The sequence below is a fragment of the Nicotiana tomentosiformis genome, chromosome 3 (assembly GCF_000390325.3).
Source record: "Nicotiana tomentosiformis chromosome 3, ASM39032v3, whole genome shotgun sequence".
NCBI lineage: Eukaryota > Viridiplantae > Streptophyta > Magnoliopsida > Solanales > Solanaceae > Nicotiana > Nicotiana tomentosiformis.
The window spans coordinates 73,175,156-73,237,760 of NC_090814.1; the positions used below are offsets into that span (position 1 = coordinate 73,175,156).

A 62,605-nucleotide genomic window follows, 5' to 3' on the forward strand; every position below is an offset into this window, starting at 1 on the left:
TTTTGATGCCACATGTGTTGTGCCTTGAACTTGAATGGAATGACATTCCTTTGGAAATCTGCTTTGTAATGAACCATTTTAGAAACTCGTGGTATAACCTGCTTTCTCCCAGCTTGCCTCATGACTCTGATAGGAGCATAAGGATAGATTCCCCTTAATTCGATTAGCACTAGATGAGGAACATCTCCAATGTATCTTGTCATCAGTTAAATTGCTAAAGAAATATACCCAGCTCACAGCGTTTCCCGGTTGTGCAAACCTGCCTGGGATAAAAGTCATTCTCTTCGGATGGTGATAAGCTATATGGTCATTCCGTGGTCGTCGCGGAAATTCTTGACGGTATTGTCCTCTCTGAAGGTGTTCCAACAACTTGCAGCAACAGATTGCAACTCTCGAAATGCCTATATCCCTTTTTGCAATGGTCTAAGGCTCGGTACATCTCAACCACGATCATTGGGACAATAGTTTAAGTTTGCCCCTCAATTCCTTCCATTAGGGTCTTAGTGACCATAGCTAGGTGAGTGTGGTACCTTTCTCCTTGTATCGGGAATATCATCATCCCCAGAAAACAGACAATGAATACAAAAACCCAACGGTGAGTCCAACCCAAAAAAGTGATGTCAAATTCATCATGGTAAAGGCGATATGACTTGCTGTGACCATAACGCTAGTAAAGGAAGTCGAATGGTATGTAAGATTTCTTCAGACAGACTAACTCATCATTTTTCCTGAAACCCATCATTTTTAGGAAACCTCGAGAAGTACGATTTTCCGGTACCAACAACCCAGGGCTATCCCATGGGAGCCCAGCGAAGCCTCCTATTTCCTCTAGAAGGGGAGTCATTTCTATATCACCAAAACGGAAGACGATCCTCTTCTCATCCCAGAACATGGTGGCAGCCTTAATTAACACATTGTTCGGCTGAATATCTAACAAAGAAGGTAAATTCCCGAGAACTCTTTTCACATGGTTTTTGTCACTCGGCGAGAGATTTTCCCACCAATCTAGCAACAAAGGTGGGATACTTCGAACCTGGGGACTTGTGCCTCATTTATGCAAAACAAATAAAGTTAGCCCTTTCCCCCTCCAGATTCGACTATTTCCACATTAATGATTAGCATATCAGCATGATTTCTCCAAATAATGCACATATCATGATTGTACCCATTGGGATTTAAGGAAATCCCGGCGGGCTTTGGACAAGGCTTACCTTAGAGAGTTATTACGCGGACAACGTTCTAACCCATACTAGGTTTAGACATGATGCATGCACATTTAATATTAGAGTGGGGGTTTCTAAAAGAGTCTAGACTGGTACCCTCAAGTGGACAACTTGAGAGGGGAAGGCATGGAACCGTTGATTGCACCGCTGATCGACTAGTTTTACCGCAAATATGCCTTTCCAAATTTAAAAGGGTGATTTAGGAAGAGCGCGAAGATTCATCAAGTGCCGCTATGGTATTAATTACGCACGGGTGAAATATGATGTGGAGCATGATTTATGTAAAGATAAAACAACACGTTGTCAAATATTTTGCATGATGAAGATAATAAACGCAGTATTAAATGGAGCATAGAGGCATAAAAAGAAAGGAAAACAAGGAAGAAGTTAGTTCGCGCAATGTGAAAGAATTGCAGTAAAGCAAGCAAGGGGGTAGGGGTAGGGAGAGACATGATGTAGCAAATTAAAAAATAATTCGGAGCAAGTGAACATGACTAGAAAATAAAGGAAAACGCACATTGTAACCAAATTAAGCAAAGATTTGCATTTTAATACAAATTCAAAATAGAGGGAAATAGGGGAAAGGGTGTGCATGTACCCATAAAAAGGGAAAATGGAAGCGGGATGTTCATGTAATGATAAAGGACAAGGAAACACATTCATCAAAGAAGACTAATTCATATAGACCAAGTTCGCTACGGTAAGAGCCTAAAACATATTCCCAGCAGATTCACCATGCTGTCGCGCCCCTTCTTTCTCACGGAATCGGGCTTCGACACGTGACAACTCTTTTAAAGGAAAGGTGTTAAAAGTGAGAGTCGCCACCTAACGGGTTTAAGGTGCGTTAGGGCACCTATCTGCAAGTAACTATGGTTTAACCAGTTTGTGTCACCAAAGATTGGGTAAGGGCTCAAATTACCTCGAGGAGAAGGTGTTAGGCATTCCTCGAGATCCACAACCGTGGGTCCCGGCCGAACTCGAATTATATGAATTAGTCAAATAGTCAGAGAGAAAAACAAGAAGTAAAAAAATCATTATTAGAAGGTCCTTGAGTAAACACAGATAATTGATTTAAAGACAAGATGTGTGTTGGGGGGGGGTCCTAAATTTTTTAGCCTAAAGGATCACCCCGTGCAACATAAATAATACTTCATAACTCCCTCGAGATGGGGTGTTACTCATATTATTCAGCGGGCACAGACTATCATCTCCTGCTACCCGATTACTATCTTTAAGTTTTTACATAAAGCACACTAGTTGATTCTAAATCATACCTTATGTGTGCACTACCCGTCCTATACCTATAGTCCAGGAGGCATTTGGACCTCTATCTTGGGTGATTCTAGACTTGACTTAGGTTGCTCAAAATGATAAAATTAGGCGACATACAAAATAAGTTGGACTTCATGTGAAGGCAATTAAGGGCTCAAGTTAGCCTTCACACTTAGACAACAAATGCACGCAAATAAATTAGGCGTTTGACAGTTTCAAAATTGAGACAAGCTAAAGCCATTAAGCCCTATTGACATAGTTTCTATGTGACCTTGGGATTCAAGCGTGCAGGCAGTTTCAGAGCAAGATGCTATTTTAGAACGACTTCTAAGTGACTACGCAGTTGCCTACTGATTATAGGTTATAAGAGGTTAAACCTATAGGTATGATATCTAGGTGATTTATACAATAATTAGCAATGATAATTGCAGGAGAATATTCAGAATTGCTTAGTTGGATCCTATAGGCATGCTTTCTAATAGTGACAATGACACAGTGTTGAAAGTTCAACATTAACACTTAAATGAAACGATCAAGAAAATCAATAATTAAGACTGATTTTAGATCCTATAGGCATGATTTCTATAATCAATAATTAAGATCTATAGGCAGGATTTTTAAATGGCAGATTAGGTAGCATGTAAATTAATAGAATCCTATAACGCCTAATGCGTATGCTGTAATGTACATTGAGACATTAGTTATTTAATTTCCTATAGGCATGGTTTCTAGCATGTGGAAGCAAAATATGTCAAACAAATTAAATACCTATAGGCAGGTTATCTAACACACACAATAGCACAACATATTTGAGCAAAGGAAAACGCCTATAGGCAGGATTTCTACCCGTTTCAATGCAAGTATTAAGATAAACCCCCTTTTCTAATTTTACTAATGCCCCAATTGTTATTACAACATTATTACAAACCCAATTAATGGCATAAATTATAGAGTAAAATAACTATAGTGAGCCTACAACAGACCAAAGATATACCCAGCCAGGCCAGGCCTTCATTCTCAAGTCGACATAGTTCACAACAGTCCAGAAGTCATATCTTCATTTACATAAGGCAGCAGAAACCAATTGATTCAGCCAGTAGGTGAAAACAGAGTTGAGCAATTAGAACCATGACCCTAGTGTGTCATAGTTTCCAAGGACTTCAAGGACCCAGGGCAGTGCTCACACTAGGAAGGTTGATAGGGGAAATTCATAGAAAGACTAAGGACCAAATCCTAGTGTGTCAGAGTTCACAAGGGGTCTCAATTGGACCTCGGGTAGTGCTCACACTAGGGAGGTCAAATGATAGAACCTAAGTAGCCTTGGCTTTCAACCGGCTAAGAATAAGAACTCAAAAGAGACCAGACAGTAAGTGAAGTAAACCAAGGTTGAGAGACAAAACTAAGGGATACAGACATAGTCAAGTTGTATATATTACATATAGTTGGACAAGCTATAGAGTTTAAGAACAAGCTTAGCAAAGATTTAGAAAAAAATAGGTTCAACACTTAGTGCATAAACAGTCCTACATTAGTAAAGTCAAGGGAAGAATAGGTTTGCAGGACTGATGAAAAGTATCATACACATCTCATAGTATAATAGAAAAGGTTCAAATTATACTAAGTATAAGTCCTAGTATTATGAAATAGTCACACTAATTTGGTGGCAGAACTACATTTAGACATGATGGGAAACAGATTACTACAACCACTGGTGAATTAGGGGAGCAAAAACATGCTAAAAGGGACATATTAATAGAGAACTAGTCGTGATTGACAAGATTAAAACATGCTATATAAGCAAGATATAACCACAGAAATTCAGAATAGACTTGTGCCATAGAATAGATGTGAACATTTATGTTTTGAACACAATTGACTAGTCGACTAAAGAGGATACAAATGATGCAAGTAAAGCATGTTTACACAATAGGATTGATAGCCTAAAGCAAAAATAAAACACCATAGAGATGCTTACAAGTGCAAAGATCCTAAACAGTAGTAACACATTGAGAAGAATTTAATTTACTCGAATCAAGTTTAGGCATGCTTAGAGCTATCAACATTATGAACTTAAACGTTAAGGAGACCTAAAATATTGAAGTAAAATAAACAGAATCGCACACAAAACAACCCAGAAAACTCATTAAACTAACGAACTTCAGAAGTGAAGGCATATGCAAATTGCAGATACATAGGAACGAAATTACAAAGGTTCAGTAACTCACCAGTTAAACAAAAATACAAGAAAGAACAAAAGTCCACAGTGTTCTGAACATCAATGAGAAGCAAGAGCCCGGAATTTAGTGGCCTTGGATTTCAGCCGGCCAAGAACCAAAGTATAGAACGTGATAATGAAGAAATAACAGAATAAAGCTTTAAATTTTAGTGAGATTATAGCGATTCCAAAAGAGTCTCCTTCTAAAGGGGAGGGGGAAGGGTTTATATAGTGAGAGAGATTGAACAAGTAAATAAGGAAAAGTGTCAATCAAACACTAGAAAGGAAAGAACATCACATGCAATCGAAATCAGTAAGGAAAAGAGAGAAATTTCAAAACCCTAATTTTAGGGAAAGTACAAAAAAATCGTTAGAATCTAAAAATAAAAAAAATCAAACATTGCACAGAATAAGATGAATATAGACAGAAACATCGCTTAAAGTCAAAGAATCAAACCAATTTTGGTTCGATCTAAAGAGATCTGAAACCCTAATTTTTAGGGTAAGTAAGAATCAACAGAATATAAACAAATGTTCGAACTCACAGTAGCATAGGATGAACATAGACGGAATAACATTCAAAAAAAGGGATTTGAACCGATTTTGGTTTGATTTTGAGGAGATTTGCTTGCCATGTTTAGGCAAGCACTATAGGAGAGTAGCCAGTACCAGAAGGGGGTCGAGTATGGTAAGAAATGGCCGTATAATCCCATGTCTGGTGGAATTAGGAGAGATTTTAGGGGAGGCGGCGCTAGGGTTCGTAGGAGGGAGAAGGGAGGTGAGGGGATGCAGAGGCGACAGATGAGGGGGAGTGAGATTAGGGTTAGGGGTTTGGGTAGTTAAAGGGGAGGGTGTAATGTGGGCCGTTGATCTCAGAGATCAACGACCACGATTTAAAAGGGGTCTTAGGTCGGGTGGTTAAACGGGTCGCGACCGGGTTTAGAGGGTTGGGTTAATTTGGTTTGGGCTGGGGTATTTGGGCCAGTGTATTAAGTACTTTGGGACATTGTTTGGTCCGAAAATAGGTTTAGGGTGAGGCTAGTTTTAAAATACCCAACATTTTAGCAAACAAATAATTTATAAAAGTAATTAATAAATAACAAAAATATTATTTGTGTAATAAAAGATTAAAAATAATAACTTAACATTATAAAAATATAAAAGGTTATCTTTTGCATAAATAATGTAATTATACATGCATATGGGCTATTATTGCAAAATGTGTAATTTAGCCTTAAAAATGCAAATGTAATTATAAGAAATGCAATGAAAATATTTAAAATCTCATATTGGTATAAAGGATAAGTTTAGATGATTAAATCATCATAAAAAATAATTTGAAGAATAATTACTGGATATTTATACAATAAAAATGCAGAAATAAATTGGTTTAAAGTTTTTAAAAATTATGAAAAATACTTGTATATGCTTATAAACTAATGATGATGCATATGCACTATTTTGAAAGTATATATATATATATATATATATATATATATATATATATATATATATATATATATGTGTGTGTGTGTGTGGGGGGGGGGGATAAAAATTGGGTATCAACACAAATTATATCGGTTAAAATTTGTAGACACCCTTAAGTATTAAATTGGAAATTATTGGTACTTATTAAATCCTTTATTGTCATGCCTTGTTCCTTGTTTGTCAAGTTTGTATTTTATATGATAATTTGGTGTGATTTCCACTTGGAGTTTATGTGAATTCTGTGTGTTTGTTGATTTCATATTTCTTGGAAATAATCACGTTATGGTTTTTCTATCTGCAAATAATTAACTAAATAAGTTTAAATTGAGGCGTTAATATATTTGTCAAAATTTTGATTAAAGGAGGCGTTGTCCTATGCTGAGTTACTCTTCCATATTTGTTGTTATTTTTGAGGTTTCATATACGTTGTGTAGAGCCTTGGGCTATTTACTGCGAAATTAATTGATTTTGTTGTATCTTTGGAGTTGGTTGTGGCCTATGGGCAAATTGTGATATGAATTGTTGTATTGTGTAGTCGTGATAATATTCTGTGTAAGTTGTTGTGTGATTTGAGTTATTACTATAAGGATATAAGGGTGGCATTCCACTGTTGATATTATGTGGGTATAAGGGTGGCATTTTACTGTGGTTATGTGTGTTGGGATATTATCTGGACGGAGTGATAATGGTGGCTATAGGAGCGATAAGGGTGACTATTGATATTGTCAGGACGGAGGGATAAGGGTGGCTATTATTATGGAGTGATACAGGTGGCTATAGGAGATATAAGGGTGGCTATTGTCAGGGATGATATGTGATGATGCGGGATTATTGTGTTGGTAATTTTTATATGGTGTTGTGATTTTCCTGGTGTTTATTTTTATCTCTTGTGCAACTTGTCTTGTTGTTTCGGTAAACTTAATAATAGTCTGATTCATGTTGAAATTGTGAGCTTGTGGCTATTTCCAGGCGATTCATATTATTGGCACGTGAGTTGTCCGTACGGTTATGAAAGAAATGTGGGCACGAGGTGCCGAAGAAATATGATAATTTTATTATTGGCATATAAGTTGTCCTTGCGGTTATGAAAGAAATATGGGCACGAGGTGCCGGGGAAGTGTGATGATTTTATTATTGGCATGCGAGTTGTCCGTGCGGGTGTGGCAGAAATATGGGCACGAGGTGCCATGAAAATATGAAAGTGGGCTGAGACCCGTAATTTTTATGATTAGGAAATGAGGTGTCACATGGTGACTTTTACTTGAAAGGAATTATATTCGAAGGATTTTATTTGAAAGAATTATATTCGAAAGATATTTATTTGAAAGAATTATATTCGTAAGATATTTATTTGAAAAAGATGTATATTTGAGACATATTTAATCGAAAGGATTACATTCTAAAGATTTCTATTTGAAAAACTTATAGATAAAAGATGTATATTTTGAAGGACTTGATTAATTGGTTGTACTTGTGTTCCTTATCTGTTTGAGCAATAGTTATGATGTTCTTATTGCCTTGCTGTTTATATCACTGTTGATTTTTGTTGCTATCATTGCTAATTGTTTTCCAGTACTATTGTATACTGCTATATTGCACATATTATTTGACTAGTGAGTGTCTTGACTGTACCTCGTTACTATTCCATCGAGGTTAGTCTTGATACTTACTGGGTACCGACCGTGGTGTACTCATACTACACGTCTGCACATTTTTGTGCAGAGCTAGGTATTGGAGATATCAGACTCGGACAGAGTTAGTGTATTGATCGCAAGGATTCAAGGTAGAGTTGCTTGGTCGTTGCAGTCTTTCTATTTTATTGTACCGTCATCTCTTATTTCGAACAGTATTATATATTCGATCCTTGAGATCATTGCAAGTATTCAGTTAGAGTTCGTGACTCGGTATTACTAGTCTTGGGAGGTTGTTTGAATATTTCCATTGTTGGTTTTGACACTTGTAATAAATAAAAAAAAAGGACTTGGATTGTTATTATGATCGACCTACTTAGTCTTAGAAACTAAGTTCCATCACGATGACGATGGTGGGATTTTGGGTCGTGACACTATCATTAATTTCTTCATTTTTTGTAAGGATTTGGGTTGAGAAATTTGGGGAAAATGGTGAAAGTTCTTAGACCGAATTTTTGGGTTTTGAAAGGTCAAATGAGGTCAGATTTGAGTAATTCTTGTATGGTTGGACTCGATATCGAATGGGTGTTCGGATTTTGTGATTTTGGTCGGGTTCTGAGATGTATGTCCAAGTCGACTTTTTGGGGCGACTTTTCAATTCTTTGCTAAAGTCGTAGATTTATTATTTGAATTAGTTTTTTATAGTTATATTTATAGTATGTAATTGTTTTGGCTAGATTCGAGCCGATCGGAGTTGGAAAGTCGAGGGAAATGCATTCTTATTGATTGATTGAGCGAGATTTGAGGTAAGTGACTTGTCTAACCTTGTGTGGGGTAAACTCCCCTTAGGTTTGGTACTGTTATGGTATTTGCAATATGTGAAGGCCGTGTACGCGAGGTGACGAGTGCGTACTCGGGTTAAATGTTAAAAATACAATTCTTGCTAAGTAGTTTCCTTTTTAATTCCTTAACTTAGTTACTTTAGCATGTGTGGTCATCAAGTTTAGCCTAATACCGAATGTCTACGTGTATTATCTCTTACTTGAAATTTGTGCAACATGCTTAGTTGGATTTCCTGCTTCCTTGATCTTGTATTCAATCTTTAACTGTAGGATTCCTTGCTGTAATGAACCCGTCGGTTATCTGTTGCATGTTTATCTTGGGACTACGAGGCGGTACCTCGGGAGCGCCCCTGTTATGTATTTACTTTTGGGACTACGAGGCAGTACCTCAGGAGCGCCCCTGTTGTATATTTTCTTTTGGGACTACCGCCGGAGCGCCCCTGTTGTGTATTTACTTTTGGGACTATGAGGCGGTACCTCGGGAGCGCCCCTATTGTTTACATCTATCTGCTGTGTTTTTATCTTTTCTGAAATTTCTCATTTTTCACTTCTCAGTCATTTCATTATATTTTTATATCTTCTGACTTATTTCCTATTATTTCCAATATGTCCCTGACCTGACCTCGTCACTACTCTACTAAGGTTAGGCTTGGTACTTACTGGGTACCGTTGTGGTGTACTCATACTACGCTTATGCATATGTCTTTGTGTAGATCCAGGTGTATCTTACCAGTCTCGATATTAGTGCGCTGTGTTGCTGCTTGGAGACTTCAAGGTACACCTGCCCGCGACCGCAGGCGTCAGAGTCCCCTTCTATTCTGTTCTTCTCTTATTTGTTTATATTTTGATAGACAGTGATGTATAGGATGATTCAGTACTGTACTTAAATCTTGTGACTTATATCTCACCAGGTTTTGGGATTTTATGTATTGAGTTTTGGTAGATTCCTTTTATGAAATTGTTGGGATGTTTAAGTTTTAATATCTAATTTAATGTTTCCGCGTATTGTTTAGGCTTACCTAGTCTTAAAGACTAGGTGCCGTCACGATATCCTAAGGAGGGAAATTGGGGTCGTGACAAGTTGGTATCAGAGCTCTAGGTTCATAGGTATTATGAGTCACAAGCAGGTTTAGTAGAGTCTCGTGGATCGGTACGATGACGTCTGTACTTATCTCCGGGAGGCTATGGAACTGTTAGGAAAAGCTTCACTTCTTTGATTCCTTATAGTGCGAGATTTTGACTTTGGATTCTAAATTTCTGTCGTTCTATTCTCTCACAGATGGTGAGGACACGTACAGCTGGATCAGATGACCAGACACCTGCGCCCTCCGCTAGAGCCGTGAGAGGTCAGGGCGGGGGTAGAGGCCGAGAACGTCCATGTGGTGCAGCCAGAGCACCCGTACGGGCTGCTACAGAGGAGCCACCGGTAGCTCTAGTTGGAGGGCAGACACCTGGGATGCTTGTTACTGCACCAGCCCTCCAAGAGACACTCGCCCAGTTTTTGAGCATGTTCAGCATGTTGGCTCAGGCAAGGTTCATACCACTTGCTCCTGCCACATCTCAGGCCGGGGGAAGAGCACAGACTCCTGCCGATCGTACCCCAGAGCAGTGTGTCCTGGTCGACCAGGTTCCTAAGGTTATACCGATACAACCGGTAGCTCCAGTTCAGCCCGAAGTTAGGGTAGCAGTTTCTGAGGAGGAGCAGTTCAGGCTCGAGAGGTACAAGATGTACCACACTCTTACTTTCAGTGGTTTTGCGTCAGAGGATGCCCAGGGTTTTCTTGAGGAGTGCCACCGTATCCTCCATACTATGGATGTTGCGGAGTCTAGTGGGGTTTCTTTCACTATGTTCCAGCTGAGAGGAGCAGCCTATCAGTGGTGGCGAGCATATGAGTTGGGTAGTCCAGCCGAGGCAGCTTCACTCACTTGGACTCCGTTCTCAGATATGTTCTTGAGGGAGTATGTCCCCCATTATCTCAGAGATACATGTCATGCAGAGTTTGAGTAGTTGCACCAGGGGTTTATGAACGTGTCATAGTATGCAGTCCGGTTTAGTGATTTGGCTAGGCATGCACAAGCCTTGGCTGCTACTGTTCGAGAGAGGGTTTGTTGATTTATTGAGGGGCTCAGCCTCAGTATCAGATTTAGCATGGACCGAGAGTTGGATATGGACATCGCATATTAGTAGGTAGTGGGGATTGCTAGGAGATTAGAGGGTATGTTGACTTGGGAGAGGGAGGAGAGAGAGGCCAATAGGTCTCGAGAGTCTGGCGCATATATTGGTACTCGTGCCCCAGCTGCAGCTCGTCAGGGTAGAGGGTTATGTGGGTCGCCCTATTCATTCAGCACTTCCAGTTGCCAGCGGTGCTCCGGCCACTCCTAGGTCCTAGGCTCCTTATTATGCACCGCCATTGTCTAGTGCACCTCCTAAATGGGGTGCTTTTAGCGGTCAGTCCAGCCGATTAGTCCTGAGCGAGCCACAACAGCCACGTCCTCCGGGATCTTATTTTAAGTGTGGGGACACTCGTGATGTGGTAAGGGATTGCCCCATACTCAGGAGGGGTGCACCTCCACCGACCACTCAGGCATCGCATTCTCTACCAGGTCCTCAGGCTATAGCTACAGCACCATCTACCACTCCACATGCATAACCAGCTCGAGGTGGAGGTCGGATAGGTAGAGGTCACCTTAGAGGGGGAGGCCGGGCCAAATATTATGCCCTTTATGCTAGGACGGAGGCAGTTGCATTCGATTCTGTCATCACAGGTATTGTTCTGGTATGTCACAGAGATACATCACTCTTATTTGATCCAGGCTCCACTTATTCCTATGTGTGATCTTATTTTGCCCCGTATTTGGATGTATCCCGTGATTCTCTGAGTTCTCCTGTCAATGTGTCTACACCCATGGGTGATTATATTGTTATTGACCGTGTGTATCAGTCGTGTTTAGTTGTTTTTAGTGATTTTGATACCAGAGCTGATTTATTATTGCTCAGTATGGTGGATTTCGATGTTATTTTAGACATGGACTGGTTGTCGCCCTATCACGCTATCCTTCATTATCATGCTAAGAAGATGACGTTGTCTATGCCAGGTCTATTGCGGCAAGAGTGGAGAGGTACCTTAAATTATGTTCCTAGTTGGGTTATCTAATTTCTAAAGGCTTAGTGTAGGGTTGAGAAGGGGTGTGATGTATATCTGGCATGTGTGAGGGATGTTTGTGCTGACACACTTACCTTTGAGTCAGTTCCGGTAGTGAAGGATTATCCTGACATATTTTTGGCAGATCTTCCAGGCATGCCACCCGTCAGAGATATCAACTTTAGTATTGATTTGTTACCGGGCACTTATCCCATTTCTATTCCACCCTATCATATGGCCCCAGCAGAGTTGAAAGAGTTAAAGGAACAGTTGCAAGAGTTGCTTGATAAGGGCTTCATTCGGCCCAGTGTGTCACCTTGGGGTGCTCCTGTCTTGTTTGTAAAGAAGAAGGATGGTTCTATGCAAATATTTATTGATTATCGCCAATTGAACAAGGTTACAATGAAGAACATATATCCATTACTGCGTGTTGATGACCTATTTGATCAACTTCAGGGTGCCAGAGTGTTCTCCAAGATCGACTTACGTTTAGGCTATCATCAGTTGAAGATTCGGGAGCCAGATATCCCGAAGACTGCTTTTAAGACTCGGTATGGTCATTATGAGTTCCTTGTGATGTCTTTTGGGGTGACCAACGCCCCAAGAATATTCATGTACTTGATGAACATTGTATTTCAGCCCTATCTTGACTCATTCGTCATTGTGTTTATTGACAACATTCTGGTGTACTCCTGGAGCCGGGAGGATCATGAGCAACACCTGAGGACTGTGCTTTAGACCTTGAGAGAAAAGAAGATATATGCAAAATTTTTGAAGTGTGAATTCTAGCTAGAGTCAGTGGCATTTTTGGGTCATGTAGTATCGAGTGAGGAAGATTGAAGCAGTGCAGATTGGCCCAGACCATCCTCAGCTACGGAGATTCAGAGTTTTCTTGGCTTGGCGGGGTATTACCGTCGATTTGTAGAGGGGTTCTCGTCTATTGCAACACCTATGACCAGATTGACCTAGAAGGGTGCTCCGTTCAGGTGGACTGAGGAGTGTGAGGAGAGCTTTCAAAAGCTCAAGACTACTTTGACTACATCCCCAGTGTTGGTGTTGCCTACCGGTTTGGGGTCCTATACAGTGTATTGTGACACGTCGTGCATTGGTCTTGGCGCGGTGTTGATGCAGGACGGTAGGGTGATTGCCTATGCATCTAGACAACTGAAGGTGCATGAGAAGAACTATCCTGTCCATGACCTAGAGTTAGCAGCTATTGTTCATGCCTTGAAGATCTGGCGGCACTATTTGTATGGTGTCCCTTATGAGGTCTACACCGATCACCGATATCTACAACATCTGTTTAAACAAATGGATCTTAACTTGTGGCAGCGGAGATGGTTGGAGCTGCTTAAGGATTATGACATCACCATTCTCTATCATCCCGGGAAGGCCAATGTGATGGCCGATGCCTTGAGTCGCAAGGCGGAGAGTTTGGACAGTTTAGCATATCTACCAGTAGAAGAGAGACCTTTAGCCTTGGATGTTCAGGCCTTGGCCAACCAGTTTGTCAGATTTGATGTTTTCGAGCCGAGCAGAGTTTTGGCTTGTGTGGTTTCTCAATCTTCTCTTTATGATCGTATCAGAGAGCGTCAGTATGATGACCCCCATCTGCTTGTCCTTAAGGACACGGTTCAGTACGACGATGCCAAGGAGGTCACTATTGGAGATGACAGTGTATTACAGATGTAGGACATGCTATGTGTGCCCAATGTAGATGGTTTGCATGAGTTGATTCTCCAGGAGGCTCACAGTTCGTGGTACTCCATTCATCTAGGTACCGCGAAGATGTATCAGGACTTGAGGCAGCACTATTGGTGGAGACGGATGAAAAAAGACATAGTGCAGTATGTAGCTCGGTGCCTAAATTGTCAGCAGGTAAAGTATGAACATCAATGGCCAGGTTGACTGCTTAAGAATCTATAGATTCCGGAGTGGAAATAGGAGTGGATCACTATGGATTTCGTTGTTGGGCTCCCACGGACTCAGAGGAAGTTTGATGCAGTTTGGGTGATTGTGGATAGATTGACCAAGTCAGCTCATTTCATTCCTATGGTTACTACTTACTCTTCGGAGCAGCTGACTCAAGTTTACATTCGCGAGATTGTCAGGCTTCATGGTGTGCCGGTATTGTTACGACCCTAATTTCCCTCCGTAGGATGTCGTTATGGCACCTAGTCTCTAAGACAAGGTAAGCCTAACAATTTGCGGAATAACTGAATATAAAACTGAACTCAAATCTCAACATATGAAATATAAACAAAAACTACGATATTTAATAATTACAACTCCCAAAACCCGGTAGAAATAAGTCACAAGATTTTAAGAGAAATACAAAGCGTCTATAAACAACAGGGTCTAGTGAAGATAAGGAAAACAACATAATAAAGATAAGGGGGGGACTCCGAGGTCTGTTGTAATGACCCAACCGGTCATTTTGACTTTTAGAACCCCGTTCCCCTAAATACACCTCCTTGTATGTGCTTTTATTAATTTATGACTTTCGGGGATAATTGGTTCGGGATTTGGAGGTGTTCGGGTTGAAATCGGAACACTTAGTTCTTTAATTTGGCTTTAAAAGGCCAAGTTTGACTTCGGTCAATATTTTTAGAAAACGAACCCGAAATTGGAATTTGACGGTTCCAATAGGTTCTTATGATGATTTTGGACTTAGGCGTATGTTCGAATTGGGGTTTGGACAACCCGAGAGCGTTTCACCGCTTAATAGTGAAAATCAACTATTTGAAGGTTTAAGGTTCTTTAAATTTGGTTTGGAGTAGGTTTTGGAGTAATTGAAGTCCGTTAGGAATTCCGAGCCTGGGAATAGTTCCGTATGGTGATTTAAGACTTGCACGTAAAATTTGGTGTCATTCTGAGTAGTATAAGTATATTACAGCGCGTTCAGAGTAAGTTTGAATAATTTGAAATTTCTAGGTTGAATCAATTTGGTTTGGGGTATGATTCTTAGTTTGATGTTGTTTTACACGTTCCGAGGATTCGAGTGAGTCTGTTTTATGGTTTCAAACTTGTTGGTATGTTCGGGCGGCCCCCGGGGGACTCGGGTGTTAACCGGGCGAGGCTCAGATCGATTTGGACTTTGGGGCAGCAGCTGAAGCTTCCAGCTTCTGCTGCAACTGCACCTGCACTTGGCCAGCCGCAGGTGTGAGCCCGCAGGTGTGTGAAAGACACCGCAGATGCGGACTGGGTGCAGATGCGCAAGTACAAGTCACAAAAGCGGGGCGCAGATACGATGTACAAGTCGTAGAAGCGGACTCGCAGATGCGAGCTGCTGACCGCAAAAGCGACGGGGTCGGCTTAGGGGCAAGCCGCATCTGTGATGCCTTTTTCGCAGATGCGAAGCCGCAGAAGCGGCTTGCGAGCCACAGATGCAAAACCACTACTTGGCAGAATGGGTTAAAATCGGGGCTCAGCCATTTTTGAGCCCATTTTCTCCATTCTTGGGCGATTTTGGAGCTTTTTGAGAGGGGATTTCATTTAGCAACTTGAAGGTAAGTTAATTCTACATACTTCGAGTTAAATACATAGATTATGGGTAGATTATAACCTGTAAATTTTGGAAATCAGGGGTTTAGATGAAAAACTTAGATTTTTCTAAAAATAAGATTTTAACCACGGAAATGGTTATAGAATTGGATGGAAATTGTATATTTGAGCTCTTGAGATTATGGGTAACGTTTTCCTCCGAAATTTTCAGAATTCGGGCACGTGGGCCCGGGGTGAATTTTAGGAATTTTACCATTTTGGGTTGGGTAATTGATTTAATAGTCTAATTTTGAATTATTGAGCATGTATTAATTATTTTATATAACATTTGGATAGTTTCATATTTTTTAGCACCGAATTGGGATTTTTACACGACATCGTGATCGGGAAGTGGGCTTTGAAACAAGGTAAGTCTCTTGTCTAACCTTGCAAGAGAGAATTTACCCCATAGGTGATCTAAATTAATAATTGTTGCTAATTGTGGGAGCTACGTACGCACAATGTGATGAGAGTCCATGCGTAGCTACTAATTATGCTATGTCCGGATAGTTTAGGACTCAAATCATGAATTTTGAATCCGATTTCAAATAGTAAAAGTGTTCCGATTTCAATCTGAACCCTTCCAAATCCCGAGCTAACCATCCCCGCAAGTCATAAAATAGTAAAAGCACGTACGAGAAGTTTTATTTAGGGGAACGGGGTTCTAGAAAGAAAAGCGTCTGGTTGGGTCGCTACATTCTCCACCTCTTAAACAAATGTTCGTCCTCAAACGGGTTTAGAATCATACCTGCAGTGCTGAATAAGTGTAGATATCTGCTCCGCATATCCTCCTCGGACTCCCAGGTCGCCTCCTCGACTGGTTGGACCCTCCACTGAACCTTTACTGCAGAAATCCCCTTGGACCTCAACTGGAGAACCTGTCTATCAACAATGGCAACTGGTTCCTCTTCATAACCCAAGCTCCTATCTAGCTGAACTGTGCTGAAGTCTAACACATGTGACAAGTCAGCATGATACCTTCGGAGCATAGACACGTGGAAAACCGGATGAATTCCCGATAAACTCGTAAGCAACCTCCCCAATAAGTCTCAACACCTCAAATGGGCCTATAAACCTTGGGCTTAACTTGCCCTTCTTCCCGAATCTTGTGATTCCCTTCATCGGCGAAACCTTCAAGAGAACTTTCTCACCCACCATAAATGATAAATCACGCGCTTTCAGATCCGCATAACTCTTATGTCTGGAGTGTGCTGTACGAAGTCGCTCCTGAATAAACTTTACCTTTTCTAACGCATCCTTCACCAAATCAGTACCATATAACTTAGCCTCACCGGGCTCAAATATGGGCGAACGACATCGCCGACCATACAAAGCCTCAAATGGAGCCATCTCGATGCTGGATTCGTAACTATTGTTATAAGCAATTCGGCCAAAGGCAAGAAACGATCCCGCTGACCACCGAAGTCAATCAAACATGCCCTGAGCATACCCTCCAAAATCTAAATTGTCCGCTCCGACTGTCCGTCGGTCCGCGGATGAAAGGCTGTGCTGAGCTCTACACGGGTCCCCAATTCACTCTGTACTGCTCTCCATAAATGTGAATTAAACTGAGGGCCTCTATCTGATATGATGGAAATTGGCACACCGTGCAACCGAACTATCTACTGAATATAAATCTGGGCCAACCTCTCTAAAGTATACATAGGCACAACTGGAATGAAGTGTGCTGACTTGGTCAATCTGTTAACAATGACCCACACTGCATCGAACTTCTGCAAGGTCCGCGGTAACCCAACTACGAAATCCATAGTAATGCGCTCCCACTTCCACTCAGGTATAGTCATCTGTTGGAGTAGGCCACCTGGCCTCTAGTGCTCATACTTAACCTGCTGGCAATTTAGGCACCTAGCTACATACTCAAGTATGTCTTTCTTCATTCTCCGCCACCAATAATGCTGTCTCAGATCGCAAAATATCTTCGTAGCACTTGGGTGAATAGAATATCGAGAACTGTGTGCCTCCTCTAAAATCCTCTCCCTCAAGACATCGACATTAGGAACACATAGACGAACCTGGAGTCGTAGAACACCATCCTCACCGATAGTAACCTCTTTGGCACCACCCCGTAGTACCGTCTCTCTGAGGACTAACAAGTGCGGATCATCAAGCTGTCGAGCCTTGTTCTGCTCCAATAGTGAAGACTGGGCAACGACGCATGCAAGAACTGGGCTCTGAAATATCCAACCTTACAAGTCTGTTAGCCAAGGATTTAATGTCCAAAGCTAGTGGCCGCTCCTTTGCTGAAATGAAGGCCAAGCTACCCATACTCTCTGCCTTTCTGCTCAAGGCATCCGCGACTACATTCGCCTTGCCCGGATGATAAATGATGGTGATGCCATAATCCTTCAGTAACTCAAGCCATCTACACTGCCTCAAATTGAGATCCCTTTGTTTGAACAAATACTGCAAGCTATGATGATCAGTGTAAACCTCCAGGACACCCCATAAAGATAATACCTTCAGATTTTAAGAGCATGAACAATCGCAGCCATTTCCAAATTGTGCATAGGATAATACTTCTCACGGGGTTTCAGCTGACATGAAGAATATACAATAACTCGCCCCTCCTGCATCAATACATAACCCAAACCAACGCATGAAGCGTCGCAATACACAGTATACATACCCGAGCCAGAAGGTAACACTAGAACTGGGGCTGTAGTAAAAGTTGTCTTGAGCTTCTGCAAGCTTGCCTCACAATCATTGGACCAATGGAACGGAGCCCCCTTCTGGGTCAATCTAGTCAAAGGTTCTGCAATAGATGAGAAGCCCCCCACAAATCGGCAATAATAACTTGCTAACCCCAAGAAGCTCCTAATCTCAGTCACCGAAGTGGGACGAGGCCAACTCTGAACTGCCTCAATCTTCTTGGGATCCACCTTAATACCCTCACCTGATACAACAGGCCCAAGAATGCTACAGAATCTAGCCAAAACTCACAATTGGAGAACTTAGCATATAGCTTCTGTTCCCGTAAGGTCTGAAGCACCACTCTCAAATGTTGCCCGTGCTCCTCTATGCTACGCGAGTAGATCAAAATGTCATCAATGAAGACAATGACAAACGAATCAATATATAGCCTGAACACCCTATTCATCAAATCCATAAATGCCGCTGGTGTCACGACCCGAACCGATGGGCCGCGATGGGCACCCGGTATCTTACTCAACCGAATACCAATATAACGTATCTTTTCGTGTAATACTATCATATATAACTGAGCCGGAGAGGCTATCGTGACATACGTAGAATACAATATGTAATATCAACTTATACATAAGATGTACGGGCCTATAAGACCAAAATAACCACTCATACACTGAACATAGGCCGACAAGGCTGTACAATCTTTTATGTACATGACATCTGCCTACAAGCCTCTAAGAATACATAATTATCATAAAGGTTGGGACAGAGCCCCACCATACCAAACAATATACGTCTAAATCATACTGCACAAACAAGCAACTCCGGAGCAAATGGAGCGCACCAACACCTTCCGCTGAGCTGATAGCCTATTTGGAGGACTCTCGACCTGTCTATCGGGACCTGTGGGCATGAAACGCAGCGTCCCCAAGCAAAAGGTATGTCAGTACAAATAATGTACCGAGTTTGTAAGAAATAAAAATCAGTAACAATAGACATGAGAGAAACATGGAGTAAAAGACTCGACATGTATGTCTGAATAACTCTGTGAATAATTAATATTTACAATGTCATGCATATGGGCATAAATGTCATACCATGCAGAGGTATATGCGTACATAATATCATCAAGCCTTTGAGGGCATCCCTTCATATCATTTCGGCCAGTGTGGGCAAATCATCAACATATACCAGCTGATCAGGTGGTGGTGAGTATATAACGCCGTAACATTTTCCCATATCCCACATATATATATATATATATATATATATATATATATATATATATATATATATATATATATATATACATATATACACGTATATAACACCATATGGAAACGGGTCAATTTACGTGTATAAATGAATGCAATGCATGAGAAGTACGTCAATAAAATCTCTCGGAACGTTATAAGACCATTATACCTCTGATTAATATCATGAAATAAACTTTATCAACGTACGTATTTTCTGAGACCCATGAACAGAGATAGAATAATAAGACATATGAGAATTCAAGAACACGGGCATCTCTAATATTTCTATGAATAGAGTAATTTATGGAAGTTGTGCATTTGCTCATTTCGTTCGTGTCATATAGATCATGCTAAAAAGAAAGAAAGGATAACCTTAACATACCTGGACCAATTCTCTTGATAATTCCTCTAACACACATCTTTGCGACGAACACGTAACGGCGGATCGAATTAGGAAAAAATCCATATGATATTCTTGAGAAAGATTGAACCGTACTTTCTTAGAATTGCGATATCACGCTGCTGTATTTTCATATGAATTGTTGAGCACTCATCCATTATTTAGCAAGATATGCCTCAAACCTTAATGAAGTAAAGAGTTTTCTTTTAAAAATTGAGAGCTCCATCCGTATATACATCTCCATAATGTGATTTTTGAGATGCCTTTTGTATTAATGGGTGTGGGCCCCACTTATGGCTTAGTCTTGCCCAAAGACTTCTTAAATGTGCCACCTAATCTTGATAAATCAAGAGTCATGGACATATAGTCCCTTTCTGCCACGTTGGGCCTTATCCATTCCCAACAATTAACCACCAATCATCTTAATTAATTGCTAATCTCCCATTAAAATTAATAATTACCCGATTATCCACATAATTAGGAATTATCTCAAATTACTTAAAATACTACTCACTTCTAACACACTTTGCACATCTTTCTATTATGGTCATGCGGTACCTTGTATGACACTAGTCCATAAATACGGGGTATTGTAGCTTGGACTGTATTTTATCTCAAAATGTCAAACTTCGACGAAAATTCATTTTCTTCGATTTTCTTACCCTCTCACCTTCACGAATTTACTCATCACTTGTTTGAAGTAGCATAATGCTTATAATATCCAAATAATCTCATTCCCGAACTTACGTCGATTAGCTTACGACAAAACTATAACGTACGAAAATGCGGGATGTGACATCTCATTTTCGAGATTATATCAATTTATTTATGGCGTACTTCCACGTATGAAAATATGGGGTGTAACATCTCATAACCTATGTCTTCTGAATAATCCCAAAGACCAGGGCATTCCCCTTTTAGACCTTTTTCTCATACCACGACTTGTGGTCGGACTGTTGCTACCTTCTATCATGCAGCTTGTACGACTCTGACCTTGTAAGTGCGCCTATGCAACTCTTCTCTCCTTTTTCCTCCGGCTTTTAGCCAATCTCTAGGCCTCACTTTGTAAACATATACAGAATTATGACAAGTTGTCCCTCTGGGCGCCTATGGGTATACTGATGTTCTTTGCTCGGTACTTTGTTAAACTTACGAATATTGGTATACCTTATTTCATAGCTCTGTTTATCCATCCATTTGACTTTACTGCATCTAGGTATGTCATACTATACCATAACTCTTACTTCGATTTATCGTTACTGAGGTGTGCTACCAAACTCCAGGTTACTTTCGTTGCTTATCCCATATGCATACATATAAGTCCTTTAATGCTTCTTCACTACTATTCATCTTAAGAATGACAGCCTAATCTCATCTCATACTTCATAACTTTTATCCATCTATTGTTGATTCACCACAATATTGATCTATAATATACCACTGGTAACTTGACCTTCTATGTAAAACTGCCGCTAGGGCTCACGTCTCATCGGGGAACATTTGAAATGATTAGACTGATCCACCTGGGGCGATACTATGCTTTCATAACTGTATTTCATAGCATCCCGATGTGATTCACCTTATGTGGGTATTTTGATCCTGTACAATTCATGAAATCAGATCATTACTCAATCGAAGGCTCAAACATCATTATTTATCTATCACAATTACACCCTCATTCCACTACCAGAGCAGCATTCCATCTCTTCTAGATGCTATTAGTCTTGACTCCTTTGAGTTCATTTAGGCTATACTAAGCTTTCTATAACTTAGAGAAATCATCAGCTCCCTTGTTTTCATGGGCTTAATCCTGAGGACTTATCTATTCTCGTCACCTTCTCGCTCGCCCTTTCTTATCCTTAGTCATGTCTTCCTAAAACCTTGTTACTTTACCATACTTTAGCTTGCGACCTACACATATCTATTTATACTACTCGCAAATTTCCTTCAACTTGCTTGCATCATAGGTTTCCTTATGTCATCCTGGAACATCAAGCGAGACATCATATCGTCTCTAACTCTTCTTTACTTTCTTAGTTAGACCTTTCGATACTTAGAAACCATAGGTTGGAAGACATGCTACTGACGATGCTGCTATCATTCCTAGATATTGAATCCCCACACTTCTAGCCTTCTATCCGAAGTAAGGACTATTCACAACTTTCTGCATTTGAGTATCTCGTACGTTGTCCACCTTTACCTTACTTATCTTAAAGTCTCACATCATATCTTCTATCTCTTTCATAACCCCCTTCCACATAGGTATAATTCACATCCATAACTTGAAGTTCTCTTATAATACTTGCACCTCTGGTGCATACACAATATGGTGGTAGCTCCATACTGACTTTTTATGAGGCTGACACTCTTCTAACTGGCTTTCTTGTAGAGCCATTATAGAATATGGTTGTTGTACTATCTCTCTTATACCTCTGATATTAAGAGTGATTCTGCTAAGTTCTCAATCACGATTCCTGAAATTTTTCGGGTCCAATAATCAGACTCCTGATTTACTTAGTTGATTAAACTCTTTAGTTTTCTCTTCCTTCTGATTAGCCTCCATGTAGGCTTAAGCTATCTTCTGATCTGCGGCTCCTGGTATTAGTTATTACTCTAGCCTTTCATGGGCGCTATATATCCATGATACAATCTTTTGACAATTCAATCCTTTGTCTATGCCCTAGGCCCAATTCTTTCTTTTAACTTATACCAGAGTCTTCTACAGCCGTATGAATGTCAATATATATGCTGCATGGATAATACTCTGAAATTTTAAGTGCGTTCATAACGTAACTAACTCTGTATCATTGATCGAATAATTCCTTTCGTTCCATCTCAACTTTCTTTAAACATAAGCAATTACTTTTCCTGGTCTTTCTGCCCCCTTGTTGCGTGCATACTTAGCTTATCTTAGTCCCCATGTGTGTTGGAATTTTGTACAATTCATATGGTCTCGAATATTACTTTTAGTTTATTTCCTGCTTATTAGCCACGCTAGGTGCCACTTCCTTATGGAGTGCATACAATGTTGTTGTGAGACTGCTGTTACAAGTCTATTTCCTCTTTTGGTCACTATGCTTAGGTTGAAGCCTTCTTCCTTATTTCCTCATCTAGTCTTTCGTTATAGTATTTAGGGAGACCTTCTGGCTCTTGTAAAGTTACAAGCTTATCACATCGTATCCTTGACGGAATTTTTGATGTTCTTCCTCGCCTATAATTATCCGTAGTTACTTATTTCAACGACCTTGTGCTTGTAGGGTTGCTCCTGCACTGAAGTTTTGACTGTCTTCCCAGTGAGACTATCTTTTATTTCCATAACATTCATACGATACCTTTAACTACCCCAACTTTTATCTGAATATTTCTCAAATATTACAATGACATTACTGCGAGGCTGAATTCCCCATGTTGGGGTTCACTATGTTCGTCTTGCACAATCTGTTGATTTGTCTGTGTCCTCTTGTTTAGCCATAACTAGGCTCTTCCTTGATCAACTACTAAATACTCGTTAGCCCATTCTCATATTTGTATTCCGCGTAATCCCTCTTAGGCTATTCCCTTTGTCTTAACTTACATCTCGCACTGGCTCCTTATTTATCAATAACATCTTGGGTAGGAACCCTTACTTCCTTTCCTTGACATCGTGTTTGCATAATGTTCTGGAATCGTAGTATATCTGTAGGCTTGGAATAAGTGCAATCTCATCCCTTTTTCATCATTTGTTTTTTCGCATTCTTCCTTTACCATTCCATAATTACTAAAACCACTTAATTCTGACTTAATGCTATATCACGCCATATTCCCCCCTTTAGAGGAGCACTAAGATTTAGTGCTATGGTGATCTACGTATAGATGTTTTACCTTCTCATCTTTGGCATCTTTTCACATCATCGATGATCCTTACTCGCCTTGTGGTAATCCTTCTATACCAAGGATAACGAAATTTCCTTACTCGCAATGGTGACACTTAGTGTAACTGGAACATACAGTTCCTTAAGCTTAACTTTGCTCACATTGCTTGCTTTAGGGAAGCGTCCTCCTGAATGACCTTTAAAGGTTATTCTTCTGTCGTCCATTCAAGTATTTCCGGAACACAAATATGAAATTCTCATGATGCTAACTATTACTCAGTCCCTAATTCAGGTTTAGTTTATCTTGCTCACCAGTCCATACTGATTTCTATTACTCTAGGGCCTAACTTTTCCTTCTGGTAATCACGTTAGAGTCAAGAACTTATTTCTCGAAATGAGGATATGACTTTATAGCCTATACTCTTTTGTTGTCTCAAGGCCTATCACCTCTTGTCTTTTCCTTCACTTGGCTATAGACTCTGTAGTACTGTCATCATTTTTTTTTTGGTTGTCATCCATGTATCACATCTTACTCATAATGCTTCATTAACTGTCTTCCTATTTCCCTGCTAACATTTCTGCCTGTCACCTTAGTCTGAAAACTTCAACAAGACATTCTTTTGCTTTTACCTCCCCTTGGCTCCATCCACTGGCTCTTCGGGTTGCCTAACATTCTTTCTCTACTAGGGACGGGAGCCACACTAAGGTAATATTTATCCCTTCCAGGATTTCAGTGCCTATCTTTGTAGTACTCATATCTAGTTGTACTATTTTAGAGTGCACCATTTGGGTGTATCACAAGGAGATCTATTAGCACATTTGCAATATCCTTCGGAAATGTCAACTAACGCAAACAATCCATCTACCATTTTGGGTCACTCTAACCCCAGCCGGATCCTGATATCCATCCTTCTCTTATACTGCTTCTGTTAGCTTCCATAGTGTATAAATGAGATGGGTGTGGCTAATTGTACATACCTCTGTTACAATTGAAGGTAACTCAAAATGCTTATATTTCTCTGCTTGAATTGTAAATACTGTTAATCTTCATTAATTGGGTACCTCGTACCCTTCTTCACCTTGCTTCTTTTACTTGTTGAAACTTATGTCTACCTTCCGATTCTCTTATTCCTTTTTATCGTAAGAGTGGATATGCATTCTTGCCTTAGGGATCCTTATCAAGAAGCTTACACATCTTAGTATACACATGATCTGCTGAATACCTCATATTTATCCGTCAAAAGCATGATGCAAAATCGAGTTCCTCTGATGCAACTCTTCAACGACTATATCTCTTACCAACCGTCTTTCTGAATGTAGGCATCGCCATATTATGAATAAGATAAAGTTTAGGAAGTTGAGTTCTTACAACTGAGCTCTACCACACGATCTAGAGTAAGAAGAAAGAGTGAGTCCTAAATGCCATGTAGCCTCCTACTTATAAGTGTGGTGCACAACACACCCATAAACAAGACTCTACTAGACACGACTTGTGGACTCCCTAGGACAGAACTGTTGTGATACCACTTTTGTCACGACCCAAACCGATGGGCCGCGACGGGCACCCGGTACCTTACTCAACTGAGTACCAACATAACGTATATTTTCGTATCATACTATCATAGATAACTGAGCTGGAGAGGCTACCGTGACATAGGTAGAATACAACATGTAATATCAACTTATACATAAGACATACGGGCCTATAAGACCAAAATAACCACTCATACACTGAACATAGGCCGACAAGGCCGTACAATCTTTTACGTACATGACATCTGTCTACAAGTCTCTAAGAATACATAATTGTCATAAAGGTCGGGATAGAGCCCCGCCATACCAAACAATACACATCCAAATTATACTGACCAAACAAGCAACTCCGGAGCAAATGGAGCGCACCAACACCTTCCGCTGAGCTGATAGCCTACTTGGAGGACTCTCGACCAGTCTATCGGGACCTGCGGGCATGAAACGTAGTGTCCCCAGGCAAACGGGACGTCAGTACAAATAATGTACCGAGTATGTAAGGAATGAAAATCAGTAACAATAGACATGAGAGAAACATGGAGTAAAAGACTCGACATGTATGTCTGAATAACTCTGTGAATCATTAATATTTACAATGTCATGTATAAATGTCATACCATGCATAGGTATATGCGTACATAACATTATCAAGCCTCTGAGGGTATCCCATCATATCATTTTGGTCACTATGGGTAAATCACCAACGTATACCAGCTGATCAGGTGGTGGTGCATATATAACGCGCATATATATATATATATATATATATATATATATATATATATATATATATATATATATATATATATATATATATATATATATATATATATCCCCGTCTGGACATGGGTCAATTTACATGTATAAATGAATGCAATTCATGAGAAGTACGTCAATAAAATACCTCGGAACGTCATAAGACCATTATACCTCTGATTAATATCATGAAACAAACTTTATCAACTTACGTATTTTCTGAGACCCATGAACAGACGATAGAATAATAAGACATATGGGAATTCAAGAAGATAGGCATCTCTAATACTTCTATGAATAGAGTAATTTATGGAAGTTGTGCATTTGCTCGTTTCGTTCGTGTCGTATAGATCATGCCAAAAAGAAAGAAAGGATAGCCTTAACATACCTGGACCAATTCTCTTGATAATTCCTCTAACACACATCTTTGCGACGAACACGTAACGACAGATCGAATTAGGGAAAAATTCATATGATATTTTTGAGAAATATTGTACCGTACTTTCTTAGAATCGCGATATCATGATGCTGCATTTTCATACGAATTGTTGAGCACTCATCTGTTACTTAGCAAGATATTCCTCAAATCTTAATGAAGTAAAGAGTTTTCTTTTAAAAATTGAGAGCTCCATCCGTATATACATCTCCATAATGCGATTTTTTAGATGCCTTTTGTATTAGTGGGTGTGGGCCCCACTTATGGCTTAGTATTGCCCAAAGACTTCTTAAATGTGCCACCTAATCTTGATAAATCAAGAGTCATGGACATATAGTCCCTTGCTGCCACGTTGGGCCTTATCCATTCCCAACAATTAACCACCAATCATCTTAATTAATTGGTAATATCCCATTAAAATCAATAATTACCCGATTATCCACATAATTAGGAATTATCTCAAATTACTTAAAATAATACTCACTTTTAACACACTTTGCGCAACTTTCTATTATGGTCATGCAGTATCTTGTATGACACTAGTCCATAAATATGGGGTATTGTAGCTTGGACCGTATTTTATCTCAAATTGTCAAACTTCGACGAAAATTCATTTTCTTCGATTTGCTTACCCTCTCACCTTCACGAATTTACTCATCACTTGTTTGAAGTAGCATAATGCTTATAATCTCCAAATAATCTCATTCCCGAACTTACATCGATTAGCTTACGACGAAACTTTAACGTACGAAAATGTGGGATTTGACATCTCATTTACGAGCTTATATCAATTTACTTATGGCGTACTTCCACGTATGAAAACATGGGGTGTAACAGCTGGGGCGTTAGTCAAGCTGAAGGACATCACTAGAAACTCATAATGGCCATATCTAGTACGGAAAGCAGTCTTCGAAACATCCGAGTCCCGAATCTTCAACTGACGGTACCCTGAACTCAAGTCGATCTTACAGAACACCCTAGCACCCTACAAATGGTCAAACAAATCATCAATATGCGGCAACAGATACTTGTTCTTGATGGTAACCTTGTTCAACTGGCGGTAATCAATGCACATCCTCATAGTTCAATCTTTCTTCTTTACAAATAAAACTGGTGCACTCCAAGCAGATACACTGGGTCACACGAACCCCTTTGCTAGCAACTCCTCAAGTTGTTCCTTCAACTCCTTCAACTTTTTCGGAGCCATACGGTACGGTGGGATAGATATAGGCTGGGTACCTGGAGCCAAGTCAATACAGAAATCGATATCACGATCTGGTGTCATGCCTGGAAGATCAGAAGGAAACACATCGGAGAACTCCCGAACTACTGGCACCAAATCAATCGCCGGAGTCTCTGCGGTAGTATCCCGAACATAAGCTAGATAAGCCAAACAACCCTTCTCGACCATATGTTGAGCCTTCATAAAAGAGATAACCCGGCTAGATGCATTGACAGATGAACCTTTCCACTCCAATCTAGGCAACTCTGGCATTGCCAATGTAACTGTCTTGGCATGGCAATCAAGGATGGCATGATATGGGGATAGCCAGTCCATGCCCAGGATGACCTCAAAGTCGGTCATATCAAGCAACAGAAGATTCGCTCTAGTCTTGTATCTACAGAATGTGAATACACAGGACCGATAGATCCTATCCACAACAACAGAATCGCCCACTAGAGTGGACACATAAACAGGAGTGCCCAAGGACTCACGAGGAATATTCAGGAAATGAGCAAACAGAGATGAAACGTATGAATAGGTAGACCCTGGATCAAATAATACCAAAACATCCCTACCACATACAAAAATAATACATGTGATCATGGCATCTGAGGCCACTACATCTGGTCTGGTCGAAAAAGCATAGAACCTAGTTGGGGTGTCGACTGGCTAGCCCCCACCTGTCTGGGCTGCAGTTGGCTATCCTCAACCTGCTTGGCCTCCACCTCTAGGATGGCCCCTACTTGTCTGTCCTCCGCCTCTGGGCGACGAACAGCTGGTGCTGTAATCATGGGCTGCTGGCCCTACTGCACTGCCTTGCCCCGAAGCCTGGGGCAGAATCTCCGCACATGATTGAAATCCCCGCACTCGAAACAACCTCTCGTTATGGTGATCTGTTGCCCTAAAGTCTGACCCTGATAGCCTGAATACCCACTGGAAGAACCCTCAATAGTCGGTGGGCGGTTTGAACTCTCTGTCATGGCGCTAAAGTAGGCGTTGGGAGAACCCTGATGGCCTGAGTACCTACTGGAATAACCCTGAATAGCTGGTGGGCGGTAAGAACTCTCCGTCATGGCACTGAAATAGGGTCTTGCCGGAGCACCCCGAGGAGATGGTAGTGCTGGATATGTGGGCCTGCTAGGCTAACCCCTCCCAAACTGGCCTCGGCCCCTAGCCGGGGCACCTCTAAACTCCCTAGAATAATGGACCCTCTTGTCCCTCTACATTTGCTCTCTACCTCTCTGACGGTAACCCTCAATCCTCTGAGCTATCTCCACTACTAGCTGATAAGAAGTCCCCATCTCAACCTCCCAAGCCATAGTAGCCTGAATACCTGAGTGCAACCCCGCAACAAACCTCCACACTCGCTCTGCCTCAGTAGGAAGTATCATAAGTGCATGGCGAGATAACTCAGAGAATCTTGCCTCATAATCGGTCACCGACATCTAACCCTACTGAAGCTACTCAAACTGAAATCGCAACTCTTCCTTCCCAGAGGGTGGAATATATCTGTCCAAGAATAGGCGTGTAAACTGGTCCCAAGTCATGGGAGGAAAACCTGCCGGCCTGCCAAGAAGATAAGACTGCCACCTCCTACGGGTCCTGCCCTCCAGCTGGAAAGTAGTGAAATCCACCTTATGGGATTCTAATACACTCATGTTGTGCAGTCTGTCCCTGCACCTATCAATGAAGTCCTGGGGATCCTCATGTCGCCCACCCCCGAAGACAGGAGGATGAAGCCTGGTCCATCTATCCAATAGCTTTTACGGCTCGCCAGTCACAACTGGTCTAGGCTTAGGTACAACTGCTGCAACTAGCTAGGCTCTGCCCATAGGTAGTGTGCCCGGTGTCTAATATACTGTAGCTGCATGTCCTGGAGCCTGAGCAGTAGGGGTCTATGCTCCCCCTCCCGCTTGAGATGTGTATGGGTCTGCTGGAAATAAATCAGCATGGGTTATAGAATTCATGAACTGTAGCATACAACCCATGACCTCCTGAAAGCCCGGTGCTGATATGAAATCGACCGCGGCTGGCTCTGCGGCGGGCACCTCACCCTACTCCTCCATAATGGGATCCTTCACTGGATCTGCCGTTGGTGCAACTGGGGCAACTCTAGGACGTCCTCGTCCCCTACCTCAGACAAGTGCCCTCCCCCGACCTCTACTTCGATCTCTAGCAATAGGGGGAGCAGCCCCTCCCATTTTTGGAACGTCCGCCATGTGCGTTCTCACCATCTGTGAGAGAATAAGAGAAGAAACTTAGTACACCATCAACTGCACGATAAGAGATGACTGAAGAGTAGTTTCCTAACACCCTATAGCCTGTCGAAGATAAGTACGGACGTCTCTGAACCGATCCGCAAGACTGTAGTAGGCTTTCCCATAACTTGTGAGACCTACGTGAACCTAGTGTTATGATACCATGTTGTCAGGACCCAATTTCATGATAGGCCATGATGGTGCCTAACGCTGCCGCTAGGCAAGCCAACTGTGAACTAGTCACGTGTTTTCCTCTTTTTAACAAATTCTTTTCCAAGTAATTAAACTTTTCTTAAATTAAAAAGGATTTGAAAAAAAAAACAGAACAAAAATAAATAACACGAAAGCAACTATGTGCAATCTTAATTATAGAATAAAACCAAAATCGCAAGTCTACTAGTGTGTGCAAAGACCTGGTGTCACAAGTGTATGAGCATCTAGTAGAATATACAAAAGAATACTAGTCTACTATTCGAAGTGAATTAGACAGAAAAATACAATCAAAAGAAAGACTCCGGCCGCTGCAGGACGGCTCATAAGGCAGCTCACCGTGAAGCCTCAAAGTGGTAATCAAGTGTGTGCGCCAGACCGATATCCAGATGCACCTACCTCAGATCCTGCACATTTAAGTGCAGAAGCGTAGCGCAAGCACATAAACACCATGTACCCAGTAAGTATCCAGTCTAACCTCAAAGAAGTAGTGACGAGGGGTCGACTTTGACACTTACTATGGGCTAACAATAATATGTCAAAATTTTAATTAAGCATGGATTACATGAAGAATACTGAAAAACCCAATAACAAGAAACAGTAAATAATCCCTTCACCAATATTAAGTTCCAAATTTATTTTTCATCATTTAACAATTTATAACTCAAGCCAAAGAAGCAATATCAATTATAATTGGTTCCAAAGATTTATCATGCGCAAATCATGTCGAGGTCGTACGACCCGATCCAACATAATATTTAAACTGTTCACTGCTGAGGGTCGAACGACACGAATCATAGATGCATATATCTGCTACCGAGGCGTTCGGCCCGCTCCACAAAAGAGAAAATCCATTTACAACAACTAATTCAAGATTTATTAAGGGGCAATTATTCAAGGGAATACCAAATTCTCATTAACGGTCAAGAAATAGAGTTTAACATTTTACAATTCCTTTATCAAGTTTCAATATGATTTAAGCAATTAAATTAACAAGTAGGGTACAACATTGTAAGTATTTCATGGTATGGGTCTTAGACTAACCGGACAATAGCATAATTAGTAGCTACGTACGGACTCTCGTCACCTCGTGCGTACGTAGTTCCCACAAATAGAAGCACATTTTAATTCAATTCACCTATGGGGTTAATTTCCTCTCACAAGGTTAGAAAAGAGACTTACCTTGTCTCAAGCCTACTTCCAATCCAAGATTTGTGCGCAAACCCTCAATTTATTGCCAAAATGACTCGAAACTAGTCAAATATTATATAAAATAGTCAATATAGGCTCAAAGGTTCATATTTTAACCATTAAAGCAATTAATCAATCCCAATCGAAGAACTCCCAAAATTCACCCCTTGGCCTATATGCCCGGAATCCAGAAAGTTTTGAAGAAAATTGTTACCCATAGCCTCATGAACTCAAATATATGATTTTCATCTAATTCCATAATCAATTTCATGGTCAAAATCACATTTTTATCCAAAATCTAGGTTTTCATCTAAACCCTTGATTTTACCAAATTTTTACATGTTAATCTACCCATAACCTATGTATTTAATTCATGTTGTGTAGAAATTACATACCTCAAAGTTCTAGGTGAAAAACCTCCTTCCAATAGCTCCAAAATCGCCCAAGAGATGAAAGAAAATGAGCTAAATGGCCTAAGTCCGAAATCATCATACGAACCTATTGGAACCGTCAAATCCCGATTCCAAGGTCGTTTACTCAAAATGTTGACCGAAGTCAAACTTAGCCTTTTAAGCCAACCTTACGGAACCAAGTGTTCCGATTTCAATCCGAACCCTTCCAAATCCCGAGCTAACCATCTCCGCAAGTCATAAAACTGTAAAAGCACATACGTGAAGTCTTATTTAGGGGAACGGGGTTCTAGAAAGCAAAATGACCGGTCGGGTCGTTACATTCTTCACCTCTTAAATAAACTTTCGTCCTTGAATGGGTTTAGAATCTTACCTGGAGTGCTAAATAAGTATGGATATCTGCTCTGCATGCCCTTCTCGGACTCCCAGGTCGCCTCCTCGACTGGTTGGCCCCTTCACTGAACCTTTACCGCGGAAATACCCTTGGACCTCAACTGGCAAACCTGTCTATCAATAATGGCAACTGGTTCCTTTTCATAACCCAAGCTCCTTTCTAGCTGAACTGTGCTGAAGTCTAACACATGTGACAAGTCGGTATGATACCTTCGAAGCATAGACACATGAAAAACCGGATGAACTCCCAATAAATTGGGAGGCAAGGCAAGCTTGTAAGCAACCTCCCCAACTCTTCTCAACACCTCAAATGGGCCTATAAACCTTGGGCTCAACTTGCCCTTCTTCCCGAAACTCGTGATTCCCTTCAACGGCGAAACCTTCAAGAGAACTTTCTCACCCACCATAAATGATAAATCATGCGCTTTCTGATCCGCGTAACTCTTCTGTCTGGACTGTGCTGTACGAAGTCGCTCCTGAATCAACTTTAACTTTTCTAAGGCATCCTTCACCAAATCAGTACCATATAACTTAGCCTCACCGGGCTCAAACCATCCAATGGGCATACAACATCGCCGACCATACAAAGCCTCAAATGGAGCCATCTCGATGCATGGATTGGTAACTATTTTTATAAGAAAATTCGGCCAAAGGCAAGAAACGATCCCACTGACCTCCGAAGTCAATCACACATGCCCTGAGCATATCCTCCAAAATCTGAACTGTCCGCTCCGACTGCCCGTTGATCTACGGATGAAAGGCTTTGATGAGCTCTACACGGGTCCCCAATTCACTCTGTACTGCTCTCCAGAAATATGAAGTAAACTGATGGCCTCTTTCTGATATGATGGAAATTGGCACACAGTGCAACCGAACTATCTCCTGAATATAAATCTGGGCCAACCTCTCTGAAGTATATGTAGTCATAACCGGAATGAAGTGTGCTGACTTGGTCAATCTATCAACAATGACCCACACTTCATCAAACTTCCGCAAGGTCCGGGGCAACCCAACTACGAAATCTATAGTAATGCGCTCGCACTTTCACTCAGGAATAGTCATCTGCTGGAGTAGGCCACCTGGCCTCTGGTGCTCATACTTAACCTGCTGGCAATTTAGGCACCTAGCTACATACTCAACTATGTATTTCTTCATTCGCCGCTACCATTAATGCTACCTCAGGTCGCGATACTTCTTCGTAGCACCTGGGTGAATGGAATATCGAGAACTTTGTGCCTCCTCTAAAATCCTATCCCTCAAGCCATCGATATTAGGAACACATAGACGACCCTGGAGTCGCAGAACACCATCCCTCCCGATAGTAACCTCTTTGGCACCACCCCATAGTACCGTCTCTCTGAGGACCAACAAGTGCGAATCATCAAGCTGTCGAGCCTTGATATGCTCCAATAGTGAAGACTGGGAAATGACGCATGCAAGAACTTGGCTGGGCTCTAAAATATCCAACCTCACAAGTCTGTTAGCCAAGGATATAATGTCCAAAGCTATTGGCCGCTCCTCTGCTGAAATGAAGGCCAAGCTACCTATACTCTCTGCCTTTCTACTCAAGGCATCCGCGACTACATTCGCCTTTCCCGGATGATAAAGGATGGTGATGTCATAATCCTTCAGTAACTCAAGCCATCTGCCCTGCCTCAAATTAAGATCCCTTTGTTTGAACAAATGATGCAAGCTGCAATGATCAGTGTAAATCTCATGGGACACCCCATAAAGATAATGCCTCCAGATCTTAAGAGCATGAACAATCGTGGCCAACTCCAAATCGTGCACAAGATAATTATTCTCATGGGGCTTCAGCTGACGTGAAGAATATGCAATAACTCGCCCCTCCTGTATCAATACAAAACCCAAACCAAAGCGTGAAGCGTCCCAATACACAATATACATCCTCGAGCCAAAAGGTAACACTAGAACTTGTGTTGTAGTAAAGTTGTCTTGAGCTTCTGGAAGCTCGCCTCACAATCATCGGACCTACGGAACGGAGCCCCCTTCTGGGTCAATCTAGTCAAAGGTGCTGCAATAGATGAAAAGCCCTCCACAAACCGGTGATAATAACTTGCTACCCCCAAGAAGCTCCTAATCTCAGTCATTGAAGTGGGATGAGGCCAACTCTGAACTGCCTCAATTTTCTTGGGATACACCTTAATACCCTCGCCTGATACAACATGCCCCAAGAATGCTACAGAATCTAGCCAAAACTCACACTTGGAGAACTTAGCATATAGCTTCTGTTCTCGCAAGGTCTGAAGCACCACTCTCAAATGTTGCCTGTGCTTCTCCATGCTATGCGAGTAGATCAAAATGTCATCAATGAAGACAATGACAAACGAACAAATATATGGCCTGAACACACTGTTCATCAAATCTATAAACGCCGCTGGGGCGTTAGTCAAGCCGAAGGACAATACTAGAAACTCATAATGCCATATCTAGTACGGAAAGCAGTCTTCGGGACATCCGAGTCCTGAATCTTCAATTGATAGTACCCTGATCTCAAGTCGATCTTAGAGAATACCCTAGAACCCTACATCAGGTCAAACAAATCATCAATGCATGGCAATGTGTACTTGTTCTTGATGGTGACCTTGTTCAACTGGCAGTAATCAATGCACATTCGCATAGTTCCATCTTTCTTCACAAATAGAACTGGTGCACCCCAAGGAGATACATTAAGTCTGACGAACCCCTTTGCTAGCAACTTCTCAAGTCGTTCCTTCAACTCCTTCAACTCTTTCGGATCCATACGGTATGGTGGGATAGATATAGGCTGGGTACTTGGAGCCATGTCAATACAGAAATCGATATCACAATCTGGTGGCATGCTTGGAAGATCAGAAGGAAACACATTGGAGAACTCCCGGACTACTGGCACCGAATCAATCGCTGGAGTCTCTATGGTAGTATCCCGAACATAATCTAGATAAGCCAAACAACCCTTCTCGACCATATGCTGAGCCTTCAGAAAAGAGATAACCCGGCTAGATGCACTGACAGACGAACCCTTCCACTCCAATCTAGGAAACTCTGACAGCGCCAATGTAACAGTCTTGGCATGGCAATCAAGGATGGAGTGATATGGGGATAGCTAGCCCATGCCCAGGATGATTTCAAAGCATGTCATATCAAGCAACAGAAGATCTGCTCTAGTCTCGTATCCACAAAATGTGACCACACATGACCGATAGATCTGATCCACAACAACAGAATCGCCCACAGGAGTGGACACATAAATAGGAGTGCCCAAGGACTCACGATGAATATACAGGAAATGAGCAAACAGAGATGAAACATATGAATAGGTAGACCTTGGATCAAATAATATTGAAGCATCCCTACCACAGAAAAAAATAATACATGTGATCACGGCATCTGAGGCCTCTGGTCTGGTCGAAAAAGCGTAGAATCTAGCTGGGGCGCCGTTTGGCTGGCCCCCACCTGTATGGGCTGTAGCTGGATGTCCTCCACTTGCTTGGACTCCACTTCTAGGACGGCCCCTACCCGCCTGTCCTCCACCTCTGGCGGCTGGACAGCTGGTGTTGTAATTATGGGTTGCTGGCCCTACTGCACTGCTTTGCCCTGAAGCCTGGGGCAGAATCTCCGCACATGACTGAAATCCCCACACTCAAAACAACCTCTCGGTATGGTGATATTCTGCCTTGAAGTCTGACCCTGATGGTCTGAATACCCACTGGAAGAACCTTGAATAGCCGTTGGGCGGTATGAACTCTCCAGCATGGCGCTAAATTAGGCGCTGGGAGAACCCTAATGTCCTGAGTACCCACTGGAAGAACCCTGAATATCTGGTGGGCGGTAAGAACTATCCAGCATGGCACTGGAATAGGGTCTCGCCGGAGCACCCCGAGGAGGTGGTAGTGCTGGATATGTGGGCCTGCTAGGCTGACCCCTCCCAAACTGGCCTCGACCCCCTGCCGGGGCACCTTTAAACTCCCTAGAATAACGGACCCTCTTGTCCTTCTACATCTACTCTCTACCTCTTTGATGGTAACCCTCAATCCTCCGAGTTATCTCCACTACTAGCTGATAAGAAGTCCCCATCTCAATATCCCGGCCCATAGTAGCCTGAATACTTGAGTGCAACCCCGAAGCAAACCTCTGCACTCTCTTCGCCTCAATAGGAAGTATCATAAGTGCATGGCGAGACAACTCAGAGAATCTCGCCTCATAATCGATCACTGACATCTGACCCTGCTAAAGCTGCTCAAACTGAAATCTCAACTCTTCCCTCTGAGAGGATGGAATATACATGTCCAAGAATAGGCATGCAAACTGGTCCCAAGTCATGGGAGGAGAACTTGCCGGCCTGCCAAGAAGATAAGACTGCCACCACCTACGGGCCCTGCCCTCCAGCTGGAAAGTAGTGAAATCCACCCCATAGGATTCTAATATACTCATGTTGTGTTTTCTGTCCCTGCACCTATCAATGAAGTCCTGGGGATCCTCATGTCGCTCACCCCCGAAGACAGGAAGATGAAGCTTGGTCCATCTATCCAATAGCTTCTGCGGCTTGCCGGTCATAACTGGTCTAGGCTCAAGTATAGCTGCTGCAACTGGATGGGCTCTACCCACGGGTAGTGTGCCCGGGGTCTGATATACGGTAGCTGCATGTCCTGGAGCCGGAGCAGTAGGGGTCTATGCTCCCCCTCCCACCTGAGATGTGGCTGGGTCTGCTGGAAATAAACCAGCCTGGGTCATAGAATCCATGAACCATAGCATACAACCCATGACCTCCTGAAAGCCCGGTGCTGACATAAAATTGACCAGGGCTGGGTCTCCTGCGGGGACCTCGCCCTGATCCTCAATAATGGGATCATCCGTTGGATCCGCTGGTGGTGCAACTAGGGCAACTCTAGGACGTCCTCGTCCCCTACCTCGGGCAGGTGCCCTCCCCCGACCTCTACCTTTAGCAATAGGGGGAGCAGCCCCTCCCGGGTTTGGAACGTCCGCCGTGATCGTTCTCACCATCTGTGAAAGCATAAGAGAAGAAACTTAGTACACCATCAACTGCACGATAGGAGATGCATGAAGAGTAGTTTCCTAACACCATATCGCCTCTCGAAGATAAGTAGAATCTATTAGGCTTGCCCATAACTTGTGAGACCTACATGAACGTAGTGCTATGATACCATGTTGTAACGACCCAATTTCATGATAGGCCTTGATGGCGCCTAACGCTGCCGCTAGACAATCCAATTGTGAACTAGTCACGTGATTTCCTCTTTTTAACAAATTCTTTTCCAAGTAATTAAACTTTCCTTAAATTAAAAATGATTTGAAAAAAATAGCAGATCAAAAATAAATAACACGAAAGCAACTGTGTAACAATCATAATCATAGAATAAAACCAAAACCGCAAGTCTACTAGTGTGTGCCAAGACATGGTGTCACAAATATATGAGCATCTAGTAGAATATATAAAAGAATACTAGTCTACTGTCCGAAGTGAATTAGACAGAAAAATACATTCAAAATAAAGACTCCGGCTACTGCAGGACAGCTCAGAAGGCAGCTCACCATGAAGCCTCAAAATGATAATAAAGTGTGCGCACCGGACCGATATCCAGATGCACCTTCCTCAGATCCTGCACATTTAAGTGCAAAAGTGTAGTGTGAGTATATAAACACCATGTATCCAATAAGTATCTAGTCTAACCTCGAAGAAGTAGTGACGAGGGGTCGACTTTGACACTTACTATGGGCTAACAATAATTTGTCAAAATTTTAATTAAGCATGGACTACATGAAGAATACTGAAAAACCCAATAACATGAAACAATAAATAATCCCTTCACTAATATTAAGTTCCAAATTTATTCTTCATCATTTAACAATTTTTATCTCAAGACAAAGAAGCAGCATCAATTATAATTGGTTCCAAAGATTTATCATGCGCAAATTATATCGAGGTCGTACGGCCCGATCCAATATAATATTTAAATTGTGCACTGCTGAGGGTCGAACGGCACGAACCATAGATGCAATGATTTGCTATCGAGGCGTTCGACCCGCTCCACAAAAGAGAAAATACATTTACAACAACCAATTCAAGATTTATTAAGGGGCAATTATTCAAGGGAATACCAAATCCTCATTAACGGTCAAGAAAATAGATTTTAACCTTTTACAATTCCTTTATCAAGTTTCAATATGATTTAAGCAATTAAATTAACAAGTAGGGTACAACATTGTAAGTATAGCATGGTATGGGTCCTAGATTACCCGGACAATAGCATAATTAGTAGCTACATACGAACTCTCGTCATCTCGTGCGTACGTAGCCCCCACAAATAGAAGCACATTTTAATTCATTTCACCTATGGGGTAAATTTTCTCTTACAAGGTTAGACAAGAGACTTACCTTACTCCGAAGTTCCATAACCGGCTCCAACGCCACTCTAACACCTCAAACTATTGCTTGTCGATCCAAAAGTATGAAAACAATGTGCAAATCAATCAATATGTGTTCTAATACCCATAACTAATTAATTTAAACAATTTCCAACTCCGCTCGAAAAGCCGATAAAATTTATCCTCAGGCCCACGTGCCCGGATTCCAAAATTTTTCGGAGATAAACTTTACCCATAACACCTCGAACTCAAATATATCATTTATTCCAAATTCCATGTCCAATTTCGTGGTCAAAATCCAAAAATATCAATTTCTAGGCTTTTCTTCAAAATTGCAAATTCTACTAATTTCCATGTTTAACTCCATGTATAATTCGTGTATTTGACTAAAAAGGTGAAGGAATCACTTACCTAGTTATGGGTGATGAAGAAGCTCCTCCAAAATCGCCCCAAGCTCGGCATCCATGGAGGATTTGAGGTAAAAAGGAGAAAAATCTTGTCTTTGCAACTTATACACTGCCCAGTCCGCCCCTTCTTTGCGTTCGCGTGAAAAGCCTCGCATTCGCGAAGGCCAAATGTTACTGTCCAAAATTCCCCTACGCGTTCGCGACCTCCTCGTCGTGTTCACGGAGCCTCAGACCCCCGCCCCTTCGCGTTCACAGTCCACGAGCCGCGTTCGCGAAGGCCAACCTGCTCCAGGCCCAGCTCCCTTTTTCCTTCTATGCGTTCGTGATTTCCCCTTCGCGTTCGCGTAGGTTTCTCAGGCCCTTCTCCGCGTTCGCGACCCCTGTGTCGTGTTCGCGATGAAAAAAATTAGCAGTCTCCAAAATCTTTCTTCTCGCGTGAATTCCCTCACGTTCGCGAAGAAGAAAACCAGACACCAGCACCAGCAGTTTCAAATCAGCCAAACTTTGTCCGAAACCACCCCGGAACACCCCCGAGGCCCCCTGGACCCTGTCCAATCATACCAACCAATCCCAATACATAACACAAACCTTTTCGAGGCCTCAAATCGCATCAAACAATATCAAAACCATGAATCGCACCCCAATTTAAGCTTTGTGAACTTTAGAACTTCAAACTTCTACAATTACGCCGAAACAAAATTACGGACCTACTCCCACTTCCGGAATCAGAATCTGACCCTGATATCAAAAAGTCCACTCCCGGTCAAACTTCCCAAAAATCATCAAATTTCCAACTTTTGCCAATTTACACCGAAATGACCTAAAGACTTCCAAATCAACGTCCGGACGCGCTCCTTAGACCAAAATCACCATACGGAACTATTCACAGGCTCGGAATCCCAAACGGACATCGATAACATCAAAATCCACTTCAACCTAAACTGAGAAAATTCTTAAACTTTCGAAATGCCAACCTTCCGTAATAGGCGCCGAAATACTCCCGGGCCACCCGATACTCGACCCAAACATACGCCCAAGTCCTAAATTATTATACGAACTTATTGGAACATTCAAGTCTCGATTCCGAGGTCGTTTACTCAAAAGTCAAATTTTGGTCAACTCTTCCAACTAAAAACTTTCGAATTTAGAATTTTCCTCCCAAATCAACTCTGAACTTCCCGAAATTTGATTCCGACTACACGTACAAGTCATAATACCTAAAGTGAATCTACTCAAGGCCTCAAATCTCCGAACGATGCACTAGAGCTCGAAAAGATCGGTCGGGTCGTTACATTTTTGTTCATTTCATTCTTTTTCTCCCTTGATGCTCCTACTAGATATAGTTGCCTCTTTTTGATTTCTCAAACTTCCTTTTTATTCTTTTTTTGTATTTTTTTTTTGTTCTTTTATTTTCTTGCCTTCTCTTTTCATAGAGATTATTGTTTTTCTCTTTTTGGTGCCTTGATACCTCTTTTAAATTCTTCAACTCCTCCTCCCCCCCCCTCCTACCCACCCAAAAAAAAACTTATGCCTTAAGCCACTTATTTCATAAGAGTGTTACGGGAGGTAAAGGTACCAAGAGAGGATTACAAATAAAACGGGTAAAGGTTTGTAGCGTGGTTACCAATAAAGAAAGGCTAAAGGCTCAAAGGGATTGACTAGGGATAACAAGCATTGGGTGGTAAAACAAAGCTCAAACGGACCAAGAAAAGCCTACAATTATCTTCCAAACCAAGCATACCTAGAATTTTGCCTTGAAAACACATTCGTGGCAAGTTCTAGACTATTTACACAAATACTTGGACTAGCAACAAAAATCACCTCACCCTTCATGCAACTAGAAAAGAGGAAAGAGTTTATAGCCTACAATGATCACAATCAAGTTAAAGGTCACTAACCACTCAATGAATATCAAAGTCAACTCAAGAGTCTCAAAGTCACTAACTAGAGCTATTTTCTTTCAAAAATCTTATTTTAAACCATAAGCACGCAATTAAGTGTGTTGGTGCCAAGTGAAGCATGAATAGCTCTTTTTAGAGAATGACTTGATTATGACTTTTATTCATTACTACCACTCTTATTACTACCTAAATACAAAACTGACTCATTACCTTAAGAAAGTTGTCACACCATCCATCCTCGGGAAGAGTCACCCGGTTCACACAAAAGACTATCTTTGGAAAGAACCGTGGCACTAAGAAAATCAAAGACTTATTATCCACACTACTACGAAAAACATGAAAACTACTAATCATAAAAAGAAACTACTAACAAAAAAAATAAAAGTAAACAAATAAAGAAGCTAATGAAAGCAATAACTAACTAAAGATAGGTAAAAATAAAAAGAAGGCCAAATATATCGCCGACCCCTTAAAGTTGTCCACCCTTTTGACTTAAACACTCAATCTTAAGTCTGTTTCATTTGAACACTTTAATTAGGCCTTTACTGTGTCATTTAGACACAAAATTTGTAGGCAGCAAAATACAAAAGGAGCGTGTAATTCACACACCAAAGTGATGAATAAAACTAGGACACATGGATTTAACTTTAAAAAATTAAAAAGTAAATAAATACACACACCAGAACCCCACCCCACCCCACCCCGTCGTCATCTTCCCCAACGACCCCTTCTCGCCGAAAAATTAGTTTTCGGCTATTTTTTTTCCAGCTCTGTCTTCTTCTCTAGAAATTTGGTCTCTTCTTCTTGTTCTTCTTCTTCATTATTCCTTTCTAGGCTAAAACTATAGAGAGTTTTGACTACTAATATAGATTCCAGAACCAAATTGACTGGAGAATACTTTTCTGGTGATGGAAATTAGCAATTTACTTGTGCAAATCAGCTGTTGTCATAGCAGAAGCAGAAAAGGGTAACCACCTGTCAAAAAATTAGCTATTGTAATGGAGATGGCATGGCAGAGACGGGTAACCACCTGTCGGCATCAAATCTTCGAACGAAACTTTGTAGCTTTCAAATTTGGACTAATCCTGTACGCCACCCAATATTGCCTCGCCGGAATAATTAGTACCGACAAACTGCGACCCATTTGGACTCTCCACAAAACTTTCAGATCTGAATGTCTTTTTGATGGGATCTTAAAAACGAGAAATAAAAATAAAAATTTTATGGTGGTAGCCAAATTTATAGGTGGCGGTGGTGGTAGTGCGCTTAGATTTGGGGGAGGAAATGATAGTAATGGTGTGAAAGATCTAAATATTTAAAAGAAATATTTACAGGAAAAGTTTTCCGGCAAAATCTATTATTTTTCGGCAAGAAGTATGAAAGGTTTGTCTTTCAGACCATTTTTACGCGCTTGAAAAATATGAGAAACTCACCTTGCCATGTCAGCATTTTGTGTCTAAATGACACAGTAAAAGCTTGATTAAAGTGTTCAAATAGAACAGACTTAAGATTGAGTATTTAAGTGAAAAAGGTGGACAACTTTAAGGGGTTGGCGATGTATTTGGAAGAGAATCATCCAATTATTACAATCCAAATGTATCATCAAATCACCAAATAAACTCCACCCCCCGAATAAAAATAAGCATTATCCCAATGCTTAACAAATTAAAGTAAAAGGAGAGAGGGCGAAGAAACTCCATAAGCATCCTTGGACATCTCAGTGTCCCCAATACCATCAACCTCTGTTGACTCAACCAATTGAATATCATCATCATCATCATATCCGGGAGTGGCGGGAGTGGTGAACATTGCACGCACTGCATCAGTAGTGTCATCGGCAAGGCATGGCTCCTCATATTTGTCAGCTGGTGCAACCTATGCAGATGGATCTGGGGCGGTCAGTTCTGGATCAAGCAACATATCAAAGGGAAAATCCCCAGCTGTAGCTAGCCCGGTCACCTCTTTCCTAAGCTTATCCACTAACTTTTTGCTGGATTGGAATTTCCTCATCTTCTTCACCTTTTTGGTCAACCCCACAATAATAAAGCTATGATGCACCAGTGTGTCCATAGTCATCTTCTGATTGTCCAATATCTTGCCTAGCTTCTCATCAAGCTCAGTAGAATCCCTCGGTGCCTGTGTGGATGACTGACCTGCACCAGTACTGGAAATCTCAGACAACTTTGAAGTAGTTGCCTGCATCTAGTTGTTGAGATTCGCCAATGTCTGGGAGACTCGTAGAGCAGAAAGTGGTCTTGTAGGCATGGGCACCGGCCTTAGAACCAGAGTAGGGACTGTCCTAGGAACTGTGGACGGAGCTGGGGATGGCGGTTAAGGCATAGCAGCTGATGCACTGGTAGAGGGCTCGACTGATATTGATGGAATATCAGCTGTGTCAGAAACCACCACTATCGGCTCATCAAACTAGCCGATAGTAGTAGAAGGCTGAGCATTCTTCTTGGGGTTGCTTGGATCTTACAGTGAGTTCCACTCAAATGGCTTCTTAGGCTTTACCTTCGTATCAAACGACTTGGGCTCTACATTTGCATCTGTAAGGTACTCTGTAATAATGTTGGGGTAAGGGTAAGCAGTGTTAGTTTGCTGCGCCACCAGAGAAATGTTTGCCAACATCAGGGTACCACATTGATCGGGTATCCGGCCATGACAAGCCTGCTACACACAAAGGTTGCCAACCTTTTGCCTTGAAGCTCAATGTACTCTAGGGAATAGGCACCCCAGCAGTAAACCATGGTTGAGGTGGTCCCGATGCCAAGATCTCAGCAAGCCAGGGCCTCTTCTTTCAATGCCAACTTCTCTAGGTACTCCTTTGACTCCACGTCCTCAAATCCCAAGTACGCGTTCAGCGTGTGCTGATCAAACTTTACCTTGAGGTTGCATACTTTGGTCACCTTTGTCCATTTGCGAATGTGTGAAATGTTGGCATAAAATTCGCAGACAAGGTGCTCCTTAACATCCACTACCTTCTCAGTAAACAACATTCATCCCTTTCTTGTCCTGGCCTGTTCCAAAACTGCAGGATTGTATCTATCAAGATCCTTCAACAAAAACTGTCGCTTATGTGTCAATGATCTCAACGGCCACCACATCCGAAAATCAGTAAAGGCAAGCAAGCTCACAAATCTATCTTCCCATACTTTATTTTTCTTTGTCCAATCAACCCCGGTAGATGCACCTTCTCCCCCCTTTCCCATTATCTGGGATATCCTGTGTACCAAACACTGGAGCGGCTGACTCGGAAGACTGGATATCTCTTTTCGAACCCTCGAAAGTGCAGTGAGATTATGAAGGCACGTCCAAAGGATTAGATAGCCCATGTGGCCTGGAGTGCTCAGTTATCTGCTCCTCTAGAATAGACATAGAGTTTCCCTCGAAAGCCTCCCTAGACGGGGCACAAGAACTAGACTCAGAGAGGTCCCTCTGCCTATTTTGGCCTTCTTTCGAATAATCTTGGGTACACTGAGGGGCAAGTCACCTCTGCCTCGACCCCTAGAAGACTCTTCTCTACCCTTGGTAGTTTTGCCTCGGTCTCGTGATCGAACCATTTTCTGTATCAAAACAAAGAGGATTGTTAGTTGCAAGTCATCATTCAACACAGTTAAGACTCATGTAAGCAAGGAGAACATTGTGGACACATCAGGGTTACAACAGGATGAGCATGCTGCATAAAATGGGATCTGCGGCCGCACGTGCAGACCATGCATTTTCATGTGCGGCTGCACTTCTGACAAGAAAGATCAGAGGCTCAAACACCTCCACTCTGAAGTCAGTGCAACAACCAAAGTGCGGCCGCAGAATTCATCTGCGGTCTACGAAATTATAAGTGCAGTACGTATTTTTGTTCTTTCAAGAGACAAGTCTCTGACAGCAGTGCGGACCCAAAATACGGCCTCACCAAAAATTCTGTGGTCCGCACAATTAAAGTGCGGGCGCATAATGCACTAGCCTTCTTCAATTACCAAGATCAACCAACTACCAACCACACAAATTTGAGTGCGGCTGCAGATTTCAAAAATTAACGAGCAGTCAATATGGCAATTACTTGTTCAAATCAATATGGCAACATGGTATACACATAAAGTTTAACTAACCCAACCCACTTTAGCACGTATTAACAACTATCCAATACAGATCTATCCCATATGGACACATAGGTGAACTATAATAACAGATGGCCTAAAATGAAGCTAAAAATTCAAAAATTAAAATAACACAAAAATATTTAACATGAAGTGAAGCATACCAGATGAAGTGAGTGTACTAGATCATGTGAGCACAGTTAGGTGTGTGTGTTTAACAGTAAAAAGTCCTCAGTTAAGCTTGTACGGTAACAGCGATTGTAAGGATGGCGAAAAGTGTAAAATGAATGCAAAACTCCTATTTACACTTAGAGTCATTGAGAGGGTAGGAGGCCGAGTACGGCCACACAAATCCAAGTGCGGTCCGCACTCCTTTACTTGGGCAACAATTGTATGTGTCATTTATGCGGTCTGCACATTTTTAAGTATGACCGCACAATTCCTCTCATGGCCGCAGAATAGCCCCGCACTGACAAGCTAAAACTTCAGAGAGTTTGTAATTTAACATCTTGTTGAGCTTTCGGAAGTGCGGTCCGCGTGTGAAATTTGTGGCCGCACAATCTCTTCTGTTGTGGAACAATTATTTCTACGTGCGCACAATTAAAATGTGCGGTCCGCATTTCCTTCTACACTTAGCCACTTTGTTCACCATTCCTTCAAGTAACACTCAACCCTGTAGCACTATTCAAATCAAGTTAGAAACAACAAATAACACCTAACTACAAAAGAAAAAGGAGAAGAACTTGGGTTGCCTCCCAAGAAGCGCCTGATTTAATGTCGCGGCACGACGCAATATCTAAGCATCTTCAAGTGAAGTAAATGACTGCCACCACGTGGCTCTCTCCAACCTTACCCAAGTAGTGATTCACTCGGTGACCATTGACTCGGAATATTTCATTGTTCTTGTTCTTTAAATCCAATGCACCGAAGGGTGTCACACCAACAATTTCAAACAGACCACTTCACTTGGACTTGGGCTTCCCAGAAAACATCCTCAACCTTGATTTAAACAACAACACAAGATCACCCACCTTGAACTCTATATTCCAAATGTACTTGTCATGAAGATATTTCATCTTTACTTTGTACAAGTACGAACTCTCATATGTATGGAATCGAAAATCATCCAATTCTAACAAGTGTGGAACCCGCAAGTTAGAAGCTACATCCCAATCAAGATTCAATTTCTTTAAAGCCCACATTGCCTTGTGCTCTATTTCCACCGGAAGATGACAAGCTTTCCAAAATACTAACCGGTATGGAGACATTCCAATAGGTATTTTGTAAGCCATCCTATAATCCCATAACGCATCATCAAGCTTCTTGGAGCAATCCGTCCGATTAGCATTCACCTTTTTAGACAAGATACTCTTTATCTCCCGGTTGGAGACTTCTACTTGACCACTAGCTTGTGGATGATAGGGAGTCGTGACCTTTTGATTAACATTGTCAAAAGCCTTGTTGCAAAAGTGTGACCCCCCATCACTTATGATTTCATGTGGAGTACCAAATCTTGTAAAAATATTCTTCTTCAAGAAAGCCACTATACTTCTCGCCTCATTGTTGGGTAAAGCAACGACCTCAACCCATTTGGACACATAATCCACTGCGGCCAAGATGTAAGTGTTTCTACAAAAACTCACAAAAGGGCCCCATAAAGTCAATGCCCCAAACATCGAAAATATCAATCTCCAAGATGGTTGTGAGAGGCATCTCATATTTCTTTGAAATTTTACCCATCCGTTGACATTGATCGCATATTTTCACTAAGTCACTTGCATCCTTGTCAAGAGTAGGACAATAGAAATCACAACTAAAAACTTTGGCTGTCGTTCATGCCCTACCATGATGACCACCATATGGCGAAGAATGACAAGCGCTAAGAATATCGCCTTGCTCCTCTTCCGGTACACACCTTCTAATCACCCCAACCGTATAAATCTGAAAAAGTATGGTTCATCCCAATAATAATTTTGACAATCACTTTTGAGCTTCTTCCTTTGATTTTAAGAGAACTCATATGGAATGATTTCACTCACAAGAAAATTTGCCAAGTGCACAAACCACGCCACCTCTTGCATTGCAAAATTGCCAAAAGTTGCTCATCAGGGAAGGAGTCATTGAATTCATGGCCATCATGTGGCCTCCCATCTCCTCCAAACAAGACAAGTGGTCTGCCACTTGGTTTTTACTACCTTTCCTATCTTGAATATAAATATCAAATTCTTGCAATAAGAGTACCCATCTCATCAACTAAGCTTTAGAATCCTTTTTACTCATAAGATAGCGAACCTCCGCATGAACCGTATGGACAATAACTTTTGCACCCATCAAGTACCGGTAGAACTTCTCAATTACAAACACAATAGCAAAGAGTTCTTTCTCCGTGACGGTGTAATTGACTTGGGAACTACTCATGGTATTACTAGCATAGTAAACCGGATGAAAAACCTTGTTAATATGTTGCCCCAAAACATCCCCAACCACTACGTCACTTGCATCACACATGAGTTCAAAAGGAAAACTCTAATTCGGAGCGATAATGATAGGAGTGGTTGTCAACTTGAGCTTCAATAGTTCAAAAGCCCTCATACAATCATAATTGAAATGGAATTTGACATCCTTCTTAAGGAGCTTACACAATGGGTTCACCACTTTAAATAACTCTTTGATAAAGCGCTAGTAGAAACCCGCATTCCCTAAGAAAATCCGCATACCCTTCACCGAAGTTTGGGGTGGAAGCTCAGAAATCACCTCAATCTTTGCCTTGTCAACTTCAATTCCATTCCTTGAGATTTTATGTCAAAGGACAATGCCTTCCTCAATCATGAAATGACATTTCTCCCAATTGAGCACCAAATTGATCGCCTCACATCTAGCCAACACTTTGTCCAAATTTGCAAGACAATCATCAAAAGAATCCGCGACCACCGAGAAGTCATCCATGAAAACTTCAAGGTAGTTCTCCACCATGTTTGTGAAAATAGCCATCATACACCATTAAAAAGTCGTCAGTGGATTGCACAAACCAAAAGGCATCCTCTTGAAAGAAAATGTACCATAAGGACATATAAAGGTTATTTTCTCTTGATTTTCCGGAGCAATAAGAATTTGGTTATAGCCCGAGTACCCATAAAGAAAATAATAGAAAGCATGCCAGCCAATCTATCTAGCATTTGGTCTAAGAAGGGAAATAGAAAGTGATCCTTCCTTGTGACATATTGAGTTTAAGATAATCTATACAAACGCTCCAACCGGTCACTGTTCTTATAGGAATCAACTCATTCTTATCATTGGTAACAACCGTCATGCACCCTTCTTTGGGACACATTGGATCGGAGAGGTCCATGAACTATCAGAGATGGGGTAGACAACTCCGGCATCCAACTACTTGATAATATCCTTCTCGACCACTTCTTTCATAGCCTCATTGAGTCTTCTTTAATTTTCAACTAAACCAACTTGATCTTATGCATGCAAAATGCGGGGCTTATACCCCGAATATACACCAAAGTCCACCCAATAGCCTTCTTTCTCTTTTGCAACACTGCCAATGTGGAATCAACCTGCACATTAGTAAAACAAGAGGAAAGAATAACCAATAAAGTAGAACAAGGGCCATGAAATTCATACCGAATGTGTGGAGGCAATGGCTTCAACTCCAAAGTAGGTGGCTCTTCAATATAAGGCTTTGTAGGAGGAGTCTTCTTATTCTCAAGACCCAAAGATAATTTCCGGGGTGCATAGTTGTACGACCCTATTCCTTGCAAATAATTCACACACTCCATGAAACTATCCATCCCGTTATCATCAAAATTTAGAAAAATGACTTCCAACATATCACCAACATTGATTGTAGCACTCGTATCATCAACAATAACATCGGTCAGCAAATCCACAAAAGAACACATCACATTGCTATTTGGTTGCCGCAAAGACTTACACATATGGAATACCACTTGTTCATCACCAATCCGAAAAGTGAGTTCTCCGGCTTCCACATCACAAAGATCCTTACCCGTAGCAAGGAAAGTTCTTCAAAGAATGATAGCCACTTCATAATTAACTCTATAATCTAGAATAACAAAGTTCGCCGGAAGAATGAACTTATCAACCCGGACCAAAATATCCTCATTCACTCCCAACAACCTCTTCATGGTACGATCGGCCATTTGCAACCTTATATATGTGGGTCTTGGTTGCCCAATTTCCAAAGTTTGGAAAACCGAATAGGGTATCAAATTGATACTCGCCCCAAGATCACAAAGAGCTTTAAAAAACTCGGCACTCCCAATTGTACAAGAAATCGTGAAAGCACAAGGATCCTCCAAATTAGGAGCCATAGAATGAATAATTGCAATCACTTGATGAGTGACCTTGATAGTTTCTAAATTCGTTGACCGCTTCTTAGTCACAAGATCTTTCATAAACTTTGCATAACCATGCATTTGTTCCAAAGCCTCTACCAATGACACATTAATTGAGAGACTCTTCATTATTTGAATAAACTTATTGAATTGATTCTCACCATTTTGTTTGGAAAGTCTTTGAGGATAGGGAGGTGGAGGCTTAGGCAATAGTGCCTTAGCCTTTTTGACTACCAGCTCCGATATGTCGATGACGTGCTCCCTAGACGGGTTCACCTCCTCTTGCGTCTCTTCAACACTATCATCAATGTCAATCCGAACATCATCATTTACTTGAATAATATTGTTTGGGATTTCCTCCTCTTGTACCACTTGGTCATCATCAACAAGTCGTCCTTCACTTGAGGTGGGTGCATTCCCACCTCTTCCACTTCTAGTGATAACCGTCATAGCATGCCCCATATTGTTACCACCCTTTGAGATCACCATTGTGTCCCTTGGTAGTGCACCCTTAGGACGAGAATTAAGAGCTTGAGAGATTTGCCCCATTTGAACTTCTAGATTACGGATTGATGTGTTGTGTAAGGTAAGTTGGGCATCCGAATCAGCATTCTTCTCCATCATTTGCTTAAACATATTCTAAATACTGTCCATATAATTATTTGAAGAACTTGAACCATGTGAAGGATAATGAGGTGGGTTTCTCGGTTGTTGATACAATGGGGGCCTTTGAAAACCCGACCCCCGGTTGCCTTGATTGTTTCCCAACCACCTTGATTGTTGTTTCCCTAATTTCCTTGGTTGTTTCTACTTCAATTTTCTTGATTGTTGTTATTATGCTAATTTTCTTGATTGTTAGAACTCCAATTGCCTTGGTTATTTTGTGGTCACCATGATTTGAGCTTTGAAAATTGTTTCTTTGCCCTTGAAAATTGTTAACATTTTGAACTTCCTCTTCTTGCTCATGATAAGAGTCCTCTTGATCAAAACCACCATCATCTTGCACATAATTCTCTACTCGGATTTGCATTTGTGGACCATTGGTCCTCTTATTGTTCACCAATACATTTACTCCTTCCATAGCATGAACTTGCTTAGGAGTTTGCACTTGATTAAGTTGTACCTTTGCTAGTTGAGTCATGGTTGTTGTCAATTCGGTAACGGCTTGCCCATGATCTTGTAACTCTTTGTGGAGGTGTATCATGTTGGGATCACCTTGTGGAACATTAGATCGGCATTGCTAAGCCAATGACATTTCTTCCATCTCATCAAGAATCCCACATGCCTCCGCATAAGGTGTTGCCATAAAGTTGCCACCGGCCAATTGATTTACCACACATTGGTTCGTAGAATTGATACCATGGTGGAAAGTATGTTGGATTATGTTGTCGGTCATATTATTATTCGGTAACTTCTTCACCATTGTCCGATATCTCTCCCAAATCTCATGCAAAGGTTCATTGGGCTCTTGCTTGAAAGCCAATATTTCACCCCGAAGAGTAGCCATTTGCCCGAGAGAGAAAAAACGTAGCAATAAACTTTGCCGCCAATTTATCCCAAATATGTATTGAATGATTAGGCAAACGTTCCAACCAATCTAAAGCCTTACTATATAGAGAGAAGGGAAAAAGGCTTAGCCTCAAAGCATCCTCGAAGACATTAGTTTTCTTGCTCCCCCAACACGTATCCACAAAGCTCTTCAAATGTTTATAAGAATTTTGACTTGGCGCACCGGTGAAAAAGCTTCGTTGCTCTAGCAAAGTGAGCATCACATTGGTAATTTGAAAGTTTTCCGCCCTAATACGAGGGAGAACTATTGCACTGGCATAACCTTCGTTGGGCAATATTCGGTGTTGTGCTGCTTGTGGTTGTGGTGGTGGAGATGGTACGGATACGTTGTCTTGTTGACCCCGACCTCAACGATTTGGTTGCGACACTTGAGGTACCTCATCGAGTTGCTCCTCCTCGCCGTCTAAATCCCCCAAGAAGACATTTTAAGAACACACTCAAATATATAGCTAACACCGTTAAAACTCTCTAGCAATGGCGCCAAAAATTGATCCACATCCAATCCACACTCAATAGTGAGTGAAAACGGTCGTTGGAAGAATAGTACCCAACAAGAGTCGAGGTTGAGATCCATAGGGAGTTTAATATGGGTGCTAGAGTGTACACTTGATGATAGTAAATGAAATAGCTCAATTGTGCTTCCAAATAAGGGATTTTATTTTCTACTTCTAAAATTAACACTAACAAGATTAAACCAAGGAGAAAAAACTAGAAAGCGAGTAATTGTTTTTATCAAATGGGTAAAAGGCCTAGGGATGTAACCTTCGCCTAGGTGCTAACCTAATGGGTAAATCACGTTAAAGCTTGTTTTAGTGACTGGGTGTATTGTAACTCTCAACTCTAAATTACTCACCCAATATCTCTTGGTTATAGAATGATTGTGCCCAAATTAGCTTTCTCAAGCCCAATTGGGTATCAATTCAAATATTTGATGTGAGCTCAAGTCAATGTTCCCTATCTCTAGTTCAAATCCTTTAATTAGACTAGTCAAAACCTTAACTAGCCTAATTTTTTGTTAGCCAAGTTTTCCTAGACTAAGTCCCTCTTTCTCAAGTAAGAACCAAGTCCAATAGGCATGAATCAATGGTTGCAACAATTAATTATAGAAATAATGGATGAACAAGGCTAAATAACAAACACCTTATCTAAAACAAGCATTAAATTAATCACCCACAAGGTTTATACACTAGGCTTGGGTCACAACCTTAGAGAAAATCTAGCAACTCATGGTAGAAATTGAAGAAAACAAAGAAGAACTAATTAAAGCTATAACTAAGATTAAATTGATAAAACTAATAATTCTTAACCCAAAATAGTCACTAATTATCCAAAATAGTAAAATATAACGGCTACAGCTCTAAATATTACAAAACTTGCCCTAAAAAAGTATTTCCCGTTTATTTATAGTCACCAAAAATTCGCTGACAAAAAGGCCCTTCGGGGGGGGGGGGGGGGTTTGCGGCCGCACAATTCCATGTGCGGTCCGTACTATGCTTGTGTCACGACCTAAAATCCAAACCGTTGTGATGACACCTAACCCGACCGGCTAGGTAAGCCAATTAACTATAAAACACAATATAATAATACTAATGTGAGTCAAAGATGAGATAACTGAATTTATACAACTCCCCAATGACTGGTAGTACAAATCATGAGTTTCTAAGATATAGAATTTACAAAGCTGGTTTGAAATAAAATACATCATCTATTTGAAATATATATGAACAAATCTGAAATACTAAAGTAACAAGATCAAGAGGCAGCTATGACTAGAACGCATGTACATATTCAGATCTAGCTCATGTCGTACGCAGCTACATCAGTATCCAACATTTGCACGCAAGGTACAGAAGTGTAGTATGAGTACACCTGAACCCGTGTAATCAATAAGTAACAAACCTAACCTTAGGTTGAAAGTAGTGACGAGCTGGGACAAGGATTAGAGTCTAACTCTAATAACCAACAATAATTCATAACAATATAATAAAGATGGTAGAAGAAATAACTCAGCTGGTTCACAGTTACAGAAAATAGGTATGCTTTTCAAGTACAACAGTAGATCCCAGATCTTTCACCGAAAACGTCAAAAATATATGAATAAGTCTTTCAACAATAAATAAGGTGCTTCATATTCAGATAGCATGAGGAAAATACATCTCTATGCCTACATGTCAATATACCGGTGAAATCATGAATGTCACCAAAATTGGGTAGCATGAGGAAATGCATCTCTATGCATGTATCTCAAGTACGCATGTCAAATTCAATGCATCTCAATTATGAACTCATGTACGCACACTCTCAGAGTAATCGATCACTCAGTTCTGTACGGGGCAGGTCTATCCCAGGGAAGATCCATCCCTCAATATAAATGTATAGGAAAACTCCATGCCCAGGGAAATTCATCTCAAATGTGAATATATAGGGCAACTCCATGCCCAGGGAACTTCATTCCAAATATAATATGCATTGCGCTCACTGTGGAGGTGTAGACTACGGAGGGGCTCCTTCAACCCAAGCACTATAATAAACCAGGTCCGAGCATAAATAAATAAAAACATGTTGCGGCGTGCAGCCCATCCAATAAATATCGCTTACAATCGGGCCCTCGACCTCACTCAGTCAAAATCTCTCCAGTCTCTCGGGCTCACAATGTCATGAAACTAGCCCAAAATGATGATATGATGTTTCAATAAATAACTACAGAAACTGAGATATGATATTCAATGAATGAATATGACTGAGTATGAAATTACAATTTAAACATATAATTCGACAGTAAAAATGACCTCAGTGGGTCCCAATAATACTAGCATTTTCTAAGCATAATTTCTAACATGAGTCATAGCTCAGTTTCTCTAACACATGAAAATTACATTGAAAAATACAAGTTAATTGACTACACAGCTGAACTCTATCCCAAATATAATATGCAATGCGCTCATTGTGGGGGTGCAGACTCTGGAGGGGCTCCTTCAACCCAAGCGATATAATAAGCCATGTCCAAGCATAAATAAATAAAAACATGCTACGGCATACAGCCCGATCCCATAAATATCACTGACAATCAGGCCCTCGACCTCACTCAGTCATAAATCTCTCCAGACTCTCGGGCTCACAATGTCATGAACCTAGCCCAAAATGATGATATGATGTATCAATAAATAACAACAGAGACTGAGATATGATATGCAATGAATGAATATGACTGAGTACGAAATTACAATTTAAACATATAATTCAATAGCAAAAATGACCTCAGTAGGTCCCAATAATACCAGCATTGCCTAAGCATGATTTCTAACATGAGTCACAGCTCAGTTTCTATAACACGTGAAAAATACATGGAAAAATACAAGTTAATTGACTACATAGCTCTACAGAATCGACTGAGTCTCAATTTCTACGGTGCATGCCCACACGCCTATCACTTAGCATGTGCGTCACCTCCAAACAAATCACATAACACGTATAATCAGGGTTCATACCCTTAGCTCCAAGTTTAGAAGTGTTACTTACCTCGAAAAAGCCTAATCCAATATCAAGCAAGCCAAGCAATGCTCCAAAAATGCCATCCTGCACGTACCGACCTCCAAACGGCTCGAAACTAGCCAAAAGAACCTCAAATACATCAAATAATGCCAAAGGAAACCACCCAAATCGATAAATGTCGAATCTTTAGTCAAAAGCCCAAAATCAACCCAAAATTACAACCTGGGACCGCACCTCGGGAATCGACAAAACTTATAAAATACGGAAACCCATTCAATTACGAGTCCAACCATACTAGTTTCACCCAATTTCGACTCAGAGTCGTTGTTCAAAACTCAAAAACTCACTCTATAAAACTTTAGGTTAAAACCCTCAATTGCTCTTTAAAATTCATAATCCAATTCCTAAAAATGAAAATAGATTCGTGAAATATAATCAAAACCGAGTGTAGAATACTTACCCCAATCTACGTGATGAAAATTGCTTCAAAACTCGCCTCAAAGCGAGCCCCAAATCTCAAAATATGATAAAAGAACCAAAAACCTCGATTTTATAGCTTCTGCCTAGCAAATCCCGCATATGCGGTCACATTGTCGCATTTGCGACCTCCGCTTCTGCGAAACAATTTTGCTTTTGTGAAGCCTCTCTAAAGTCTAGCCTTCCGCACCAGCGAGGCTTTCCCCGCTTCTACACACACACAGGTGCAGTGCACAAACCCGCTTCTGCGTTCAATCTCACTTCTGTGCCCATGGACATTGCTTCTGTGCAACCGTAAATGCGCCTCTAGCTTTGCATCTATGATCTTCCTCACCCAGCTCTCACCTCACTTCTGCGACTCCTTTGTCACTTTTGCGACCATCGCACCTGCGCAAACCATCCGTAGGTGCGATCACACTAGATCCTGCCACTAACAGCTTTAGCCAAAAATGATCAAATCGATCCGAAACTCTTCCGAGCCACTCAGTACCTCGCCCCAATATACAACTAGTCCTATTACATAACACGGACCTACTCGAGATATCAAATCACACATAACAACACCAAAACGACGAATCGCACTTTAAATCGAACTTAATAAACTTTGAACTTTTCAACTTCTAAAACTCATGCCGAAACATATCAAATCAATCCAGAATAGACCCAAATTTTGCACACAAGTATCAAATAACATAACGAAGCTATTCCAATTCCCGGAACCACAATCTGAATCCGACATCTTCAAAGTCAACTCTCTGTCAAACATATAAACTTTTCAAACCTTCAAATTTCCAACTTTTGCCAATTAGCGTCGAATCCTTCTAGAAATATCCAAATGCAAATCCGGGCATACGTCCAAGTCCAAAATTACCATACGGACCTAACAAAACCCTCAAAATTCCGTTACGAGGTCAAATACACAAAAGTCCAACTTGGTCAACTCTTCCAACTTAAAGCATCAAGCATGAAATTCATTCTTCCAAATCACTTCCGAATAACCTGAAAACCAAAATCGATGATTCGCACAAGTCATAATACATCATATGGAGCTACTCATTCCCTCAAACTACCGAGCGAAGTGCAAATGGTCAAAATGATCGGTCGGGTCATTACATCCTCCCCCACTTAAACATATGTTCATCCTCGAACATGCTGTGAGTTGCTCCAAAGCCATCAAACCGCCGTGTAACCTTACCATGCACATACCCAGGGGTGATCCCATGTCCCCCTATTCTATATAGGCCCGAAAACACAACATAACTGAAGATCATTACTTTGATCTTAGCCCGTAAACCTTAGAATCCAACTTACAACATCCGGAATTTCCTATAAGACCCAAATCTCGCATCTACGCGCTGTATAAGTCTAAACCGGCTGCAACAAGTCTTAACCATAACCCAAGGCAAAATCACATGATATACCACATAACTCAAATACTCATAGCAATAATTTTCGATCATAGTAGCTGCTCAAAACAAACCTGGTACCGGTAATAAACCTCATATCAAACAAAACCTCGCTCTAAAACCTTCGTACATTGCCGATGATGAAATAAACATGCAGAAACTCATAACCACTCATCAGATCAACAAACCCTAGAGCTCCCTCTCATTCGACAAGAATATGACAGCACCCATTCTAGGTCCAGTGACCTCACCTCATCAAACACAACCATTCTATTAACATGCAACACCAATACGACCTAGAGCCACAAACCATGTAATCCGTGCACCAATACGCAATAACTCAATGCACCCAAAAATGGAAAATGACGCAACTGAGAAAACTGTCCCGCAAGCTCAACAAGCACCACCACGATAACTGCAATGCTACGAACCCATCCTACAAAGTAGAACCAAGACACACGAATCTAACACAAAGGATCGTATCTCAACATAACTCTGCTGCAATGCGTGACCTCATCCAAACACTGGTCCATATAAAATACCTCAGCCATCATGCTCAAAATCGATAACCACGTGCAATTCGACATCAAGTACCCAAGGCGCATGACCACAATCACGGAGAAGAAAATAACACAATACCACAATCCGGAAAGAACATAACTAATGCGCAATCAATCATTCGACACCCTAATAACCATCTCGCTCAAATCCCGCTACAAGACCCAAACAGAACCGCACCATGTGTGCTTATAACCAACAAATCACAACCCCTTGTAGCATAGAGAAGTAACACATATATCATATCAGAACATGAATAAGTTCAACTCTACCAAATGGCACATCCCTTGACAATAACAGTACAGAGTCAACCAATCCAACCTGGTCTAGAATACACATCCTCATTGGACCTGCAAATGGACCCCAAATCCACTCTGGTAACCCACAAATAGATACATAACCCTCTGAAAGTCCACAATGACTGAACCATAACACATACTATCATCTGGCTAGCTTTGGTCACATCTTCACATTCCACAATTACACAATAATCTGTTTCTGAGAACTCCTGGTCTCCAAGTCCATAGAACACATGAATCACCATATCTGATCCCAACTCCACTGCTCGAATGTCTAACACATCTCTCATACACGATCATCCCACGAGAAATACTTCTATAATTGCTTTTTGACACATAGCAAAATCTGAATATCATCAGTCGATCAACTAGGCGAGTACCGCAATACTAATGAAGCATCCGTAAGTCTGAACATAGTGCACCTTCTGAAAAGCGCACCCTTCTCAGGAATTACCTAGTAGTTATAACATTTATCTAAATATCTGAAACTGTCCATGATGTCCAAAATTCATGACCTTCCCTTCCGATTCCAGACCGTGACCTTGCACATGCAAATCTCAATCCCACATAACACACCACATCTATCATGCCATCATAGGAAAAGTATGAGAACCTCATAATCAACTTTGAGTCGCAAGAAAACTACATACTCAATTGGCCAAGAACCTTCCATTTGATCTCATCCAGGAGAAAATCACAATACGCAACATGTTCCTCACGCCGGTAGGAAATATACACCTCTAACCGTGGTAGAAATACTCGAGAGCACTTTGAAACCCATTTGCACCTAATCAAGCCATTAGAACTGAATCTCTCTAACTCAACTAAGCCGTGCAGGTCGCCAAATCCAAGAGTATTGCCGCCGAGAACCTGTAGAGACTCACCATATCCTAAGTACCCAAAGAACCGATCATATCTATTACCTTGTTGATCCAACATACTACCAAGTTGTACTATTTCTCCGAGTTCCTTCCAAATTATCCTCAAGTTGACACTACTCCTCGCCATAATACCATGATCCTCAAACAAAACGCACCCCACAAGATCCTAGAATAAAACCACACCGCCCTAAGGCCCATAAGCCGTTGTATTCCCTCTCAAGCACCCCAAAAGTACCACAATTGAGACACCCACTCCGAAGAGTCATGTGAACCTGAAACTATTTCCTTTACCTTTATGATACTGAAATGTAGAATTCATAGTGATACAGAAATACCGCGAGTCCCGACACCATCTGACGCAAATCTCGGAGTTTAACCACATACAAATCCGAATAAATTCTCAACTGCAATATATAATTCTTGAATCCATTAGATCTTTCTCGAGAGTCATCCATTCTACTCAAATCTCAATTGCGCCGCCCAAACGGGCCAAACGACTTGTACTCCATTAGCACAACAACACCCAAAGAAGTAATCCACACCTTTAAGCAACCGAGCAATTTCCTACTCCGCGCGCACTACATCCTTCACGAATAACAACTCAATCATCCCATAATTCCCATATACCCATAAAGTGTAACATATCCCGTATCCAGAAATTTCTTTACTCGAGTTATCCTCGATCTCAACCTCTGCAAGTCATAACCGATCCACAAGTATGCCTCAGACCAAAACCAATGCAACACGTAACCATGCAATCAAATCGTCGATAGCAAACTCTCCCACTTAGGTCAATGCCATAGAATAGAACATCTGATAACTCATCATACCCATACTCTATTACCGCCATAATACCGCAGGGAGATTCAACAAAATCCTTCATAAGCTCACATAACACAAACCATATAACATCTCAAATCATCTATTAAGCTCGCATACATCTACATGACGATCAGGTCAACTTTCTCAACCAAATTCAAATTCAAATCTCAACACATATAGCCCACTGGTAGAAAGGAAACTCTCCACACAACATTATAAGGATCACACCTCCGTAGATTACTCCGCAGGAGATAACCCACCTGCTTAGCCTCAAATTGGCATCTTGCTATACTCTTTTGCAGCCACGATTACTACGCCATCACTTAATCTTCCTGAGTCTGAACTTACAACAAGACATGAAAATATAATTCGTTCCACAATTAAACAATATGAAAAATCTTTCAACACACTCATTACTCGAGACTATATGTCACATCAAGACAATAATCTAGCACCCAATAGTCCTTTTTACATCTCAAGCAAACTATTCTCGTCACAACCAAACCATCTGAACACATCTTGCAGTTGTATCATACTCATCATATGGCCGTCCAGCCACTCATTGAGTCACAAATTCCACTCATAGGGATGCTACCGGACATATAAGTCCAAAATCACGTGCTCACACAACCGAAATCCCCGTGCTCAAGCTACAGTCATAACCCGGCCTCAAGTCCTCCAGACTGGCCCATCATCAGCACACAAAAATCACATCTCACTCCTCATCCATGGAATCACAAGTCGGGGATGCACAGCTGATGCCGAGCGCTCACATGCGCACACGAATGTGTGGAGGGAATTTAAAGAGTTATGTTTTAAGATGAATCAATTCCGCACGATAAGGAAAAGAAAGATGGGAAATTATCCTAAATGCCTTGTAGCCTCTCGAAGATAGGTATGGACATCATCATACTGATCCGCAAGACTCTACTAGACACTTGCTTATGACTCGTAGAACCTATGAACCTAGAGCTCTGATACTAACTTGTCACAACCTAAACTCCAAACCGTCGTGATGGCACCTAACCCGACTGACTCGGGAAGCCAATTAACTATAAAACACAATATAATAATACTGATGTGAGTTAAAGATGAGATAACTAAATTTATACAACTCCCCAATGACTGGTAGTACAAATCATGAGCTTCTAAGATATAGAGTTTACAAAGCTAGTTTGAAATAAAACACACCATATATTTGAATTATAAATGAATAGATCTGAAATACTAAAGTTACCAAGATCAAGAGCCAGCTATGACTGGAACGCAAGTACATCTTCAGATCCAGCTCCCATCGTACGCAGCTATATCAGTATCCAACATCTGCACGCAAGGTACAAAAATATAGTATAAGTACAATCGACCCCATATACTCAATAAGTAACAAACAACCTTAGGTTGAAAGTAGTGATGAGCTGGGATAAAGGTCAGAGTCCAACTCCGATAACCAGTAATAGTTCATAACAATATAATAAAGATGGTAAAGAAATAACTCAGTTGGTTCACAGTTACGGAAAATAGGCATACTTTTCAAGTACAACAGTAGATCCCAGATCTTTCATCGAAAACTCAAAAATATATGAATAAGTCTTTCAATAATAAATAAGGTATTTCATATTCAAATAGCATGAGAAAAATATATCTCTATGCCTACATGTCAATATACAGGTGAAATCATGAATGCCACCAAAACCGGGTAGTATGGGGAAATGCATATCTATGCCTGTATCTCAAGTATGCATGTCAAATGAAATGCATCTCAATGATGAACTCATGTACTCACACTCTCAGAGTACTCGATCACTTAGTTCTGTACTGGGCAGGTCTATCCCAGGGAAGATCCATCCCTCAATATAAATATTTAGGGCAACTCCATGCCCAGGGAACTTCATCCCAAATGTGAATATATAGGGCAACTCCATGCCCATGGAACTCCATCCCAAATATAATATCCAATGCGCTCACTGTGGGGGTGCAGACTCTGGAGGGGCTCCTTCAGCCCAAGCGCTATAATAAGCCAGGTCCAGGCATAAATAAATAAAACGTGTTGCGGCGTGCAGCCCGATCTCATAAATATCACTCACAATCAGGCCTCGACCTCACTCAGTCATAAATTTTTCCAGTCTCTCTAGCTCACAATGTCATAAAACTAGCCCAAAATGATGATATGATGTATCAATAAATAACAATAGAGATTGAGATATGATATGCAATGAATGAATATGACCGAGTACGAAATTATAATTTAAACATATAATTCGATAGTAAAATAACCTCAATGGGTCCCAATAATACCAGCATTTGCCTAAGCATGATTTCTAACATGAGTCACAGCTCAGTTTCTCTAACACATGAAAAATATATGGAAAAATACAAGTTAATTGACTACACAGCTCTACGGAATCGACCGAGTATCAATTTCTATGGTGCACGCCCACACGCCCGTCACCTAGCATGTGTGTCACCTCCAAACAAATCACATAACACGTGTAATCAAGGTTCATACCCTCAACTCCAAGTTTAGAAGTGTCGAACAAGCCTAATCCAATACCGAGCAAGCCAAGTGACGCTCCAAAAATTCCATCTAGCACGCACCGACCTCTGAACGGCTCGAAACTAGCCAAAAGCAACTCAAATACATTAAATAATGCCAAAGGAAACCAATCCAATCGATAAAGGTCGAATATTTAGTCAAAAGTACAAAATCAACCCAAAATTCCAACCTGGGACCGTGCCTCGGGACTCGACAAAACTTATAAAATCTGGCAACCCATTCAATTACGAGTCCAACCATACTAGTTTCACAAATTTTTAACTCTGAGTCAATGTTCAAAACTCAAAAACTCACTCTATGAAACTTTAGGCTAAAACCTCAATTTCTCTTTAAAAATCATAATCCAATTCCCAAAAATAAAGATAGATTCACGAAATATAATCAAAACCGAGTATAGAATACTTGCCCTAATCCACGTGATGAAAATTACTTCAAAACTCGCCTCAAACCGAGCCCCAAATCACAAAATATGATAAAAGAACCAAGAACCAAGAACCTCGATTTTATAGCTTTTGCCCAGCAAATCCCGCATATGCGGTCACATTGTCGCATCTGCGACCTCCGCTTCTTCGGTACAATTTCGCTTCTGTGAAGCCTCTATGAAGACTAGCCTTCCGCACCGGGAGAGAATGTAACACCCCGAAAATTTTTGAAGTATTTAAGTGTAAAGCTCGGTAAAATTTGCAAAGAAAATAATATTTAATGGTGCCGGACTAGGCTTACGTATTTGAATAACCATGTAATTATGAGTTGTGCCTTATGAAAATGCTAAGGGATATTCCTATGAAATATGTATGACTTGTACATTTGGTGTTAAGGTGTTCCGTTCTGGTAATATACTTGCTTGTAAGGCCACAGTTGGTGTTGTTTTATATTATGTTACGTTATTGGATTATGTATATGCTGTTAGGATGTGTTTTTGGGGATCTCTCACAGGTGGATAGGCCTAATTACAAAGGAAACTCTGGCGAAATTTTTGAAAATTTTGGTGGGGCTGCTCGAATGTGGTATGAAACAAACTGAGTTGCATAAGACGCTAATGACAAATTTTTACCCTCATTCGAGGACGAATGATCCTAAGCGAGGGAGAATGTAACACCCCGAAAACTTTTGAAGTACTTAAGTGTAAAGCCCGGTAAAATTTGCAAAGAAAATAATATTTCATGATGCCGGACTAGGCTTACGTGTTTGAGGATTATAGAGGCTCGGACTTTTTGGGTTGAACAATGCACCGGAAAGTAAAAAAAAAAAAAAAAATTGGCAGAAAAGTATATTTCCGCAGTCCATTATGCGACCGCAGAATCAGTCTGCGGACCGCATAATGGCCGCAGAGTGAGGCAGTTAATTGGGCCAATTGGAAGCAATTATGCGGTCGATTATGCGACCGCATAACTGTTATGTGGTGCATTATGCGACCGCATAACGGTTATGCGGACCGCATAGTGACC

General features: G+C 41.2%; 2 protein-coding genes across 2 annotated transcripts; both read right to left on the minus strand.

The window, feature by feature from the left end:
* Nucleotides 1–32,002: 32,002 nt before the first annotated feature.
* Nucleotides 32,003–32,347, minus strand: LOC138908004 (uncharacterized). Its single transcript, XM_070198634.1, has one exon. It carries the CDS (start codon nt 32,345–32,347, stop codon nt 32,003–32,005), a length of 345 nt encoding a protein of 114 aa, XP_070054735.1.
* A 1,828-nt stretch (nt 32,348–34,175) lies between these two features.
* LOC138908005 (uncharacterized) lies at nt 34,176–36,161 on the minus strand. Its single transcript, XM_070198635.1, has 3 exons — nt 35,954–36,161; nt 34,630–34,985; nt 34,176–34,244 (listed from the first exon to the last, which is right to left on the minus strand). Exons 1-3 carry the CDS (start codon nt 36,159–36,161, stop codon nt 34,176–34,178), a joined length of 633 nt encoding a protein of 210 aa, XP_070054736.1.
* Between the last annotated feature and the right edge of the window lie 26,444 nt (nt 36,162–62,605).

Excerpts from the sequence above, each read along its gene's own strand:
- LOC138908004 (XM_070198634.1), bottom strand. The coding sequence starts at position 32,347 with ATGGTGGGTGAGAAAGTTCTCTTGAAGGTTTCGCCGTTGAAGGGAATC.
- LOC138908005 (XM_070198635.1), bottom strand. The coding sequence starts at position 36,161 with ATGTCAGTGATCGATTATGAGGCGAGATTCTCTGAGTTGTCTCGCCAT. Across the intron at positions 34,986-35,953 it reads TGAGGGTTACCATCAAAGAG|AGTTTCCTAGATTGGAGTGG; the intron begins GTAGAGAGTAGA and ends TGGCGCTGTCAG. Across the intron at positions 34,245-34,629 it reads AGGGGTTCGTCAGACTTAAT|CATGGAGAAGCACAGGCAAC; the intron begins GTATCTCCTTGG and ends CTACTCGCATAG.